This window comes from Lepidochelys olivacea, assembly GCF_965140295.1.
Source record: "Lepidochelys olivacea isolate rLepOli2 genome assembly, chromosome: 7".
Taxonomy (NCBI): domain Eukaryota; kingdom Metazoa; phylum Chordata; order Testudines; family Cheloniidae; genus Lepidochelys; species Lepidochelys olivacea.
Genome location: NC_140417.1, coordinates 86,981,869 through 87,053,957, shown reverse-complemented (window position 1 = coordinate 87,053,957; position 72,089 = coordinate 86,981,869).

Sequence of the window (72,089 nt, the reverse complement as noted above, 5' to 3'; positions counted from 1 at the left end):
ACCATCATATTAGCTTGCTGAGCTTATTTCAAGGCCTTCGACTCTGAGTTCAGATCTGAAATCTAGACATGCTGAACCAGTGGAGCCAAAGTTACTGACTCAGCAGAGACAACTAGGGCAAAAAATATATATATATATATTGCATCATCACCCAGCCAGTTTTGTGTCATCAGGGATCTTATCCCTTATCATATCATGAATTACATAAAATGAAGAAATGGAACCTTGTTCACCAACACTTTGTATTCCTAAGAGTCATTACAAGGTGAAACCTAAGGAATCAAGAGTAGATATTTCAGCCTCTGTTAATGCCTATTCCCCCATTTAATGTGTGATATGTTTTCTTTGACTCATCTCTTCCTTCCCTCCCCCATAAAATTGAGGGGACAAAGCCCTCAAAATAACCAGCTCCCTTAATTCTCCATATTCCCAGCAGCATCATTCTACCAGATGCTACACTGATATGGTGTTTTGGTTTGTATCTGCATTTTAGATCTATTTTACAGTATATATTTTCCATCTCGGCACTTTTTTCTTTCCCACCAGTAACATACTTAATATTTATACTAATTAAACCCATTTCCAGTTTTGTAACCCTCCAGAATCTAATACAGTCTTAAACTGTCATGAAAACATTCTTTCAATCTTCACAAGCTCTAGTGCTGTTAATGATGTAAATGTATTCCTCCCTTTAATCTGTAGCTCCATTGTTCTGTTAATGAACCTTTACAGCTTTTCTGACTTTACTTTCAATACAAATCATGCATCCTCAAAATTTCAGTCTTATTTGTTGACAATACAAGCCCTCTCAAATGATGTAGAAATGTCTGTTGTGTCTCTTCACTTTGTGCTGCTTTGATAGCGGGAAATGTGCCGTTCAAGGGGATGCACACTTTTTTCTCTTGAGGCAAGATAAATGCTTTTCAAAAGAGATTTCTTCATTTCCATTATCCTACCTTCTCTACTGTCTGTCCTTTGATTAGTTATAATTTGACCACTGCATCTGGAAAAACTAATTCTGCATATAATACATAGAGCATAGTTTTGGCTTCTCAATTAACAATAAAGGTTCTGTAATACAAAATAAAACTTCAAATCTCCTTTTTCCCATCAGCTAGATTGTTCAATGTGTTTTATGCACAGAGTAACCAGCTGCCAGGGATAAATCAGTTTTGCAATAATCTTTTTGCTCGTCATCTCACAAAGTAAATATATATTCCAAAATATATACATGAATAAGCAAATAAACAATCACTGGCAATATGAGCAAAACAGAATCACTGCTTTTTTTAATTGGGCATAAAATAGGATGAGATGAAGGTCAAAAAGAGGATATACAAGAAAGCTGCAAGTGAAAGGTTGGCCCCTTAAAATTAGAGTTGTATGTGATGTATAATATTGAATGTGACATTTTAAATGTTGAAAGGAATATAATTCTTTTTAGATTTGATGGTCACTGTCAATTTAAATAACTATTTGATCTGGAATTTACAACAAGGTGAAACAAAGTGGATTTTTCTGCTGCATCTTCTTGACTTTTAACACATTTTTTTCCTGAGTTTTGTCCTTTGAGTCTTGATGATGATGCAGCTTCCCTACAAGAAGAGATACAGTAACAGCCTAAAGAATTGAATAGATTTGGGCTTTATGTCTTTAATACCCAAGGTATCCCAAAGCACTGTACAAGATAATGAGTTAGTTGTCAGTAGTGTAGTGACAGTAGGTAAATACAAAAGTCATTGAATGCTCAGTAATAACTCACATATAGTAGAACAGAATCAGCCAATAGAACAAAACTTATTTTCTATTTCAGGCATTTGGACTAGGTGACATATAATTTCTATCACATGTTTGGCTGATTACTCTTCCACTGGCTGTTTTGTATTGTTATTTCACTGTTCAGTTGTATCTTTACATTTGCATTGTCCAGTAATTTGTATGCACTTATTTTGATTATAGATTCTAAGTCATGTTGGAGATTCTTCATTTTTGTGCCCCAAAGACACAGATCATCTTTATTACTCATTCAGTTTTCATCAGATGTCATCTGTTGCATCTGATTATTTTAGCTTTTGATTCATTGCTGTGAGCATCACAGGAGTTGGCTTCCATGTGCCATCTAAATGGCTGTGTCTTTTTGGAAGCACTTTTGCTAGTCTAGTGTTGATTTTATCTGCTTGCTCCTACTTGATGAATACATTCTAGACACCTTTTCATTTCAACCCTGTTTATCAACATTCAGGCTAGTAAGCCCCACTCTCCTGTTGAAGCATTTCTAATGTATTCCAATATACTGCTCTTTGAACCATTTCTTTTTTCTCCTGGGGCCAGGGGTGAAAGTAATTTAAAGGATTTACTGGTATGCCGGAATCCTGAGGGGCGTGGCCTCAATCAGAAGAGGCGGGGCCTTTAAATCAAGATTTAAATCTGGAGCCTTTAAATCACCCTGGAGCTACCAGCTGCAGAGGCGCCTGAGAGCCCTGGGGCTCAGGGGCGAATTAAAGGGCCCAGGGCTCCAGCCACTGCAGAGCTCCGGGCCCTTTAAATCACCATGGGAGCCCTGCCACTGCTACCCCGGGTCCTTTAATGTGCCACCCAAGCCCCGGGGTAGCAGTGGCAGGGCTCCCATGGTGATTTAAAGGGCCCGGGGCTCCACAGCAGCTGGAGCCCCAGGCCCTTTAATTCGCCCCTGAGCCCCGGGGCTCTCAGCCGCCTCTGCAGCTGGTAGCTCCGGGGTGATTTAAAGGCCCTGGGGCACCCAAACACAGCCAGAGCCCTGGGACCTTTAAATCTTGATTTAAAGGCCCAGCCTCTTCAGGTTGAGGCTCCAGCGGCGCTTTAAAGGGCTCAGGGTTCCCTGCAGCAGCTGGCGCCCCAGACCCTTTAAATCACCGCCGGTGTCAGCTTTTCTCAGAATCTGTCAGCCTGAAGCAAAAATAAAAGTACAAGTGCAAACAGATAAACATCATACCAAATGGACTGATGGTAAAAAATCCATTGCAATTGACATACTACACTGACTATGGTGAGAAATTGTGCCACACACTCTCTCAAAGAAACTGAGGAACCACCTGATCAGCATCCTGTGCAGCAAACAGGAGAAGATCAAGAATGAGCTCTCAAAACTGGAGACTCTCATACGAAACCAACCTTCCATACAAACTTCCACATGGCTGGACTTTACAAAAACAAGACAAGCCATTTACAATACATACTTTTCTTCTCTACAAAGGAAAAAGGACAGTAAACTATCTAAACTCCTACATGCCATAGGGGGCTACAACAGTGGTATCCTTAATTCACACAACAATATTGTTAATCTATCCAACCACACACTTAGCCCAGAAGAAGAGTCTGTCCTATCTCGGGGACTCTCTTTCTGCCCCACCACCCCCACGCACATGATACAGTTCTGCAATGATCTGGAAACCTACTTTCACCATCTCCGACTCAAGGAATATTTTCAACACACCACTGAACAGTGCACGGACCCACAGAAACCCTCCTACCAACACTACAAGAAGAATTCTGCATACAAATTGGACTCCTCCTGATGGTCAAAATGACAGACTGGACTTCTGTATAGAGTGCTTCTGCAGACGTGCACAGGCTGAAATTGTGAACAAACAGCATCACTTGCCCCATAACCTCAGCCATACAGAACACAACACCATCCACAGCCTCAGAAACAATTCCTTGGAATTTAGGGTGTGTTGAGGCATGTGTTTCCTAATAATAAGTTTTGCTGAAATGCGGAAATGCAAGAAGCCTACTGGCCTGTAAGATCCGGTAAGATCCGCTACATAGCAAAAAGTATAATCAGTTATAAATATGTCAGCATAAAAGTTGGCAACCTTTGGCACAGATAAGAATGGTCCCTGAACTTTGGGGAATCAAAGGGAGGAAATATCCACATCACATGACAGGTTTATCCAGCTTCTACAATCATCAAGAGAGCATAGGTTGACAGTTTGGGAATGAGATAATTCTTATTAATATATTTAGAAAGTAATTGTCATAATCCACTAACATATAGGAGAACTGTGTCCATAAATTTCTTAGGGTACGGAAATAAGATTTGGGTATAGTAGGTTGGGCCTGAATTACATAGGTCAGGATCCTATAAAATACCCTGTAAGAGAGATTCAATGGTTCAGTCTTTAGGGATAGCTTTAGGGATAAGTTCCACTCTTCTAAGTTCTAAGTTCTATCCATTCTATCTTCTATCATGTTAACAGCTCACCTTACGCAGTATAGTTTTACTACTCAACATTCCTAACCATTGGGGAAGCCAGCACCATCACGTAATCGGGCATGCCAGGAGTGAGGATTGTCCTTCACCTCCTATTACCAGGTCCTCAAGGAAGGGTGTGAGTATGTTAGGTTAAGGTACTTATATTAGAGATGGTACCACCAGGAGTTTTGGGATTCTTTTACTGTTTTGCAGTTAAAAGTTTCATTGCATTTCTTATTTTTATGTTAATTTCAATAAAGGTTTTATCAATTTGGTATTGTCCTGAGCTTCAGAGACTTCCCAGTTGATATCCCAGACGAGCCCCCACCCCGGATGTTGGCAGGCGGGATCGAAGCTGGGACCTCTGGAGCTTAGTGCATGAGCCTCTACTGCATGAGCTAAAGGCCACATAGCCCTTAGCTAAGGCTGTAGCAGACTCATTAATCTCTAAATGGGCTTGGTGCCACTAGATTGGACAAAACACCACACCCAGGAGGTATGTGTTTTACACTATAACCATTCAACAGCTCTAATGTCCAGAATAACCCTTGCATGCAGATAAAATGTGGCTGCAATGTCACCCCCATAACTAGATGATCTGCACAAAGTAACTAGATAATTTACACAAGAGTGGGATGACCTAGCATGCCTCCCTGATTGCCCACAAAAGTGTCCGTTACACTTGGATCAAAGGAGACTCCCCACAGCACACTGCTGCATGGTGGGCAGGAAGTCTGTAACTACTGGACTTCTGAAATCCTGGCCTCCCCCCACCCCCACACACACACATCCAGAGAGCAACTCCACAGATTCCACTGCCTGCAGGCCTTGGTGCAGGGCAGATACTATTTTTTGTAATGGAACACCGACTTTCACCTGTTGAACTTCAAAACATTGTGCACTTGCAGATGAATAATCTCGTCTGTGATGTTTCTCTTCAGGGTTTAAAGCCAAAAGAAAATTGTACAAGTTCTTTTATGTTATGACACAGACATTGCTGCTTTGATTTTCAAAGGCTTCCTTTCTTTTGTTTCATTTATGATCTTGTAATGTGCAACTTTTATGTTTTGTGATAATGAATTTCTTTTAAGGGCATCGGTTGCATCGTTCTTTGATCCCCAATGGCGAACTGTAGCTCATCCTCGCTGAAAAATGTATTCTACCTATGATTTGTATGGGACGGAGGTGTTAAACACAGACAGAGCAACCATCTCACTTGTATTTTTTATAAACTATGCCTTCTCTGTCTGTTTTGAAGGAAACAGAGACTCAAAAGTCACATTTTCTTGCTCTCATGTCTACAGAGATTAAGTCTCTAATGCTCCTTTCCAGATCTAAGCAGGTGCATCTGGGGTGGGAGGACACAGAGGTGGTGAAAACAGATCACCAGCACCCTCTACCCTTCATCCAATTCCATATAAGGCACCCCTCCCACCCCAGACCATGAGATAAGGAAGCTGTGGAGGTGTCATACAACAGTTAGTAGAGGACTGGACCATGAGCAGCCTTCTGTGGCCTCAGGCCCATGGGTATATATAACAGCAGTGAGACACAGCTGAAGAAGATACTGTCAGCATTTCCTTATGTTGCTTTCATCTCTGTATAATGAATATTCCCTTCCTATTTTGAGAGGAGATTTGGGACAGCAGTCACAAGAAAGCCATTTCAGTACAATTTGGGTGAGGAACATGTGACCATTGAGAAAGGGATATATTCAGGAGTCATGCCAAGCAATTAGCCTAGACGGATGTCAGAACATATGTGGGTTTGTCCGGCCAAACCCTGCTCACTCTGAGAGGGGGACAACCCCCTCTCCTGACTGGGCAACTGGAAGGAGACTCAATGAACTGAAATGTGCCCAATTCAGATGACCCATTCAGGGGATGTGTCGTCTCCAAATCATCATCACTGATATGCTTTGGGATTATTTTCTCATCCCATGCATCACAAGTAAAGTAAAACTCCTCCCACTCCTTCAGAATCTTGTCTGTAATATAGTTAAGCATGGCAGTATTCAATTTGTTTTATTATTTCTTCGACGGTAACATCAATGTTTATTTTTAAGTCATTTATTGATTTACATTTTCACAATTGTGTGTGTTAAGCTTTTTTCCATTTTATCTATTGAAATGTTCACAATTGTGGGAAATTATGGGGGAAATCAGACAATTATTTAATGACAGTAGAGGTTGAGATTCAAAACCTTACAGCTTTATCTCCGTTAACACACAAATTAACATCACAGGTCAAAAAATTTTTACAAAGTAAATATCCTTCAATCAAACTGTAATAAATTCTCAAAGCAGCAAATTTCTTACTTTACCTATCAGCAAATTTTGTTCATCATCAATGGAAATATTGTTCCATCAGTTTGTACATGTATGGTGAAATCGATGTTTGCTTACCTTTACTGATTAACATGAACAATATTGTAATTAGGCTTCGAAGGGTTAGATGTTTATATTTTGGTCAATCTATAATTTATGCTCAATAAATGATGTGTGTTATATGCAACAGCAAACCCACAGATAGATACAGAAAATTTATAAAAAAAAAACCACAAAAACATACTATACTATAAATGTAAAAATAGACAATAACTGCCTATGACTGCAAAAAACAGCCAGAGAAGCCTAAAAGCAAATAAAACTACAACCAAATGGACAACACTGTCATGTTAGATACATCTTATACACGTTCCTTCACCTCCCCTTCACTTTCTAAAAATCTACACACAAAATCTTTACTAGAAACTTTACAGTCCTATATAACCTAAAACTGCCACAATAGTGCTTGGAGTGGTGAGGGAGGATTGCCTGCTTGAAAAAGATTATTGTGCAGTTCCCATACAGAGTGTTGTGGGTTGAGTTAAAGTGGGGTGTAACCACTGCTCTTCATTTTCTGCAGTTGTAACTAACTAGTAAATTCCCTTATGGAAGTGGGTAGCTGAAATTATAGCATCTTCCAGTCAAAACCCAAGCACATAGTACCACCCAAAACAAAAGGTACAGGTGAGACCAGTCAGGCATTTTTAAAGTGTATGTGGAGGGGTATCTGAGAGAGAGAAACAAACACAGGGAAAGAGCAGAAAGTTTGGACTACGTGCTGACTGGAAAAGAGGCGAGGACTAAGCGTTGACTGGAAGAGAGTCTTGGAATTAGGACCAATGACACACTCATTTGATTACTGCTTTGTTCAGGGAATCAGTAGTTTGTACATTCTTTGATACAAGCCTGTTTTATTTAAAAAGATATCTCCATTCATCAGTTTCTTCTTTTAATGGAAACAACCTGCAAGGCACTACATTTTCAGCTAACTGCTCAGCTCAAAACAGGTAGCTACACTATATTTTATTCAAATTAATGTATACAACTGCTAGAGTTCACTAGAATTAGGTCCCCATATGTAATGCACATAAATTGCTGCCCAATTGCTGATTATTTCTAACCCAACACAATTTAATTCAAGGCTCTAACCTTTCATATTTAAATTTATTTTTAATTAAAGGCAGTTCAAAGCAACGAGAGCTGGGGATTCCCTTAACATAGCGGAACCTGCAGGTGTAGAAAAGATGGTATAGCAGCTCCCTGGCACTAATGCCATTCTTGGCCTAGGTCGTGTGTCAAAGCAGGCCTGGAGAGTGAGGGAGCGTAGGAGGTCAGACCACCTCCGGCAATCCGGAGCTAATAGAATGGTTTGTAGTAGACCACTCCAGCCGGGATAGCTTTTCGGACTATACTGGCACCCAATATGTATATTAATGTAAAGACAGCAGAGGCCACTTCTTTGAGCTGTTTCAACCTCCCCACACTGGCAATTTTTCTGCCCCACCATATTTTGTGTTGAATAAAGCTGATGTAAGCCCTAGTAGAGTTTGGCTCACTATTAGTTTGGTTGTGCTGTATATTGAGTTATGAAAACACTGATTTGCATTTTTTTTTACTGTAGCTTAAAAAAATATGGGCTCTTTTTGTCCTCTAACAGCTAAGCAGCACTAAAAATCTCAAAGAGCTTGGCTTCTTTCTCTTCTGCTGTTATAGAATATAATTTCAGTAGGCAGAACTTCTTCAGTATGCTGGACAGGACTAACACGCGGCTTCTCAATACATATAGCAGGGATTTTCACAATAGAGTGCAAGGATATTTAGTTTGCTAAGTTCACGTATGGAGCCAACCTTTTTCCCTACTTTACCATGTACACACACAATGAGGTGAGGAAAGGTAGGTGTGCATTCATGCTGCAAATTCATTCATGATAGATTGGAAGTTGATGGTGTCAAAGGTCATGATGAAAGTCTAGGAGTATATGAAGCAATTAAAAACTAAAGAAGAAGATGGGTTTAGGGTTGTTGCCACTCCAGTGATTATTAGTGTAGGTCCATGTTTCTTACTGCTATGATTCTCTGATATTCCCAAAACAACTCATGAGCTAATTTTTAACAGTGTATAGGAGAAAAAAAATCAAGATTGGTAGATCTTAAGGCCAGAAGGGATCATCCAGTCTGACCTCTTGCATAAAACAAGCCACAGAATTTCATACGGTAATTTCTGCATCAAGCAAAATAACTTGTATTTGAAGTAGGGTATATCTTTTAGAAAGACACCCAATCTCTATTTACATGGTTCAAGTGATAGAGAGTCCAGTACATACCTTGGTAGCTGTTTCAATTGTTAAATATACTGTTAAAACTTTGCACCTTATTTCCAATTTAAATTTGTCTAGCCTCAAATTCTAGCCAGTGGATCTTGTTAATCCTTTGTCGGCTAGGTTAAGAAACCCTCTACTGTCAGCTATCTTCTCCCCTTGTAGGTACTTACAGATCATGATCAAATCACTTCTTAAACTTCTCTTTGAAAAGTTAAGTAGGTATCCTGCTACAAAGCATGTTTTCTAGTCCTGGAATCATTGTGGCTGTTCTCTGAATCCTCTCAAATTTTTCAGTGTCCTTTTTAAGGAACGGATAAGAGAACTGAACAAAATATTAGGGCTTGTCTACATGGGGGCACACAGTAGGCACATGAAGTTAAGGTTCATTAAACACCTATGTGAATGCTCTCAGCATGCACATTCAATCGCCAAAGAACTGCAAAGAAAAAATAGCAACATCACTTCAGTCCATCATTTCTAATTGATTGTATGATAGATCAAGTCCACGATATTTTTGTGAAAGTCCAAAATAGTTTAAATTCATTTTTATAAACCAACAGCCTACAGCAAATAATGTATGCAAAATTATAATGCATCTAGAAAAAGAAACCCACATATAGAATTTCACGCTATCTTATTTTGCTTATTTTTTGCTGGGCAACTTAAAGGAGGAAGATAAGCACTCAGTTGATCATCATAGGAGAAAGAAAAATGGCCCTAATGACAAAGACATAGAAAGCACAATTATATTTCATAACATATGTGAGTATCATATCATAAATCCTTGCTATATTATGCTGTAAATCTGAAATTAAGAAACAAAAACAAATCTCCTGTTCACTTTCATAAATAAATTTCTTGTCACAACTGTTGACAAGGTGACAAAGCAGAGCTTCCTTGAGTAATTAGACAAGGGAACTTTTTTTCTTTACAACCCAGCTGAACAATGATAGCTCAATTCAATGATAAGGAGGAGAATCCTAACAAGATGTTCATTACTCCAACACGCACACACACTTTTCAGGAGCAAATATCGGTGCATCAGAAATCCTATTAATTTGAAACTTTGCATTGTTCATTATCTTGCATACAGAATTGTAAGATATAGCTTCTTCTACAAGAAGCTCTTCCCATTTTAAAAACATATGGATAGAATGTAAAATCAATGTAAGTGAAATGGGCATCTGCAGACCAACAAACATTTGTGGAGCATGGAGTTTTGAAATGCCAAAACATTTGTAGGTCATCTGTACTGTCACTATCTCTTCTCCATAGCTGCTTTCACTAATATCCTACAGTGCACCATATCATTGTTCCCAGCCTGTAGAGTGTCTCACATGACTTCTCAGGTCATTCATTCTATTCTCATCTTCAGCATGGATATTCTCACTTTTTATGGAGATCATCCTTCTCCTGCAAATGAGAGATGTTGGCCTTATGTCAAATAGTACACGGCTAGATTGAATTGAGAGGCTCTAATAGTATATATAGAATATGTTTATCAAACTCCTATGCGGGTATAAAATACATGAAAAGCAGGAGAGAACAAGCCAAAGGGAGGATTAGCAAAGAAGACTTTTCATCCCATGTACCAAAGCAGAGAGTTCCACAAAAATACACAGGCCAGGTTTGGAGAAAAAATGAGGATTGAAAGAGCAATGGCAGGGATTGGTCCAGAGAGACTGACTATGATGCATCTACTTTGTAAAAAACACGCTGCTCAGAGATGTGGAAGCAGAATTAAATTCTACTAACAGCTCATGTGCTTTAGAAACAGCTATAGAGCAGATGTGACAGTATTTCATGCATGACTGCCTTGAGCCTCTCTCATCAAGTGCCCAGGTAAGTTTTGGGCAGATAACCTGTTTCTTTGGGATTTGACAAAGGGGAATTAGGATTTGGGAAACCATTGCTGATTCAGACAGTTCAAGTCAAACCTGATTTTAAGGACTTTGTAGACTAAGCCTTGGTCTAGACTAGGAGTTGAGGTCGAATTTAGCAGCGTTAAATCAATGTAAACCTGCACCCATCCACACGACAAAGCCCCCCCCCCCTTTTTTTTTTTTTTTTTTTTTACTTAAAGGGCTCTTAAAATTCATTTCCTTACTCCACCCCCGACAAGGGAATTAGCGCTGAAATCGGCCTTGCCGGGTCGAATTTGGGGTACTGTGGACACAATTAGATGGTATGGGCCTCCGGGAGCTATCCCAGAGTACTCCATTGTGACCACTCTGGACAGCACTCTCAACTCAGATGCACTGGCCATGTAGACAGGAAAAGGCCAGCAAAATTTTGAATTTCAATTTCTTGTTTGGCCAGCGTTGCAAGCTGCAGGTGAGTACAGAGCTCATCAGCAGAAGTGACCATGCTGAGCTCATCAGCACAGGTGACCATGATGGAGTCCCAGAATCGCAAAAGAGCTCCAGCATGGACTAAATGGGAGGTACGGGATCTGATTGCTGTATGGGGAGAGGAATCCGTGCTATCAGAACTACATTCCAATTTTTGAAATGCCAAAACATTTGTCAAAATTTCCCAGGGCATGAAGGACAGAGGCCATAACAGGGACCCAAAGCAGTGTCGCGTGAAACTGAAGGAGCTGAGGCAAGCCTACCAGAAAACCAGAGAGGCGAACGGCCGCTCCGGGTCAGAGCCCAAAACATGCCGCTTCTATGATGAGATGCATGCCATTTTAGGGGGTTCAGCCACCACTACCCCAGCCGTGTTGTTTGACTCCTTCAATGGAGATGGAGGCAACACGGAAGCAGGTTTTGGGGATGAGGAAGATGATGGTGATGAGGTTGTAGATAGCTCACAGCAAGCAAGTGGAGAAACCGGTTTTCCCGACAGCCAGGAACTGTTTCCCACCCTGGACCTGGAGCCAGTACCCCCCAAAACCACCCAAGGCTGCCTCCCGGACCTGCCAGGCGGAGAAGGGACCTCTGGTGAGTATACCTTTTAAAACAGAATACATGGTTTAAAAGCAAGCATGTTTAATGATTAATTTGCCCTGGCATTCACAGCTGTCCTGGATGTACTTCCAAAGTCTTTGCAAAAGGTTTCTGCGGAGGGCAGCCTTTTTCCGTCCACCATGGTAGGACACTTTACCACTCCAAGCCAGTAGCACGTACTTGGGAATCACTGTAGAACAAAGCATTGCAGTGTATGTTTGCTGGCATTCAAACAACATCCGTTCATCTCTGTGTTATCCTCAGGAGAATGATATCATTCATGGTCACCTGGTTGAAATAGGGTGCTTGTCTTAAGGGGACATTCAGAGGTGCCCGTTCCTGCTGGGCTGTTTGCCTGCAGCTGAAGAGAAATGTTCCCTGCTGTTAGCCACGGGGAGGGGGGAGGCTTGAGGGGCTAGCCACGCGCTGTGGGGAGGCAAAATGCAACCTTGGAATGAAAGCACATGTGCTATGTATGTAATGTTAACAGCAAGGTTTACCATGAAAGAGTGTACCCCTTGTTCTATAAAATGTGTCTTTTTAAATATCACTGTCTCTTTTTTTCCTCCACCAGCTGCATGTGTTTCAAAGATCACAGGATCTTCTCCTTCCCAGAGGCTAGCGAAGATTAGAAGGTGAAAAAAAATGCACTTGCGATGAAATGTTCTCTGAACTCATGCTGTCCTCCTACACTGACAGAGCACAGACGAATGCGTGGAGGCATTCAATGTCAGAGTGCAGGAAAGCACAAAATGACCGGGAGGAGAGGTGGCAGGCTGAAGAGAGGGCTGAAGCTGAAAGGTGGTGGCAGTGTGATGAGAGGAAGCAGGATTCAATGCTGAGGCTGCTGGGGGATCAAACTAATATGCTCCAGCGTATGGTTGAGCTGCAGGAAAGGCAGCTGGAGCACAGACCACCGCTACAGCCCCTGTGTAACCAACCACCCTCCTCCCCAAGTTCCATAGCCTCCTCACCCAGATGCCCAAGAACGTGGTGGGGGGGACTCTAGCCACCCAGCCACTCCACCCCAGAGGATTGCCCAAGCAACAGAAGTCTGGCATTCAATAAGTTTTAAAGTTTTAAACTTTTAAAGTGCTGTGTGGCCTTGTCCTTCCCTCCTCCACCACCCCTCCTGGTGCTTCTCTCCTCCACCACCCCTCCTGGGCTACCTTGGTAGTTATCCCCCTATTTGTGTGATGAATTAAAAAAGAACGCACGAATATGAAGCAACAATGACTTTATTGCCTCTGCAAGCAGTGATCGAAGGGAGGAGGGGAGGGTGGTTAGCTTACAGAGAAGTAGAGTGAACCAAGGGGCGGGGGGTTTCATCAAGGAGAAACAAACAGAGCTTTCACACCGTAGCCTGGCCAGTCATGAAACTGGTTTTCAAAGCTTCTCTGATGAGCACCACGCCCTCGTGTGCTCTTCTAACCGCCCTTGTGTCTGGCTGTGCGTAACCAGCAGCCAGGCGATTTGCCTCAACCTCCCATCCCACCATAAACGTCTCCCCCTTACTCTCACACATATTGTGGAGCTCACAACAAGCAGCAACAACAGTGGGAATATTGCTTTCGCTGAGGTCTAACCAAGTCAGTAAACTGCGCCAGCGCGCTTTTAAACATCCAAATGCACATTCTACCACCATTCTGCACTTGCTCACCCTGTAGTTGAACAGCTCCTCACTACGGTCCAGGCTGCCTGTGTATGGCTTCATGAGCCATGGCATTAAGGGGTAGGCTGGGTCCCCAAGGATAACAATAGGCATTTCAACATCCCCAACGGTTATTTTCTGGTCTGGGAATAAAGTCCCTTCCTGCAGCTTTTGAAACAGACCAGAGTTCCTGAAGATGCAAGCGTCAAGTATCTTTCCCGGCCATCCCACGTTGATGTTGGTGAAATGTCCCTTGTGATCCACCAGTGCTTACAGCACTATTGAAAAGTACCCCTTGCGGTTTATGTACTCGCTGGCTTGGTGCTCCGGTGCCAAGATAGGGATATGGGTTCCGTCTATGGCCCCACCACAGTTAGAGAATCCCATTGCAGCAAAGCCATCCACTATGATCTGCACATTTCCCGGGGTCACTACCCTTGATATCAGCAGATCTTTGATTGCGTTGGCTACTTGCATCACAGCAGCCCCAACAGTAGATTTGTCCACTTCAAATTGATTCCCGACTGACTGGTAGCTGTCTGGCGTTGCAAGCTTCCACGGGGCTATTGCCACTCGCTTCTCAACTGTGAGGGCTGCTCTCATCTTGGTATTCTTGTGCCTCAGGGCAGGGGAAAGCAAGTCCCAAAGTTCCATGAAAGTGCCCTTACACATGCGAAAGTTTCGCAGCCACTGGGAATCGTCCCAGACCTGCAACACTATGTGGTCCCACCAGTCTGTGCTTGTTTCCCAAGCCCAGAATCAGCATTCCACCGCATGAACCTGCCCCATTAGCACCATGATGCCCACATTGCCAGGGCCTGTGCTTTGAGAGAAGATCTGCTGTGTCCATGTCCTCATCACTCTCGTCACCGCGCTGACGTTGCCTACTCGCCCGGTTTTGCTTTGCCAGGTTCTGGTGCTGCATATACTGCTGCATAATGCGTGTGGTGTTTAATGTGCTCCTAATTGCCAAAGTGATCTGAGCGGGCTCCATGCTTGCCGTGGTATGGCGTCTGCACAGAAAAAAGGCGCGGAACAATTGTCTGCCGTTGCTCTGATGGAGGGAGGGGCGACTGACGACATGGCTTATAGGGTTGGCTTACAGGAAATTAAAATCAACAAAGGGGGTGGCTTTGCAAGAAACTGAATGGCCCCCTCAAGGATAGAACTCAAAACTGGGTTTAGCAGGCCGTTGATTTCACAGAGGGAGGGAGGAGAAAATGAATACAAAACAAATCTAGTCTATTTCTTGTTTTGAGCCACTTCATCTATCTTTATACATCTTGCTGGCAGCAGACTGTGCAATATGACCGCTAGCCATCGTCATCTCCTGGGTGATGGGCAGAAGACGGTGCAGTATGACTGCTGGCCATCGTCTTCTGCTGGCTGCAGATTAAAAGACAGTGCACTGCCGGTAGGATTGCATCGCCATGAAACGAAACTTAAAAGGGAAATGACTTGGCTGAGTCACTCCCATGTTTGCCCAGGCACCCCTGACCTCATCGAGGTCGGTTAAAAGAGCACCCTAGACTATGTAGATGACGGCTACCAGTCCTACTGCACTGTCTGCTGCCAAAAGGCAATAAACTGTTGCTGTGTAGCAATGCAGTACCGCATCTGCCAGCACCCAGGAGACATACGGTGATGGTTAGCTGAGCGGGCTCCATGCTTGCTGTGGTATGGCGTCTGCACAGGTAACTCAAGAAAAAAGGCACAAAACTATTGTCTGCCCTTGCTTTCATGGAGGGAAGGAGGGCCTGATGACATGTACCCAGAACCACCCGCGACAATGTTTTAGCCCTATCAGGCACTGGGATTTCTACCAAGAATTCAAATGGGCAGCAGAGACTGCAGGAACTGTGGGATAGCTACCCACAGTGCAACGCTCTGGAAGTCAATGTTTGCCTCGGTACTGTGGACACACTCTGCCGACTTTGTGCACTTAGAGCATTTGTATGGGGACACACACAATCGACTGTATAAAAACGCTTTCTACAAAACCGACTTCTATAAATTCGACCTAATTTCGTAGTGTAGACATACCCTCTGAATCAAATAGTTTGCACAGCTCCAGTGGTGAGAATAGATCCTTTTCATTCTTTTGGAACAAGCAAAATACGGGAATGTTCTCCTCTTATTTATTCAATGAGACTAAAAGGTATAATTTTGGTAGCACTTCTATCTAACACCACCAAAATAGTGAGGGACAAGCAGCACAGTTTGCAAGTAATCATCAAGGAGATAAACAGCCAAAATACATCACGGAGAGAGAAAACCCAACTGGTCAGTTGTTAATTTTTACTAATATTGACAAGCAAACTTTGCTTAGCTTAAGTATAAAATTTCTGCACAGCTATGTATGTATCTAACAGGCATACAGGCACAGATCACTCGAAAAACTCTTACCTCCTTGAAAAGCCTCAAGCCTTTGTCACATCTTCTTGGTATTTCAATCAAGTTTTGCTAATTATTTATAACCTAGCCTCTATACCAGCAGCAATGAACAAATTGCAACACTGAAGTTAAATAAGAAAAAAAAAGTTAATATTATTTCACTTCGAAAACTATTCAAACCAGTTGCTGTTTGTGTCATCTTCATTCTTTGTCACATTAAAGAATGGCTTATCGCTTTTGTTCTTATCTCTTCTTTTTATTTATACACAAGTACTTGCAAAGGACAAATTTGCAGCTAACATAGCAGTGAATCAATTGGCAGAAATCTGACAGGACAATGGTGTAAGATGTTTCATTGTATCCTGCCACTAACAGACATGGCAGAAGGCAACGTTGACCTTGTTTTCCACTTCCATGTATCTGCGGTGGTATGTGATTCATATCAACTTCTGAAGTCTCTTTAATGAAAAAATGAACTCTGTGAACAATAAAGAAGTGCCTGTGGAATACAGCTGAGACTTCAATGAGAAGAGAAAACAGTGTCACAGAACACCAGAAGTTTCTTGACTTTAAAATGTTTTTGCTGGTCAGGAATTTGAGATAGTCGGTTTCAAGTCTGCAGTTTCTGAAGATGGTTTGTCAATATATTATATTCTGTACTCACAACAACATGCCAGGGAGGATGAGCACCAAAGAGTTATGGGTTTATGCCATAGCTGCATTTTATAAGTTTAACAAGGTTTCCATGGGGCACCAATTCCCAAGTTATCATGCTGTATTTACTTGACTGAAGTCATTACTGAAATGCAGTCAATTTCACTGCACAGTAGTTTTGGTTTGGTAGAACTTACAAAGATTCAATAACAGCTTAAGCAACTTGAAAAGCATAAATCAATCAAGCCAAGTTCACAGTGTTCAGAGAAAGGATATCAATCACTCCACTGTATTACTATTTTTCTGGGATGACAATGTTGTATTTGTAGTAAAGATTCTAAAATATGTCAAACTATATTTATTTTCTTAGAAAATGATTAAAAGGAAAGTTTAATTAGTGAAGAGAACTTAGATGACCAAAACAATAAACCATATAAAAACCACATGCTGAAGAAATTGTTGGGTCGCCTTCAAAGTTATACAAGTATGATAGAATTCTAATTATGTAGTAGAAGAAATAAAGACAGACAAAAGAGTTTATGCTGTTGAATTTCACTCTGTAACAAATGCAAGACCAAAGTGCTAATTATTTCAGGCTGGTACAGGACAAAGAGTCTGTGCTGGAAAGTGATAAGAACTTTGAGAAAACAATGCTGTTCTTTGAAACAACACCCTGATTCTCTTCCCCCCGCGGGGGCCCCTTGTCATGCCTATGTAAATGCCTATGTAAATCTTGGTATCCAAAGAGGGAAAAAATAAATAGTGGGATAAAACTTGTTAAATGAATCAAGAGTCATAGATTATGTTGTTAAGTAAAAGGATTAATGCATGGAAATGAGAACCTGAAGCAGGGAAATAATAGGTTAGTAAATGGCGCCAGCGTAATCCTAAGAATTTCAACCTTGGTATCGATGGGCCAAAGAATATGCATAGTGGAGATAACTGGATGACCCCCAGAGGGCGAACCGGAATCCACCCAAAACACATCAAGGAAGAACAAGAAGATAACACCTAGCCTCCATGAAGCCGTCATGGATGTACCACCTGCTGATTGAGCTGATTGATGGTCATCTCAGTTGTAAATTCAGCATGATGAAGCAACTTCCATAGACTTGTATTGAACCAGAGACCTATAAAAATTGGGTCCAGGGACTGTGTTCTTTGAATCTGGTTCTATGACCACCCTCCAAGAGCATCGGATGCGCATCTGACAATGACTCAGCTCCACTCTCGTGTCCAGGCCACCTGGCCAGTGACTTGGCATGAGCAACATCTAGGCTGGTAACTATAACAACCTTTTTGTAGAACCTGTGTGTGAATGTGTGTGTGTGTGAATGGATCTATATAGAAATTGCATATAGGAATATTTTGTTGTATTTACAATAAACATGGCAATTTGCTTTGTCCCTCTTACAAGATCCTGTGGGTATCATTTTTATTAGTGTAACATAATCAGTTATATAATTTATGATGCATCTGGTATGTATACAAATATGTAATACATTTTGTCAGCAATATATTTTAAAACATTATGTAGTTGGTATCTCTGCAGTGTTGTATCCGAAACATATTTCTCATGACATTAGAAGCATTCTGAGCTCTCTTAGAAGTCTATGAGTAATCTTGGCCCCACTGAAGCCTTTGGCCAAACTTCAAGGGACTTCAATGTGTCCAGGATTTCAATTATATATGTATTTTCTGTCAGAGATTCATGGAACTCAGCCACCTTGTTTTCAACACTTTAGAAAATAGTTGTTGCATAGGTTGATCACATGTGGACTTTCAACCTCAGGAGACTCTGAACAAAATGTATGCGGAGTATGGTCTTAAGGGAGTTGTGAGCAGTTTTCATATAGATATAGATAAACTGATTTCATTTTAGGTGACTGTAATTATACTACCATTTACCATGTATTCATAATCATTCTTGTTTACTTACATACTGTAACATACAGATATTCACATTAATGTGAACAGAGTTTTGAACCTTACTAAAATGGTGTGACAAGCATGTTTAACTAAATAAATCTCTTGCTCTTTAAAAGATACTTATCAGCAACATTGTAATAGGAACATTAACATGTATGGTGCTGAGCCCACCTTTTCTCCCAAAGGTTAAATTCAGTGAGAAAACTGTATAAGCATGTTGAAGTCATGTTTCAGTGTGTTTCCATCAGAAGCATGTTACAGTACAGACTTATCTTTCATATTACTTCAGAAAGAGTATTTCCAAATTTCAGCACAACTCAAACATCTAGGTTAGGAGGCCACTTATTCGATACCCTCAGTTCACTGAGAAAATTTGGAAAGAAAAGAGAGGCCGAAGAAACTAATCTGCACTGTTGTAATATCAGATCAAAGGGGGAAAACTGTAAACTGTAAACTGACTCAAGTTCTCAGAGAAGAGGTTATTCTTGGTATTTAATAGCTTACTGTAGCAGACAAAGAAACTTAGTGGAAGGCATATTGCCCTCCACTTATATTTTAACACCAACTGCTTGAAGGGCAAGATACTTAGCTCCTTGGTGCATTAATGATGATGTAGTGTGGGTGAAAACGCCTCCCTGTATTATCAACCATAGTATTAAACGTCTGATATTGAAACCCACAGGGCATGCAATTCAGCATTTTAAATTAAAGTTCTGCCTTGAAGATTCAGGGAATCACAGCCAGCTCTTCCTCACAGCTTTTGATGTTTTTCCACAGTTGATGAGGGCTGTGGGTTATAAAGTCCAAAAAATCAACTGTAACTGACTCTCAGAGTCAGTTTAGGGAGATAGTGCTTTATGTTCAGGCCTTGTTATAGTTCCGTTAATGCCTCTCTCATCTCTTTAATGCTGTTCATTCCATGCTGACTTTGAATATTTTGAATAATTTTGAATTGAATCATAGAAAATTTCAAACAAAATTGTAATTCTAACAAAAATATAAGATTTGACCAGCCCTAATAAAATCCTAGCGAGAGAGTGGGTCATTGTAGATACTGTTGTGTGCCTATGTAAACCGGTCTTTGACTGGTAGATGCATTCCAGAGGCTCTGACTTCTACATGATGTAAACTGCAGGTTCCGTCTGCCTGCAATTTGCACCTGCAAAAATGAAGGTTCACTTAAAACGCGATTAAAAAGTTGGACCTCTGATTCTGAACAAATCCTCTCCCTTTACCAATTTTTCCTCCTGCTTAATCTAAAATCCCATTGCCTACTTTGTCTCTTAATTTCTCTTTCTTTCTGCTCTTATGCATTATTCATCTCTGTAACTATATTATTTAGGTCTGTGTTCTATTATTAATCCTGTGAAGTACCTGGAGTCACATTTTTGTGAAAGACCCTATATAAAATAAAGTTGTAACATTGTAAAACATCTGAGGGAAGGGTAACAAAGCAGGGGACCTAAATTTTCCATTGCATTGATCTGGGATCCTTACTTGTCCAGAAGTGATTGTACAATGGCGAGCTGAGGCATGACTGTCTGAAAGTATCAAGGTTCATAAACAAAAGCTATTGTGCCTCTGGGAAGAATTAGCCTTCCAAGAATTTGCACTTGGCCACACACGCTCCCACAGGAAGACAGGATGGACACGATACACCATCCACTGTTGTCATTTTAATCAGTAAAGCATCATTCCCAACATGCCCATTTAGGCCATTTTTTCCCCTGCTTCCCTAATTCTCTTTCCAGGCAAGTTACAACTTAAGCATAGACCCTAAGTCATAGCAGTCGCCCCTCTTGTTTATACTTAGTCTTTAGGTCTTTCTTTCATGCTTTTTCTATCAGCCTATATCGTTGTAAGTTACTATGTCATTTATGACAGCACCTTTTGCTGACTGACTAAGCAAGGCTTAAGCAATCAGGTTAGGCCTCCTGCACCCCAATGGTCACAACATGCTTCAACAGGAGCCCCTGAAGGCATTTTCCCTTCGGACCTTGTCCAGTGGCACAGCAGAATCAGAGTGCTTGTGCTAATCTGATTGTCAAGAATGCATGAAGCTACTGGGGCTAGCCAGCCCTAATGAAGAAAGTAAGCGAGGAGGCAAGGCCATAGTCCTGTCCCCATCTCCACTCTGGTCAACACTGATGACTGGCATGCTGCACACTCCAAAAGTGTACGTACCTCCTGAATGCTGGGGAGCTCCCATAGGCATTCTGTTCCCAATGGGACAATGCCTGCCAGAGCTCTGTTTGAGATGAGTAAGGCACGGTCTAGTCCTGAATTCTTAATATCCTCTTCCCATGAAAACAGACTAACAGCAAAGACACAGAATTATGAGCAGGGAAAACAGTTCACCAAAAACAACCAAAGCAAACCAACACCTGTCCCCTGAACAGAACCAAGCTGATCCTGAACCTGAGTGCTGTTCAGATAGTGATCCCCAGTTCCTCCATGGGACTCCCAACACAGCCATGACTTCCTCCCTCCTTGGTACCTTCATATAGACCCCTGGTCCCACTCTCCTGCCAAGGCTCTCCAAGAGTCCCCAGCTTCATCTAGACTACAGGGAACTTGAATTCAGTGCAGCTATCAGTGTGTCTTGGTTCTAACACAGGATCTTAGAGAATGTGGAAGGGTCTATCAAAAGAACCTATTAGAGGGTTTGAAGTGACATCCATGAAACAAAGAACTATAAAGGATGAGAGACAGCATCAAAACTTATCTATAGCCAACTCCTCAGACAAAAAACTTACGAAATAAGTTAATGTCGGAAGGAACCATTATGAGAATCTAATATAGCCCTCCCCTAAGGTGTGGTTTAAGCCTCCTCCCTTTTCTCTCCTAGCCGACTGATATCACCAGTATTTGGAGTGTCTTATCTCTCCTCATGCAGGTCAGGCTCTGGTTTCTTTTCGTTCTTTTGGGGGATGGTGCCTGATACCTCCTCTAAAAATGACTCCTCTCTGTGCCAGATATGTAGTGTTGCGCTGCCCTAGAAAATCAATGACACTACTACTAGGTAGCCAAGAGTGTAAAGCCAACTACACAGTGAAAAATAAATGGAGGTGGAGAGAAGGGCTTGTTTTTCCAATCAACGAATTACATGCCACTTTGTTACACTTGAGATGTATCCCCCTGTTGCAGAACTAAAAAAATATTAGGATTATGTAGGAGCAATAACTAGGCCTGACACAGCTAAAAGTTAAAATGTGACTTAAGGTTTACTAAGCTTGCTAAATGGACTTTATGTTCCAGGATGGGAAGTTTCTAAATTTCTGTTAAAGCAGTAAAATATATCCAAACTAGCAGAGAAAGAGTGAGAGAGAGAGAGAGAGAGAGAGAGAGTGTGTGTGTGTGTGTGTGTGTGTGAGAGAGAGAACCACCTTGGTCAGAGACCACAAGAATGAAGTTGAAATAAACAGGAAAGCACCATTAAGGAGAAGACAGAGAAACTGAGGCAAACAGGAAAGCATAGTAGAGAAAAACAATCATGGTCTATGTGGCCAATATATGGCGTGATCACTGTATGTGGGTTAGGTCTGATTAATAATAATTAACTCGTGAAATGGCTATTAGTTTATGTGTTTTTGATATTAATTGGAAAATGTGTAATACAGTATGCTGATTGCAAGACAATTAATGAATATGTAACAAGAATATGTATAAATGCGCTAGGAAGTAAGGGGTTAATTTGAGCATTGTAGAAGTAATGCATCATGACCCACTTATGCCCCAGGAGAAGATAACTGAGGATTGTCCTTCTCTGTCCATCTGTCATTACTGACTGCTTTAATAGTATTTGTTAATTGCAAGGTTTTGGTTCAAATACAGTTTACATTAATAAACCTGAGTATCTCATCCCAGGTATGTTAAACTTCACTCACCAGCTCAGTGATGAAAAGTTCAGATAAGAGCATGATATAATTGAAATCTGTTTGTATAGTGTTTGCGTCTTTGGAGGATACCAGAATACAGATAATCAAGTAATAATGCTACAAAAGTGGTGGTTGGATAGTTGTCCATAATAAATCCTTATTCTCCTCATTGTATAGTTCCATTACAACTGAAATAAAGAGCCGATGGACATTCATTTCAACAGTGTACATCATCAGCCAGTTGTTTCAGTGCTTGATAGAGTACTGTACACAGTCAGCATTTTGACTGGTAGCTTTTCTGCATTTTTAATACTGCTGTTATATGAATTGCACAGATAATAGCTTGATTTTATATGAGGCATCCATCTTCCCTTGTTAGCAGATACAGCTGCTTGTGTATTATGGCATCATTCCTTAACTCAAAGAAAAAACTAATCAGTTACAAATCCTGTATTTACACCATAACAACAGATAAAAAGCAGCAATACGTTATATTTTCCTCAAACAGTAGTGACAGCATCCGAACAGCAGAGGCCCAACCCTGAAGTCCACACACAGTTTTTATCCAGGAAATTCCCACTGACTTCTATGGGGATTTTCTTCAAGTAAAGACTGTGTGGAAAATGGAGCAAGAATCATCCTTTCTATTCAAGAATCTCTTGTTTCCAGAGGGAGTGGGATCAGCCAGTTCCATTACACATAGTCCCTTCTGTCCCCCCTGGCCTTCTCAAGGCCCTCCACTAGTGAAAGAATCCACTTGCAGGGATAGGAGAGTTAGAAGTGTTCCAGTTGCACATGATACATTTAACAGTGGATCAGCAGAATATTTTTGGCATTTGAGCCCAGAGCACAATGGCCGTGATTCAGCCAGGTACTTCAGCACGTGCCTAACTTTAAGTAGGCTGTTTTCTTGCTGTTGCAACTTCTGTAATGAAGATGCAGTAGTAAAAACAAAACATTCCATTCATTTCTCAGTGACCAGGATTTTCTAGGATAAGTGGAAATATATAAATAAGTCAGTCTTACTCACTGTAGTTCACCTGTCCCATTAGGCTCAGAGTAAAAGTAGGCACTGTGAGTTGCTGAGAATTACTATCTAAATTCTGAAGATTTGACAGTAAACTGAAGAAAGTAGTAGCAGTAAAAAGAGCTATTCTCTTTTGGGAGAGACAAAGTACTAGAACAATCAAATCATTGGGTGCTAACCTTGACCTGAGTGGGACTGCTCAGCTAAGCAAGAACATTAAAGGGAGAAAGAAGATGAGAAAGATGGTGTGATAACAGATGAGCAATATTGCTACATTACAAACATCTGTGAATTTGAAAACATATCAGCCATAGCATCTACAATCATATAAGACAACATAGCCCCTTGCCAAAGGGGAAGCTATTAAGGTGCTACAGGGTGCTGAGGGAGAATTCCCCCAGTGCAGACCCAGCATAGGGAGGCTGTAATCAGACCTAGCCTGTCCCCCTCACAAATTCTGGCATACGTATATGCCGAGGACAAGGTTGGGGTGGATTGGAGATGTGTTTCTGAGTCACACCACAGCTCACAGGCAGCCTGGAACAGGTGACTACATATTAGAACAGGTGGATGCTGCTGTAATTTATGGCTGTTTTTGGCTCTCAAGGCCACCCATAAACTGGAGAGTATAATGGTGGCATAAAACCATCTTTGGCCTTCATTTGCCCCTGGATTGCACCTCCTGGGGAGAGACAGCACAGAACTGGATCCAGACGACACAGCTCAGATATATATCACGTAATGTGATGGATCAAAAACAATGCACTGCAGGTATCTTAGATGTATGACTGGTGAAAGATTTTGAGACACAATGACATTTAGATAGGGTTTGAAGGATGAGAGGGATAATACAGGCTATTTCACAGCATGAAAAGTTAAAATGTCATCAAAGCAAAAGCAATACTTATGGCATTATTTTTAGCAAAAAGTCCTTATCCTGCAATTCCTCCTCACGCAAAACTCCCATTGACATAAAACTTTGCATATGAACTTCAGTGTCAGTGTGAAACACACAAAAGAACTTAGCCAAAACTCCAGACCAGGAAAAATAGCGGTGTCTTAGTTTTTCTTTAAGGTACATTTTTGTGTTTGAAGACCATATAAAAGTAGACAATGGGGAAATGGGGAATTGGGAGAAAGAGCCCAATACACACATAAGAACGGCCATACGGGATCAGACCAAAGGTCCATCTAGCCCAGTATCCGGTCTTCCGACAGTGGCCAATGCCAGGTGCCCCAGAGGGAATGAACAGAACAGGTACAGAACAGAACACTTTTTACAATTAGATATTACAATATATATGGAATGTAAGTGATATTTTGATATTACTGTAAGGAAGAGACCAGTCAAGGAGTCAAACTTAGTTTGTAATCAATTTAAAATTAATATATGCTGGAGCCTTTTTTAAAATAATTTTCCACTATCAGAAATTTTGAGTTTGGTTGTCTTTTATTAGTAAATTCCTTGATTCGCTCAATCCTATTGGCAATCTTACCTGGTACGCACAGCAACATTCTGAAATATTTATGTTAAAGGAAAGCTCTATAAATAATCTGACAGTTATGTTTTCTATATTTACTTGTTAATTTTTAGTGGTTTGGTGATATAAGTACTGCTAACAACCTACTTTCAATTTCTGGCTTTTTGTCTCCATTGATTCATTGTGTGATTTTATGGTTTCCATTAATGAATGAAAATGAAATTTAAGCATTACTATAAATGTTGCAAACAACCATCTGCTTTGCCTTAATTACCAAAAAAAATTAATGTGCGCACACCTCTTTCTGAATATCAGTATTCACATTTCTTTGTACAAACAAGCTGCTGTGATACAACAGATCAGAGTATGGAAATTCTATCCAGCACTGAGGGGTATGCCTGATTTTGCAACCCGGTTTTTATACAAGTTGTCCCAACGAATCCAATGGGACAACACATACAAACACAGGTGACAGGAGACTTGATGGCCCCAATCCTGAAAATGCTTGCACATATTCAGAACTTTACACACTTTTCCAGTCTCATTGATCTCACTGGGAATACTGAATGATGTAACATTATCTATGCATCTTTGCAGGAAGAGGGCCTAGTTTGTAAGGTGGTCCAAAGAATGGGCACAAATCTTACTGTTTGCTACAGAGATCTACGTGACATGCAGAACTCTGGAACACTGTTTTGAGAGTTTTCCCCTTAATAGGTGTGTATTACCTCATAAAGAGTAAAAAAAATGTTGTCAAGTTGCTATAAGTTGATTTTTCTAATGAGTAACTGAGCCAAAAAAGTAGTAAGAGAATGGGTATTAAAATATTCAATCTTTTAAAAAGCAGTAAATTAAAATAAAAAATGTAATGTGCTAGTTTTTGGTAAAACTAGTCGTGTTGGCAGAACAAAGAAAAAATGTCTACTGGAGTATTATAAACAGACTTGGAAAAAAATCATGATTACTATGCATTGCTAATCCTACTTCACACTTTCAGAAGTTATTCCCAGAGATTTCAGAATAGATATCTGTAATGGGGTCTACAAACCCCATATTGAGCAGAGGCAGAATGGGAGCCTTTCCTGCCTGCAGGCAAGCAGCCTGACTGCACCCCCACACAGCTGCCACAACTACAGTCAGATACAACCAATAAGGGAAACAAGGCCTGCTATAAAAGGAGAGAGTTCAGAGAAAGAGGGAAGGCAAAAAGGCCTGAGATGGCGGAGAGGCACCACCCTTGCATCAGGCTGCCTCTAGAAACAAGGCCCAAAAGACCAAACCATACCCCTGAGCTTAATTAGAGGCCAGGGGCCAAGAAATGCCCTTATCAGGGGCTAACCAAAGAAAACCAGATAGGAAGCAGTAGGGACCCCCTGCAAGACCACATCAGGGACTGCTAACAATCATACATATTCAGAGGACATCCGCTGTAGAGGAAAGAGCAAGTTAATGCATTTCAGATTAATGTTCATCACCCCCGAGCATGCTCAGCTAATGGGCTGCATATCTCCAATCAGCCTTCTCCACGGGAACTGATTGGTGCCTAAGTGATCAGAGTGCTGGCTCACCTGTTAACTTTCAACAGTCTGTCACAGCATTATAAGTGGGGAGGCAATCTGAACTGGGCATGCAACTACCCAATAAAGACCAAGACCATGGATTAGATGGGATAGTAAACAGGGACCAGTAAAGGGTTTTCAAAAACAGACTGATGGGCTCTTAGAAGCTAATCACTCTCAAAGGAGACACTCCCACATGGTATACAAGTTGGTAATTATGTGGCTTGAATGTCAGTCCAAGAAAAATAAAATAATAGCCTAGTCTTTCAGATTTCAACATGTAGATCATAATAGTTAGGTCCGAGGCTGATAATGATGGCGCAGTCCTCTATCTAGCCTGGGTTTTAAAAAGTTTTTCCTCTTTTATAACTACCTGATCATTAAGTAGTAATGATGTATGTAATAGGACCCAACAACTTCACTCGATCTTGGTGATCAGAGGATCGATATCCTTAATGGAGGGAAAGGTCAGTGTTCTGTCTCAAGATGCCTCAAAGTCTTTCCTCTTCCTATGAGCATCACATCTATTTTATCTGAATTAAACTTAAGAAACTGTCATTCAAGTACTTACCTCTTGCAAATATTATGACTCCTTTAGCTATCTAACAGCACCATTTCAACAAACAACTAATATTTTAAAGGGTAGTATACAGAGGAGAAAACTGTTTTAGAGATTACATGCAGTTACACGCACTACATACTGTCTTTTTAAGGAATTAGGAATATTCTCTGTTTATCTCCATGATCTGTGGAGCCCGAACAATTGTTGCTCAAACCATGAGTCCTGAACTAGAAGTTTTATGCTTTATCAGCTGAGCTAGATGACATGCCAAACAATACACTAGTAATCTCTCGTATTGTAGCCAGAGCTTCTCTCTGGTGGGAAGAACACCTCAACAGTCCAACACTGTGGCTGTTTAATTTCAGAACGGGGAACTATGCAAACATGAGGTGGTTAGTTAAACAGAAATTAAAAGGTACAGTGACTAAAGTGAAATCCCTGCAAGCTGCATGGATACTTTTCAAAGACATCATAATAGAGGCCCAACTTAAATGTATACCCCAAATTAAAAAACACAGTAAAAGAACTAAAAAAGAGTCACCATGGCTTAACAACCACGTAAAAGAAGGAGTGACAGATAAAAAGGCATCTTTTAGAAAGTGGAAGTCAAATCCTAGTGAGGTAAATAGAAAGGAGCATAAACACTGCCAAATTAAGTGTAAAAATGTAATAAGAAAAGCCAAAAAGGAGTTTGAAGAACAGCCAAAAAAACAAAAAGGTAATCAAATGTTTAAGTACATCAGAAGCAGGAAACCTGCTAAACAACCAGTGGGATCCCTGGACAATCGAGATACAAAAATAAAGTCATTGCGGAGAAACTAAATGAATTCTTTGCTTCAGTCTTCACAGCTGAGGATGTTAGGGAGACTCCCAAACCTGAGCCATCTTTTGTAGGTGAGAAATCTGAAGAATTGTCACAGATCAAAGTGTCACCAGAGGAGACTTTGGAATTAAATGATTAACTTAACAGTAACAAGTCCCCGGGACCAGGTGAACTCAAATGTGAAACTGCGGAACTATTAACTATAGTTTGTAACCTGTCCTTTAAATCAGCTTCTGTACCCAATGACAGAAAGATAGCTAATGTAAAGCCAATATTTAAAAAGGGCTCTAGAGGTGATCCCAGAAATTACAGGCCAGTAAGTCTAACATCAGTACAGGGCAAATTAATTGAAACAATAGTAAAGAATAAAATTGTCAGACACAAAGAACATAAATTGTTGGGCAAAAGTCAACATGGTTCTGTAAAGGGAGATCATGTTTTACTAATCTATTAGAGTTCTTTGCGGGGACAAGGAGGATCCAGTGGACATAACGTACTTAGGATTTCCAGAAAGCCTTTGACAAGGTCTCTCACCAAAGGCTCTTATGTAAATTAAGTTGTCATGGGATAAGAGGGAAGATCCTTTCATGGACTGAGAACTGGTTAAAAGACAGGGAACAAAGGGTAGGAATAAATGGTAAATTTTCAGAATAGAGAGGGGTAACTAGTGGTGTTCCCCAAGGGTCAGTCCTAGGACCAATCCTATTCAAATTATAAATGATCTGGAGAAAGGGGTAAACAGTGAGGTGGCAAAGTTTGCAGATGATACTAAATTGCTCAAGATAGTTAAGACCAAAGCAGACTGTGAGAACTTCAAAAAGATCTCAAAAAACTAAGTGATTGGGCAACAAAATGGCAAATGAAATTTAATGTGGATAAATGTAAAGTAATGCACATTGGAAAAAATAACCCCCAAAATATGATGGGGGTTAATTTAGCTACAACTAATCAGGAAAGAGATCTTGGAGTCATCATGAATAGTTCTCTGAAGACGTCCACGCAGTGTGCAGCTGCAGTCAAAAAAGCAAACAGGATGTTAGGAATCATTAAAAAAGGGATAGAGAGTAAGACGGAGACTATCTTATTGCCCTTAGATAAATCCATGATACGCCCACATCTTGAATACTGTGTACAGATATGGTCCCCTCATCTCAAAAAAGATATACTGGCATTAGAAAAAAGTTCAGAGAAGGGCAACTAGTGGTTTGGGATTAGGGGTTTGGAACGGGTCCCATATGAGGAGAGATTAGAGAGGCTAGGACTTTTCAGCTTGGGAAAGAGGAGACTAAGGGGGGATACGATAGAGGTATATATAGTCATGAGTGGTGTGGAGAAAGTGAATAAGGAAAAGTTATTTACTTTTGTTCCCATAATATAAGAACTAGGAGCCACCAAGTGAAATTAATGGGCAGCAGGTTTAAAACAAATAAAAGGAAGTTCTTCACACAGCGCACAGTCAACCTGTGGAACTACTTGCCTAAGGAGGCTGTGAAGGCTAGGACTATAACAGGGTTTAAAAGAAAACTGGATAAATTCATGGAGGTTAGGTCCTTTAATGGCTATTAGCCAGGATGGGTAAGGAACAGTGTCCCTAGCCTCTGTTTGTCAGAGGGTGGAGATGGATGGAAGAAGAGAGATCACTAGATCATTAACTGTTAGGTTCAATCCCCCTGGGACACCTGGCATTGGCCACTGTTGGTAGACAGGATACTGGGCTGGATGGACCTTTGGTCTGACCCAGTATGGCCATTCTTATGTTCTCTCTTATTTGAAGATTGTTAGTTCAAGTTACAGCAGAAACAGATGGTCACACTGATGCCCAGTTTGTGATGTGAACTCTACTATTGAGAGTGGTTTTATGGGTCTCAGTAGGTAGCCAAAGGAATGTTATGTAATGTTTGCCAAGAATATTCTGCGTCAGAAGGACTATGTATTTGAATCAAACAAACTTCTAATGTAGGAACAAGTATTTGATGATCCAGTGCTTTAGCAGCTAGATGCTTTGTACTAAGACAGCTTTTTCAGATTTCACAGATTTAAAACAAAACAAATCTATTGATGGTGGTGTTGGTTTTTTTTTTTAACTACACTTCCTAGCAACCAAGGAAATTTATTCTTAAAGGACTCACTTTTCCCTTACAAAATTATTCTTCCTAAGCCTACAGTGAATTCATAATGGTGAATTTGTGATAATGTATCAATAGCATCTATGACAGCTGTTTGGGATGTTATAACAGGGATGTGACATCATGGCAGAATCAATCATAAGGTGAAGTTGCACTGTGAGGGAGGAATCAGTGCTTAGGCAGGTATAAATATGTAGAAAAATAAAAGGAAATGTAATATGACATTTTTTTTTAAATAAATGTTCTCTTCATTTAGGGTTTGGGAATTGCAAAGCTTTGGATAGATAAAATAATGTAGATACCTCAGTGAGATGATAGAGTAACATACATTAGATAAGAAAGAGGAGATAAGACAGACTGACAAATTTAGTGACAAAACATTTGAGGATCCCCACATCACAACCAGAATTACATGTACGGGCTTTCCAATTACAATTTTAAAGCAAGATATTGGGAAATGAGATCTTTTGCACTTCCATCAAAAATCATAAAAGAGTTCAAAGCAACTTAAATGGGACTGAAGACAAAAACAAAATGGCAATAATACCAGATAGCCTGCTGGCAATCTAACACTAATCCCATTTCTAGTTAAGTAGGGATCTATAGAAAGTGTCTGACCAACTGCACCTGTATTCTCCTGGTACGGTCCTTCAAGAGCACCCACTCTAAGCTCCTGACCCCCAGCTGTTGCCTCTCTTGCATGAAGACTTGCATCTCTTTCCCTCCTGACCAGGGACTTCCAGGCTACACAGTTCCCTGCCTAAACTGTGAGTTTCCCAGAAGAAGGTTTGTGGGGAAAGTTTTCAGCACAATGAATTTAAGATGATGACTAGACATCCATGATGATATGTAAAAAAAGACAGGCCAAGATACTAGATTGGACGGAGGTAGCTCATCGGTAGAGAGGTAGATTTGAGAGTCAGCAACAGATACGAGCACTAGGGATAGGATGTAGAGGGAGAAGAAGAGAGGTCATCACGTCATAATCACAGTCATCAGGAACATCCATAGAAAAGGAGACAGTGGAATTACATCCTTTTTAAAAAAATTCATCCTCTAGCATGATATAATTCTCAATTAAATTTTAGAGGTCAAGTTAAAAAAAAAAAGCTACAGGAAGGTTGTTTTCCATAGGACCTTTCTACAATGAAAAAGTGTGTAGTATCAAGCACTAAAATGTATCCTTTCCTAAAATATGGTAAACCCACAGACTCCAATCACTGTGACATATTGAGGTTTTAGTCTATTGTACTGGTTAGCCAACTAGCATGCAAAGTTAGCAATATATACACTTACAGAAGATTATCAGAATGCAATCATTGTACCTATACTGGACTTTCCTTTTCATCACATCAGTCTTCTGTGGTGTCTTTTTAACCTTTAACTTAAATATTAATTTTATATAGCTTTTTTCCTGCATATCACCACTAATCTTGAAGGGCAAGAAAGCCTATTTAAATGCATTGAAGTGCATTACCATGAAAAAATAATGATCCCTTACAGCACTCTAATTTAGGCAGGTGCATTTGAATTAGTTATAGCATCTGCTGTCAAAAAGTTCTGCCCAGACAGGATTCTGTTCAGACAAGAATCTGATTTCTACAGTTCTAGCCATACTGCCCCAATGAGCCTTTCCTGGCTTTAGTGCTATGGGGCCTAAGTAGGAATCAGAAGCCAAAACTTTCTGTGCCTAGCGCCTGTTTAGCTAGCTCATTGTGCTTGCTGTGCTTCCCTCCCTTCCATCCTTTCTAACTAAGAAGGAGTTATTCTTTTCTCTCAGGCCCTCACATAAATATTGTCTCACTGATGTTGCAACAACCATCCAACAGACTACGTTCAGAAAAACAGATGTTGGTGACACACAGCGACAGCTCTCAGAGGAACATTCACTGAACAGCTCTCTAGCCAGTTAAGCTTATGGGACACATATTAAATATTTGGTATACTTTAAGCTTTTTTTAAACAGTTACATTAAATCAGCTTGATTGATTGATTTAATAGTGAAAACTCATCACCTCACACAATTAGGCCTTGCCTACATGGAAAATGGATTTTTGGAACGTGTCCACTATTTTTATATATTCCAGTGCCAAAAGGGAATGCCATTGTGATCATCTAGTCAGATCTCCAGTATAACACAGGCCATAGAACATCGTCAAAATAATTCCTGTAGCATATCTTTTAGAAAAACATCCAAGCTTGATTTTAAAATGTTCAGTGATGGAGAATCCACCACAAACCTTTGTAGATTGTTCCAAGGCTAACTACTCTGAATTAAAAGTTTAGGACTTTTTTCCAGTCTGTATTTGTCTAGCTTCAACCTCCAGCCATTAGACTGTGTTAAAAATCTTTCTTTACTAGATTGAAGAGCCCATTATTAAAGATTTGCAATGAAGTCACCCCTTAACCTTCTCGTCATTAAATTAAATAGATTGAGCTCCTTGAGTCTCCATTATAAGGCATGTTTTCTAATCCTTTGATCATTCTGCAACTAATGCGGAATAACTATAGTGAAAGAGTGCATCTACCTTCTTTGCTTATGCCAGCTTACACTACTTTCCTTGCAAGTCAGTGCACCCTCACAGTTCTTTTGTTTTTTAAATAACTACACAGCATTCTGGGAAGCTATTCCATGGTTCAGTGTACTGCCACTAGGCTCTATGAACTAGGACCTTTCTCATGGCACTTTGTGGGATGCCTAGCAGAACCTACTGGAATTCTGGGAATTGGGGTTTAACTAAAGAACTCCCATGATTCTTTTCTTGGCTTTCCATAATTTATCTGTTTTGGGTTTGGGTTTTTTTTTTTGTTTTGTAAGCCAGCAACATTTTTGCAGCATGGAGGAAACATTGCTGAGTTATTTCATAAAACCTTTCCTGGGTAGACAAGGCCTTATTGCACCCAAGAATAGGGAGAAAAGGCAGTGGTAGGAGAAAGGGTGGTTAAGCTTCACAGTGAAGTAAACCAGAGATGAGCAGAATAGATAAGGCTGTATTGGGAGAAAAAATAACCCAGCATGGAAGTGGGAGTGAAGGTAGGAAAAGGTGAGGGAGAGTTAAAAGCATTGCTGAAATTCCTAAAAGAAGAGAAAAACAGAAACAAAGATAAAAACAAAGAAAACAATGATAGGAATGAGACAGGCACAAGGGACCCACAGCTTCCAGAGTTATAGATTAATAGTGTGACCAGAGCCTAGCCATAAAGGCATCATTGATACAAGTAAGACCACACTAAATAGATTAGTTTTTATTTATTCTGCACTCTCTTTAATACCCTTTAGAAGTTTAACAAATAAAATCCCTTGTTTCTTTTTCTGTGTTGTACTAACTTTGCTGGATTTCTGGCTGTGCAGCAACAGAACACAAAACATTACCCACCCAGTTCAATGCTGTTTGTGGGATTTTGCCACATGACAAGCATTGCCTTTCTAGTGTATACTGTATAAATCCTCATTTGTACATGCTGTGTTGTATTTAAGCAGCATTCCTCTGTGGGAGGAGCAAAGGTGGTGTTCATTGTTGTTGCTATTTGCACCGAGTTAATGCTGTTATTCGGATCACCACAGGAAAGGATGTCTGAAGCAATCTTTCTTGTACAAAAACAAAACTAATCACAAAACTGCTGAAGTCATTGTAATTTTTGACCTAGAGTCTCACACACTTTCCTTTAGTGTCAGTGGAAAGCTGACAACTAAAATTATGTTCCATATGTTGAGCAATATCTATAAACAGCAGGTCCTAAATAAGCAGTGTTTCTCTATTGGTAAACATCTATGACAAAACCACAACTCTTTTCTCACATATGAGAAAAGAGTCTTGCATATGAAACTCAACAAGTATCTTATCACAAACATTTATCTACCACACGATGAGATTGCATATGCACCACCTTGCTGAGGCATGACAAATATGTCTGCCCTCAGCCATCACCCTCCTTCCCATATCTGATGGGCAGTCACGCCATTGTTACCTTAATCTCCTATTCCTTGAGAAGAGCTAGACGTTCTACTACTTACAATTTCTTGAAGTTCTTTTTCCTTTTTAAATTCTGCTCTGATGAAAACTACATATTAAATCACAGAGGAAGAACCCAATAATAAACCGAAGCTACACTTCCTCCTTGCCAAAAGGATTATTTTGCCTGTGCAGTATCATTTATTTGGCCTTTCTTGGGAAAGTTGTTTTTAGTTATGCTTTTTATCGTTTAGTGCTTTGCTGCTTGTCATTATTCTAATATTGGTTTTAAGTTTCCATTTTTTTCATCTCACATTGAAGTATATTTACTGTATAGTTGGGAGTCTTTTTAGCATGTTCAGTACTTACCTGATATACTCCAGCAGCTTCCAGAGCACTTTATTAATAGAAGCTCACATCAGCTTTGAGTGCAGCACCTGTACTAAGAGGCTGAGTTGAGTTCTCCAGGACCAGGTGGCTGGCTTGGCTCAAGTTGTTCTTGGTTGCCTTCCCGAACCTTTCCATACATTCTTAATTATTAATTATCTGAGGGTATGGACTGTCTTATTAATTGCTTGAACAGTGCCTAGAACGATGGCACCTTAATCTGTGATTGGGGTTCCATGGAGCTGCCATAATATAAATAAGTCCACCTTGATGGTGTGCATGTGTCAGAAACAAAAAAGGTTAAGCAATGACTTTTCTAGAAGTCTGTCTCTTGATTCAAAGCCAACAAGTTATATATAGTATTCCATGGTAGATACCACTCATATGGCTAAGAGGGTTTCCTAAATTCGATTTAGTTTCTAAACATTTTAAAAGGCTTGGATTGTTGTTTGGATTTTTTGGATTTATTTTGGAGGGTTTTTTATTTTGCTTTAGAAAAATATTTAGAATCTATCATTGTGGCAGAACCTTTAGGGACAGCAATTTTTATCACTGCACCCCCAGGCCCTCCCAAATGAAACAGCTATTAGTTCTTTTTCAATAAGATGTTATTTCTTTAGCTTACAGCAAATTAAGCAGATTGGATCATTGAATTATATAAAAGGATAAATAGTCATGGAAAGGAAATAAACTAAGGAAACTAGGGGACTTGAGCTGCTAAATCTCTCAGGAATCGTTCATACCAGACGGTAAATTACATAGACTGTTCTTTACAAAGAAGTTTCCAAGACATTCAGAACAGCTTCTACAAATCTTACAGTAATAAACTACAGGCTCTCTCTGCAGTGAGCACAAAGTACGTGATCCACACAATGTACCTTCTTAAATTAAAAACTTTGTTCTGCTTACCCAATATATCTATCCTACAGCAAATTACAGTTTAGCATATCTAAGTACATTCATTACAAGGCTATGGAATAAAGCCAACCTGTGAAATGTTATGTGCTTCATAATTAATTCATTTCTCTTTTGCCTGCAGGCACACAACCTCAAATTGTGATCTCCTCACATCTCAGAAGATAAAGCTATATTGGGTCATGGCTTTGATGAGAGACCTGTATGTAAAATTTAGTTGCTGTAGAAAGTGGAACTGATAATTCTGTAAGTAGTACTATACCTCTTATTTCTGAATCAGGAGTAAGTTACTGCCGCCAACATATTGTCAGGGGGCACTGTGTCGGGGGCACTGTACTAGGGGGCATCTACAGAAGGAAAATTTTAACCTCATACCCTGATCACTTGTAGTTACTAGAGATCCTGTGGCATGTGTCAAACCTCAACCTCATCGTCCTATCTAAATTCCATCTAAAGGGATACATTCAGACCCTGGTCATTTCAGGTGAATATATGTTAGACTTCATTTCCTCCTCTGTTGAACTATGCATAGGACTGTAAGCCAGGAGACCTAGATTGAAATCCTGGTTCTAACACTTTTATTTACTTTGCAATGTTGTTGCAGCCATGTTGGTCTCAGGTTATTAGAGAGACAAGGTGGGTGAAGTAATATCTTTTAGTGGACCAACATCTGCTGGTGAAAGAGAAGCTTTCAAGCTACACAAAACTCTTCTTCAGGTGATTACAAACAAGTGGCTTAACTACTTTGTAAACTGGGGGAAAATATACTTAGTTCAAAGGGGACAGAGTTTACAATTACTTTTTGCACAATGCTTTCAAATTCTTAAGCACTATATCATCATTATGAGATGCTCCTTAAGTTTGGATAGAGCCTAATGCTGCACTGGGGAAAACAGCCATAGCTCCATGCATGACAACTCTCTTGTTCTCCATGATGGGTCTGAGATTCTCATGATATATATGTTAAGCAGGAATGAGATGCGTGACTTGGCAGAAGCATTTTCTGCAGAGAGAAAAGATAAATAAGTAGCAGTTGAGCTTTTAGGGTCGACTGGAGAGGATGTTTTAGTGCTCTAAAGAATAAAGTTTCAAATACATATTCTCCCTGGAGCTGTAAATTCAAATTGAAGGCAGAGATGACTCAACTTTTCTCCGGAAGGCAGAGAAACTGAATTTCATGCAGTTTACCATGTGGAGTTTTCAGACAAGATGATAAAAAAACCATTCTGCTCTCTACAGACATTAAAGGGATTCAGTGTCATTCCTATTAGAACATGTCCTCATCTCATTTGGCCCCTCAGTTGAAAAAAATCTAAGTAGAAATACAAAGAATTGCACGGACAAGGAAAGTGAATGGGGGAGTACATGAAACAATGAGACAACATTGGTCAGTATGACTGGCAGTGTATCTGTACACAAGCAGTTAATTTTTTGTAAGCATCACAGCAAAGAAGAATTTTGAGGAAGTTTCTGTAGGAGGATGAGTTAGTTTGGCAGATGTTTATGGGGAGCTTGTTAGAAAATGTGAAGTGCGCAAAACACATATTTTGGTGTTAATTCCCATGTTTTAAATCTATCACGGCATTTTTTCCCAACAAGCTGTAAGATTCCAATATTAATCATACCTAGCAGGCATTGATACACAAGAGAATGTTGCTTTAATTGACAAACAGAAATAAAGTCGCTCTTAAAAAATATTGTTCGGTTCCTTTGCAATTTTCCTAATAATGGAAATAATTTCACTGTACTTCGGACAGATGCATTTCAGATTTATCTGGGTGGCAAAATTAAGGGTCTTGGTGTAGAAAATTTAAAACTTTTTTTAACCATATCGTATATACCACGAGGTGATGTATACTATCTTTTGAAAGTGTGAACCTACTCTAATCAACAGTCAGACACACCAAATTACAAGGTTCATATTGATGAGATAAATGGTCCAATGACAAACTAGCATATTTAGTCTGGTTTCAGAGAAACAGCTGTGTTAGTCTGTATTTGCAAAAAGAAAAGGAGTACTTGTGGCACCTTAGAGACTAACCAATTTATTTGAGCATAAGCTTTCGTGAGCTACAGCTCACTTCATCGGATGCATACTGTGGAAAGTATAGAAGATCTTTTTATACACACAAAGCATGAAAAAATGGGTGTTTACCACTACAAAAGGTTTTCTCTCCCCCCACCCCACTCTCCTGCTGGCAATAGCTTATCTAACGTGATCACTCTCCTTACAATGTGTATGATAATCAAGGTGGGCAATTTCCAGCACAAATCCAGGGTTTAACAAGAATGTCGGGGGGGGGGTGGTAGGAAAAAACAAGGGGAAATAGGTTACCTTGCATAATGACTTAGCCACTCCCAGTCTCTATTCAAGCCTAAGTTAATTGTATCCAATTTGCAAATGAATTCCAATTCAACAGTCTCTCACTGGAGTCTGGTTTTGAAGTTTTTTTGTTGTAATATCACAACTTTCATGTCTGTAATCACGTGACCAGAGAGATTGAAGTGTTCTCCGACTGGTTTATTAATCTTATAATTCTTGACATCTGATTTGTGTCCATTTATTCTTTTACGTAGAGACTGTCCAGTCTGACCAATGTACATGGCAGAGGGCCATTGCTGGCACATGATGGTATATATCACATTGGTGGATGTGCAGGTGAACGAGCCTCTGATAGTGTGGCTGATGTTATTAGGCCCTGTGATGGTATCCCCTGAATAGATATGTGGGCACAGTTGGCAACAGGTTTTGTTGCAAGGATAGGTTCCTGGGTTAGTGGTTCTGTTGTGTGGCGTGTGGTTGCTGGTGAGTATTTGCTTCAGGTTGGGGAGCTGTCTGTAGGCAAGGACTGGCCTGTCTCCCAAGATTTGTGAGAGTGTTGGGTCATCCTTCAGGATAGGTTGTAGATCCTTAATAATGCGTTGGAGGGGTTTTAGTTGGGGCTGAAGGTGATGGCTAGTGGCGTTCTGTTATTTTCTTTGTTAGGCCTGTCCTGTAGTAGGTAACTTCTGGGAACTCTTCTGGCTCTATCAATCTGTTTCTTCACTTCCGCAGGTGGGTATTGTAGTTGTAAGAATGCTTGATAGAGATCTTGTAAGTGTTTGTCTCTGTCTGAGGGGTTGGAGCAAATGCGGTTGTATCGTAGAGCTTGGCTGTAAACAATGGATCATGTGGTGTGGTCAGGGTGAAAGCTGGAGGCATGTAGATAGGAATAGCGGTCAGTACATTTCCGGTATAGGGTGGCGTTTATGTGACCATCGTTTATTAGCACTGTAGTGTCCAGAAAGTGGATCTCTTGTGTGGACTGGACCAGGCTGAGGTTGATGGTGGGATGGAAATTGTTGAAATCATGGCGGAATTCCTCAAGGGCTTCTTTTCCATGGGTCCAGATGATGAAGATGTCATCAATATAGCGCAAGTAGAGTAGGGGCATTAGGGGACGAGAGCTGAGGAAGCGTTGTTCTAAGTCAGCCATAAAAATGTTGGCATACTGTGGGGCCATGCGGGTACCCATAGCAGTGTCGCTGATTTGAAGGTATACATTGTACCCAAACATAAAATAGTTATGGGTAAGGACAAAGTCACAAAGTTCAGCCACCAGGCTAGCCATGACATTATCGGGGATAGTGTTCTTGACGGCTTGTAGTCCATCTTTGTGTGGAATGTTGGTGTAGAGGGCTTCTACATCCATAGTGGCCAGGATGGTGTTATCAGGAAGATCACCAATGGATTGTAGTTTCCTTAGGAAGTCAGTGGTGTCTCAAAGGTAGCTGGGAGTGCTGGTAGCGTAGAGCCTGAGGAGGGAGTCTACATAGCCAGACAATCCTGCTGTCAGGGTGCCAATGCCTGAGATGATGGGGCACCCAGGATTTCCAGGTTTATGGATCTTGGGTAGTAGATAGAATATCCCAGGTCGGGGTTCCAGGGGTGTGTCTGTGCAGATTTGATCTTATGCTTTTTCAGGGAGTTTCTTGAGCAAATGCTGTTGAATTGGAATTCATTTGCAAATTGGATACAATTAACTTACGCTTGAATAGAGACTGGGAGTGGTTAAGTCATTATGCAAGGTAACCTATTTCCCCTTGTTTTTTCCTACCCCCCACCCCCTTCAGACGTTCTTGTTAAACCCTGGATTTGTGCTGGAAATGGCCCACCTTGATTATCATACACATTGTGAGGAGAGTGATCACTTTAGATAAGCTATTACCAGCAGGAGAGTGGGATGGGGGGAGAGAAAACCTTTTGTAGTGGTAAACACCCATTTTTTCATGCTTCGTGTGTATAAAAAGATCTTCTATACTTTCCACAGTATGCATCCGATGAAGTGAGCTGTAGCTCACGAAAGCTTATGCTCAAATAAATTGGTTAGTCTCTAAGGTGCCACAAGTACTCCTTTTCTTTTTGCATATTTAGTCTGATTCCCCCTGTTCTTGAAGCTAAATCAATTGAATTAGTGGAAATGGCAGAATAAAACACAACACATCTGACAGCTTCTCCCCCAACAAACCAAACCATGAAATGTACTGAAAGTGGAACTTCTCTCACAAAAACCACAGATGTTTTTTGACCTTAAGCTTTTCTAACTTTGTCTTGCTATATTCCCACACCAAAAACAGTGTTAAATTGTAACTGTGGTTGCTACTTGCAATTCCAAACTAGTTATACTATTCTATTCAACACTAAAAGCAAACATTAAAGTTATGGAAATCCTCAGTGAAGACTGGGTATATACCTAGACTAGTATTCTCTCTCTCTCTCTGTGCAATATTTAAACAAGCTTAACTCCGCCATGAGAAACTCCATACAAACTTAACCATCCATAAGAATCAGTGGAGGTTTCAGGGGAGCTTTTGGAAGTTGGCAGGGAGCAGTACGGGTTTTGAGGAGCCATGGAGAAGATCAGCAGGATGCGTCAGAGGTGTCGGGGATAGGGAGACACAGGGAGAGAGTCAACATCTCCATTTCAGGCATTGGGGAGGGGCACAGCGTAAGGATCTTTCCTCCAGGCCTGTTGGGAAGTTGAAAACTTGGTCACTCACCACACCAGCCTAGGGAAGCATGGCACCTCGGGTACAATGAGGAGTGGAAGATCTGATCTGGGTGCTTTTGCTCTGAGACTGGAGCAAGTAAGAGCCTAGATAAGAGCTCCTGCTACTCTGCAGCCGCACCAGCCTTGTAGTTCCTGCTGAGTGGCACTGGATGAGTACAATGCCATCTCAAAATGTCCAGACTCCTTGTCTCTCCATAAGGGACTCTGACAAAGGAATACACATAGATTAAAAAGTTGCTAATTTCAGAAAGAAATGTCATCCATGTTAGATTAGACTACTGCTTGGAAGAGCCAATATAAAAGTCTCCTAATATTTCAGTTAGGAGACAGTGATACCATTCCATTAGGTGGCTACAGGGAGACAAAGAAATACTAAATAACTAAAAACATTCTGAATCAAGCCATTGTTCTCAATTCCCCAGATATTGTCAGAATTCGTAGCACATGATACTTTCTGTAAACCCTTAAAATAAAGAGGCAAGGTCATGGTCTCAATCTCTGTGGACCTGCTAGCAACTGGCTCAGAAAAAGAAAGCAGACACAGCAAGAGGAAATGGCAGAATAAATAATACCATTGAATGATGTCTGCACTCTGCAAGCACATTAGCAATACACATATTCAGTGGGAGACTGATACATTTGGTCAAGAAAAGTAAGCAATTCAAACCTGACCTGTTAAATGACAGATAGATGGTGAAAGGGGAGAGAGATAAAGAGAAAAAACTCCAGGCAGAGCCATTCTTTGCAGGCATTCAAAACCCAGGGCTAAGCCCCCCTTTCCCCATCCCCATACACACCCCTAAATTGGGGAACCTAGAAATGTGAAATGTGAAGGAAATTTCCCGTGTTTGGTTTAAAAATTAAATTGTGGCCCTTTTCCTTTGTGAAGCTAGCTTTGAAAATGTAACCAACGTAAACAGATCACAAAATGCATTGAAAGCTTGTCACTGATACCTTCTGAAAAATCATTCCCATTCCAGTCATGCAGGGCTGACCTTTGGGGTCCTGAGAAATTGTAGCTATAGGTCCCAATTCAGAGCTCAGCTACAGGGAGCAGCTCTACCTAGACTGCTGGCTCAAGAGGGTCTGCATGTTCTTTATTAGCCAGCTGCCTACAGGCGCCTACAGGAATGGCCAGCTCGTCTGGACCCTGATTTATTAAGTCAACCCCTTCCAGAAAAGAACTTAAACTTCAACTTTAACTACATGCTTAATTGCTCCAAGGAGGGACTGTTCAATAGCATCAGAAGCAGCACAATCCAGTGGGCTAATCAAAGAACTAACACCATCTCTGATACTGACTCCCTCTGTGGTCTTGGGTCAAATCACACAGGCAACATTTTTAAACTTAGGTGCCTAATTTTAGGCATCTAAATCCAGAGCAGGTGAGCACCAGAGCAGCTCCCATACACTTTTGTTTTTGACAAACAAATTTTCCTCCCTCTGTCAAGATTTTGAACTAGCTGCATTATTTGAAAATTTCAGAGAATCTATTTGATACAGTAAAGCAATAGAAATGACTGTTTAAACAATCAGTTTAGTTATGATTACATTAAGAAAGTCAATAAAAACACAACACTGAAAAAGAAAACAAAAGTCATGAGTTAAGGATACAACAAGAAACCTAGCTTTTATAAAAATCAATAAGTTATTTGGCGGGAAACAGAGAAGGAAGTATGGAAACATGAGAAGAAAACAGTATCAATAACAAAAGATGTTATAGAGAAACACACTATTTTAGAATGAAAAGCCTCAGTAATCTTAAAAACAAAGCAACAAATAAAGTTCAAAATACTGGCCAGATTCAGATTCTCTTATTCATAACAGTTGCAAATTAGAGTTTTCAATTAATGGCATTTAACAAACATCCCCTGTCTCTATGCAGTCTTCCAATTCTCTGTACTGGAACTTCTTAATATTTGTTAATCACATATGCCATATTTAACCATGCTGAAAATGAGGTTTGTAAGACCTTTCAAATTCATAATAGATTAATCATCAGTATTCATCAAAGCCATCTATTACACATTCCACCCCCCAGACATACACATATAACAAGGGAAGAAATATGAATAATAAGTTCATAAATATTTGGATTAACTTTTTCTACTTGTGCTCACAAAAGAATAATCACTAGACATTTGAACTTCAGTAGCTCCATTACCTCCAGGGAGGCTATGTGTGTGCTTAGATTAAGGGATGTGCTTAAATACATTGTGGAATCAAACTGCATTGCCCTCCCCCAAGTTTTCAAAAGTCATGAGGCAGGCCCAGAAAATCATGACACACTGACAACTAATAAATATGGGGTTGTTTTTATTTGCCTTCTGGTGCCTAGCCCTTCGGAATATTACTCAGGTCACATTTTCTAACTTTCCCCCACAACCATAAGAGCTAAAAATTTACTTTAAAAAACAGAAAGCTAAAATTCTCATGTAATCACTGGACTCCAGGAGCTGTGGAGTTAAGAAAGGATACCAAATATTGCAATACTTATCATAAAAAAAAATTAATCACAAAGCTGTAGCAACTGGACTTAGAAAAGGGAAGAAGGCTAGTCAGAGGATGAACTAGCTGAAGTTTTGGTCAAATTATTCCTTTAACCACCTGATGAGTCTGAGGAAGAGGAACAGTCCATTAATTCTAGCCTGGTAGATGCCTCCACATACAATGAATTTTCTAGGTAGAACAAAGTTTCCTTTTACACTTAAAGTTTTCTTAGAAATTCCACTCGCTAGGTTCCAATTAAATGTATTATTTTCTAAATGTTGATTTCATTGACATCCCGTCTACCCCACATCACCCCCCAAAAAACATAAAACAAATCAACCTAAAAGTACAATACAAACCTTAAAACCAATAAAATATAATTGTTATTCAGTTTTCCCATTTACGGAAATTAAAACCTTGGCAACATCATTTTCAAGAAAATGAAACTGGTTATACACCTTTCAAAAATGGCATTAATACTTATTTTTGGGCAAAAATCTTTTCAATATGTATCTGTATAATGGTTAGTATACTGTTGGTAAACTCTTCTTTGGTCAGGCCATGTGAGCAGCACGATATGCACAGGTATTCTTGAAGGCTTGGTTCTAAGGAACTTAAGCCTCTCAGGGGACCTCTTACTCTGCTCTGGTTAGGTAGCTACTCTCTCCTAGGGCCCAGAGTCCCTTCATACTTATCCTTCTGATTTTTTTAGTCTTCATGAGAGGCCAACGGCTTACTTCCTCCTTCCTGGTACTCAGGGATGTTTCTGAGCAACATTGAAGCTATTGCACTGAGGATTACAAATGAAAGAATTGCCGGCGGGGGGGAAGAGAGAGAGAGCCCTTACCTGGGAGCCCCAGGATCCCATCCCCCTGATATATTTTTTTAAAGTTACTAAACACAGTGGAACAGATTCAATAGGAGAGATGGAGGGAACTCCACATCCAAATATCCCATAACCCAGTGACTAAGGCACTCACCTGAGAGGTGGCAGATCCCTGTTCAAATCCCTCAGGTGGATGGGGAACTTGAACTGAGGGTCTCATGTTCCAGACGAGTACCCTAACCATTGAGCTAAAATTTATGAGGGAGGTCCTCCTCCTCCTTCCCCAGGCTCCTTGCTAAAACAGCATAGGCACCTAACACCAAGCGAGGGTTTGCAGCTGAGAATCCTGAGCAGAGAGAGGCACTTCTTGCAGCCCTGACTTAGGCAGAAGAGGGTAGAGCTTAGTGCACACCCTTTGGGTTAGCATCTCCCATTAACTATCTTAACCAAGGTACATCCTAGCTTGCTAGATTTTGTGAATCCCATTTTTAGGTGCCTCTCTCCCCCAATTCACTGTATGGGGAGCCTAAGCACCTAAGCTAGGCTTTGTGAATCCCAGTAATTTTATGCTTTCATTTCTTTGTAAATCTAATCATGTGTGCTTTAAATATTACGATAGTAGTCTAAAAAAATATAATGCATTAATATCTAGTAGAGATGCTACACTCGTATCAATTTGCACAAACAGCTCAGAAATGAAAACGCTGCATAGTTTATCTTTGCATTAGGAATTCTAATGTAAATGTGTCTTTTTGTAGTAGGTTTTCCTATGGAGCACGAATAAAATAAACAAATGTGGGTACTTTGGGGGAAAAGTCACCCTATGCACTTGGTCCCATTTAAGCTCTACGAAGGGGAACTGCAGGGCATAATATGGGTGTTACACACGTAGAGGCACCCTACCACCGCTTGTGTGCCAGAGGAGGAGGCTTGGAGTGAGGCCATGAAATCTGTGATAATACATGAGACCCTAAATCCTGTGCAAGGGTACAGGCTCCAGAGCAGGTGTCTTAGAACCAGATATCTCAGCTTTATGCCACACATAGGTTCCCCTATGCAAGGGGCATCCCTAGCTGACTGTTTAAGCTCTCTCTCCATTACATTTATGCTACTACAGCAGCACAAATGGAACACTGTAGGGACCATGATCTGGCCTAGGAAGTGGACACTTTCTCCAGAAGAAGGCTACACACATTCTAAAAATCATACAATAATCTCATCCTCCAAAATGCTGCTGAAATAAATCTTTCTTAAAGCAAAACCAACATGGTTTCCTATTTTAATGGAAAAAGTAAACTTATTCCTGTTGCTTGGATTTGCAACTGAAAAGCCTGCATCACAGACTCAGCTTAAGTTCTAAGAACATTAAAATGAATTGACTTGTTTGAGTGAAGAATATATTTTCTCTGCACTGGGGAAAAGATGAACATAAATATGCTGGTGTCAAACTACTGAACAAAAAGAATTATATAAAGTAGTTAATCATAGTTACTGCCTTTGCTGGAGAGACCTGGTCAATTAAGTCTATTTTAGTAGTAACAATGATGGGTCTGTAGTTCACAATAAAGTATAAACCTGCAGAGTTAATTATAAAATATTTAAAACCTCTGCACATCTCCCAAATGGCAGTTAATTATGCAAAACTGCTATTGTTCAAGGCAGGTAATAGGTATGACTAACCAACCTTTATGAAAATCTCATTCATATTTTTTATGACCTATCCAATATTCCCAGTGATGAGCTGCCAAAATCTTAACGGGTTCCCTCCTCACCCCACGAGGGGGTCGTTGCCCACCCCCGCACCCCAGGACTCCTGCCCCATCCAACCCCCCCGACGTTCCTTGACGCCTGCCCCCAGGATCCCTGCCCCATCCACCCCCCACCCCTATCCCCTGACTGACCTCAGAACCGGGCAGGAGGGTCTTGTGGGCCACTGTAGTGGGTGCCCACCCCACCCCTAAGAGCCAGAGGTACCCGGGGAGCAAGGTGGGGAGTCCCAGAGGTGCTTACCTGGGGCAGCTCCTAGAAAGCATCCAGCAGGTCCCTCTGGCTCCTAGGGGCGGGGGAGCATAGCTGGGGGGGGGGGGATCAGGGGGAGCGCCTGCTCCCCCACTGATCACATCAAAAATGGCACCTTAGGCGCCGACTCCCTGGGTGCTCCGGGGCTGGAGCACCCACGGGGAAAATGTGGTGGGTGCAGAGCACCCACCGGCAGCTCACTGCCCCACCCCCGGCCCCAGATCACCTCACCTCCTGCTCCGCCTCCCCTGCTGAACGTGCTCCCCTGCTCTGCTTCTCCACATGCACCCCCAACCCCCACCCTGCCCTGGCTTCCCGCGAATCAGCTGTTCAGCGGGAAGCCTGGGAGGGCTGAGAAGCAGGCGGCGGCTTCACACTCAGGCCGAGGGTGGCGGAGGTGAGCTGGGGCGGGAAGCGGTTCCCCTGCGCCCCCCTCCCCCCCGATTACCTGCTGTGGCGTGGGCAGCCCACCTCGTGCCCCCCCACCCCCCGCCCCAGCTCACCGCCGTCTTCCTGGGCCTGAACGGGAAGCCATGGCCTGCTTCTCAGCCCACCCCGGCTTCCCGTGCAAACAGCTGATTCATGGGAAGCCTTGGGGGGTGGAGAAGCAGAGCGGGGGGTGCATTCAGGGAAGGAGGCGGAGGCGGAGTGGAGGTGAGCTGGGGCCAGGGCAGGGAGCTGCCGATGGGTGCTCTGCACCCACCAGGGCTGGAGCACCCATGGAGTCGGTGCCTAAGGCGCCACTTTTGGCCAGTTACATTTAGAAGCCCTTTTAGAACAGATTGTCCCGCGCGGAACAACTGGTTCTAAAAGGGCTTCTAAATTTAACAACCGGTTCTAAAAGGGCTTCTAAATTTAACAACCGGTTCTAGTGAACCGGTGCGAACCGGCTCCAGCTCACCACTGAATATTCCCAAACTGGGGTCCACCTAGAGAGACACCATCCATGTGTTTGTGTGGCTCCCTTGGCTTCAGTGGATTACATCCCAGGTAACAAAACACATACTACATAATTTAATGCAACCCAGCAGGATATGTATGCTATGCAAAGGTGTTGAATGTTTCTGAGTTCAATAATTTATTTTTTCATATTCAGAATCTGTTATTGTGATAAAGGATACCCTGCTGAAAAATCAAATTGTTGATTATGTAGGTATTACAATTGCTTCTTAAACATGATTCAGCAAGCTTTCACATTTTTGAGGTGAGAGAAAAAAGGCCCCGTGTCTGCTATCATTATAAACCAGAATGAATTGAAAAAAAATATACTTTATTGTGCACCACATGTCGCTATGAATGGGTAGCAATTAATAACTGAAGTATTTTATATCTGCAGGAAAAAAAGACAAGATTTGAAGTATTTTTACAAGTATCGTGTTCAATACCATTTCAAACATCGTTAAATATCTTGTTTTTGTATCTAACATTTATATGGCACTTTTCAGTCAGTAACAAAGTGCTTTACAAAGAACTGTAAATATCATTTCACAGGTAGGGAAACTGATGCACAGAAGGGTTAAAAATCAATGAGGATATTCACATGAGTAAGGATTCTAGGGTTAGGCCTGTAAGAATGGAATCATCTGTATGGAAGATCTGGAATACATACATACTTTCAGTGAGTGTCAATGACATAGGCCATTTGATATGGGCACTGACTCAAGATCTTAGGATATTTATTTAGCAGGGCTAGCAACATAGTAAAAGTTTGTGTTAGAAACACGTTGTAGCTGGATATTTTTATTTAACAGTGTTTCCAATAAATGAGAACAAAACATCCAAGAGTTTTAGAAAATAAAATAGCTATGAATAGTTTTGTTGGATTTAAAATTAATTGTGCCACAGCTATATTGTAACTAGGTTGTATTGTCAAGATAAAGTTAAATCAATGATGAATTTGACCTGCAATTTCTCCAATTAATGAAGCACCTCATATGTAATTGTGTATGAATGTCCTTTTTTAGAACTCAGTTATTTGTATATGATCTATGTAGCCACATAATTATACTTTAGCTTATCATAGTGCAGCTACCTATAATGAGCCTGTGTTCCATGTATATTATTTACTAAAGGAAGATTTTTCTTTCTTGCAGAATAGTTTTCACTGAGGAGATGGACTTGGCAAGAGCAGAGCTATCCATTGAATAATGAATATTTGTTATGATATTGTCAGTTCTGTAGATGACTCATAGGAACTGACATTACAGACCAATTCAGTATCCTGCATTAGAAGACAGCAAAAAAAATCAAGAAATTACTACTTAGCTTCCCCATCAACAGATTTAAAAAAATACTCTTCCACAATTTACCATGCTTTCCCACAATTTTTTCCCCAAGAGAATAACTCCATGCATCTTTTAGGGGTCAGCAACCTAATCAAAGTCTCCACTTCAAAAAACACTTAAATCAATGGGGTTACTCACATGCTTAACGTTAGGCATATATTTAGATTACCTACTGAAGGAGGGCCTTAACTGGTAATTTAAGGGAAGAATGATCTCGTAAAATTTGACAAATCCAGCTCTAAATTAGAGTGTTTAGCAGTTTAACCTACATCTACATGAACCGTTAAATTTCTGTTCAATTCTATATTTTCTTAAAAAATAATCAGTTACTGAAATATTTATCTACCTATAAAAGGAAAGCCTGCAAGTCAAATTGATTCATCTTGCTTGCAAAGTACCTGAGATGATAACATGCCATATTTTCAAGACAGGCAGCTTTTCATGATCTTATCTGGCAGTCTTAAATCTTTGAACTATTTAGTAATGTAATTACAATTTTTGAACTTGCTAAGCTACTATTTGCTGCTACAATATTTTAAAATTTAGCAAACATAGGTTTTCAGTTCTACAGACACATGGGAAAACATTTGCTATATCCAAACCAGAGAAATTGAAGAAACAGTTGAATCCTGCAAATAGAGAGACTTTTTTTTTTAATTATGCCATCCATGTACAATTTATCGTAAAATTCTTTTTTCACTAACACTTTTTAATGAGGAAATTGAATAAGACTGATGCCGCTGGTGGTCAGATGCATGTGGCAGAAATATAGTCAGTCTTTCTAGAAGGTACATCTTATGTCTAATTTCTCAAAAGGCAAAATGTTTGGAGCTCTTCAAAGATCCCCGACATTCAATTGATTATCTGAATTCTAGAGCTGCATGCATATTTAACCCCTTGCAGACTAAGGTTTCTTCCATTAGAAAATTCTGAAGACCCATCAGTGCAGTCATCCAACCACTTATATTATGTATTTTGTTTTTTTGTGAGGGGGTGAGGGGTATCTATTCTCACTTTTGAACCTACCATTCCACAAAAAGTCCCTGTTGGATGTTGACTTCCTGTTTCTTCCACCTATAATTTATTTTAATTTAAAATCATAGCTTGAATTATAAATGAAAACTTTGGGGACACTTTCAAAACCAGGAAATGATAATAGAATGGGGGAAAGAATGCTGCGGACATATCTTTGGCATATCAACAGCATTCTTTCCTCCTATGCTATTATCCTTTCCTTGTTTTGAAAGTTTTACTATTAAAAAGCTTTACTATTAAATTACATTTAATTACTAACGTATGCTCCCAGGCTGACACCACTAACCAGTCGGTATTTTTCATCATATTAGCAAAAATATATTGATCTCTTCCTTTCTGCCAACCGCCTATTTCATCTTTATGCTGAATAAATTTTGTTGCCTTAACAAAATTAATTTACAAGCCTTTCATCAAGCAGCTCAGTGGAGGAGAAACTCTGGCTTTTTTAAGGGACAAGGCTCAACATTGCTATCATTTGGGGAAGCTGGACACTTCCCAATGTTGTTGAACATGAAACATGTTTCATCCATTTATTTTCACAAAAGTAAAAGGAAAAACAATCTTGCTGGTGAACTTCCCATCTACTTAAAAGAGAAACAAGACCAAGTCCAAAGAGAAGAAAGTCCAAAGAAAAATATAATCATATTAAAATACGTACAACGCAATTATCAGTAGTAATAATGGTGTAAACTGCTTAAGATCCACATCAGGGTACATAATGCACCTCATTTATTTATTTTAAGCAGATCTCCCCACTGGTTTCAGGAAGATCAGGTAATGCATATCATCCTGCCTATTAGCCTGATCTGAATCCAAGTGAAGTAAACAGGGGTGGCCCTAATAGAATATCATTGGCTATGTTACAGTACATGTGAAAGAGTTTTTGCATCACATATAGAATCAATTAATATAACCTAAATGTGGAATATTCATTGATCTGAGTTTGCTTTCACATATATTTGCACTGCAGAATTTCTATAGGTATGGGAGGACCATCATACTCTCAAAAACAAACAAACAAAAGACAACATAAAAAAAAGACAAAATATGTAAACAAGTACAAAAAAGAATTTCAAACTTAATAGCACTATTAGTCCCCGGATGTCTTCAAAATTTCATCAATTATTTCTGCCTTCCCTGAAAAAAAAAAATCACAATTCTAGATCTTTTAAAGATCTTGAGCTTATATATTGGTTGTATTTCTGAGGTGCTGAGGTTGTGTCTGGGGCCAAATCTAGTTAAGGGATTACGTACAAGATGGAATCAGGAGACTGGGGTTCTATTGTTGATTCTGCCATGGATTTATTGGCTTACCTTCCTCCCATCTTCTGTTTGAGGGCCCTGTGACTTTACTGAAAACACTGGAGACATTACTGCTTATTAACGTGGTCAGTCCTGGAGCAAATAATAGTATATTGACTCTCAAATATAATGGTCATAGTGTTGGGGTAACTACATCTTTGACCCTTTTCATAGTCTGCTCAAGGAATACCCTTTCAAGTCTCAGGCCTCTAGCCATCACCTGTTTCTAGGCAGGGATCTGAACTCTTCTCCTTCCTGACCAGGGGTTTAGATTTACAACCCCATTTTACTTCACAGAATTTAACGCAGTGGGTCTAGCCAAAGCTCCAGCTCATGCTATGCTTGTTCTCCAAGAGGTATGACCAATGTATGCCAGTGGTTACCAGTAAACCAAACACTCACTCTTCCAGAGCAGAGCACATGTATGTAATGACTAAAGCATACAGACAAAACATAAAACAAAAAGCTGTAAATGCATATTTAAGCTTATCATAGGTCCCCCACAACTGTCCTCCTGGGAGTCCCTAATAGGTTCCAAAGTCTTCTAAACCAATCTCTAAGGGCTTGCCTCTCTTGGTTAGCAGGTCATGTTAATCTGTAGCCCACAAAGCCCTTTCTGTCAGTTCAAACTCAGCCATTACACCCCAAAATCCAGGCTTTATTCCCAGGCCTCCTGAAATTGATAAAGCTAGTTGCTGCCCCACGGGGTAAGGCTTCACTTGCTAGGCAACCACAAAACCACTCTGCTAACATGAGGGATAGAAACAAACTCCCCCCGTCATTTAAATGAAAGCTGAGCTTTGCCCATCATTCAAAAGCTCCCAAGAGGCAGCCCGATATGAAAAACACCAAATAAGAGATACAATTGCGAGAGCTGACAACACACATTGCAGAAATAAGTGTCTGGAAGCAAATGGGGGAGACAGATATATTCACCGTGGGGAAACAGTGAGAAGGTTTTGGCAGGACAGAAGCAGGAGCTGGAGAAAGGTAAGGGGGAGATTTTCAAGATAATCTAATTTAATTTTAAGAAGCTAAATTTATTTATCATAGGGATGATCTGAGCATCAAAGAGGAGGAGAGGCCTTTGAAAGGAGAGGAAATACTAGGCTTCACAGGGCAGAAAGGAAGGGAATGATCAGTTGAGAAGACCATGTTTGTTATGGGCAAATGAAAGGTGATTTTGTAGGGTAACAACAAATCAGAGTATGGGTTTTTTATTGACTGACCACACGGGTACTGATAAACAGCCACACAGTCTGTATACAAATCTTTGTGTGATGGATAAAGGCCATTAGTGAACAGCATAATCATATAATATGGAAAATCCCTACCCCAAATACTCACACAGTTGTGGATCAGTAACTACAGCATTCCTGTGCTCTGACTGGCTGAGCACACTCCATTTCAGTATAATATTATTTGTATCTGTAGCTAAAGCATAGTTAGGATTGTAGACCCTCAACATTCACTGTTGGAATATGGTCAGAATGTGGTTATAGTTCTAGTGAATATAGAAATCGGTCAAGTAAAACTAAAGTTTACTCATTAATACTTTAGTCATGCTGGCATGTCTTCATTTTCTTTCTGCAAGGCTGCAAAGAGCGTTGCCTTTTCTTCAAATACATAATAGCACTTGGTTGTGTGGACATTAGGTGTATCAACCCTTTAAGTGCTAACATGATTGATGGGAATATCTTTATTTGTCCATATCCACCTGGCTGCATACTTTAAAGTATTTTTTACATACACACCAAAGGTTGTCATTCTAGGGATTTTGAACACATGTCAAGAGATCATGATCACCCTTCCCCTCTCAATTTGTTGAATGGGAGAGACATCCCAGAAAGTCCTGGTATGGAAAAGACTGTGAACCACTGCTTTACACAGCGCTTTCTGAAACTGAAATAATCTCCACCAGTTTATAAAACCCCACTCCCAAATATTTTCATAGTCTAGTGCTTCACATTAACATTGTATGAATATATGATAACCTGCTGTGCCATCAAGCTTAACCAGGGTTTGTTGGAGCAGAGTCGTGGGTGAAGTGTTGCTAAATTCATCAAGCTTGATGTTAGATGGGCTTTCATAAAACGTTTATGCTGGTGGAGAGTGCAAGGTTAAAGAAGCCTGGAACAGTCATGAGAAAAATAGAACACCTAAAGATTGATCAAAATTACTATGGAAAAGATCAAAATAGCCTAACATATGTTAGTAATGGTCCTGTACAGCTGATGGCAGCATGAGGTGGAGGGTCAAGAGAAGTATATGGAGAGTGAAGAATAAAGTGAGATGAGAAGGAAAAATGCATAGGGGAGGGTACAGAACTAAAGGGAATTAAAATTTTAAAAGTTTAGAAAGGTCCAGGGAGGGAAGGAGATGGAAGAGTTTTCAGAATGTCTGTCAAAAAATTAATGAAACCACGGCAGAAGTAAAAAATTCAACAGTGGACTGGGAGAGGTCATTTATGCCCCAGTTTATTCCATTCAAAAGGTGAGCATGCTTTGAGGGACTTAAATCTCAATCTCCAAAAGGCAGTGTTACTGGAAAAAGTCACTGAATATTGCGGAGTGGTCTGAAGGGAAAGCACTCTCCAATAAACACGTGTGCATGGGTTTGGTGCAGAGTCCTGTAGTACGTAAACAGGATGTCACAAAGACCTTCAGTACTATAGAGAGAGAGAGAGACACTGAGGCTTCCCACTGAGAAATATCTTTAACAAAATATTTCTTTAGGAAGGCTGCCTGGCATGGAGAAATCATGTGTGGGCCTAATTCATTGGAGAGATTGCTTAGAAGTAATTCAACCTTGCCACTATACTGCCCCTCAGCGTAGGTAAGGTCAGCAAGAGCCCAAGTAATCCACCAGAAAAGAACAGATGAGCCTTTATAATCCTGGCAGCAGCTTGGTTTTGTTCTTCTCCTGAGAGTGTGAGAGATGTGTTAGGATTTAACATGCAGCCTGTTTTATTAGTTCCTGGAAGGAACTCCAACAGTGCTTTAACTCCCTTTTGTAAAAATGTTTTAAATGCTCAGTGATTCTGAATTACTTTGTTAGTCACTTTATCCCTGAGGTAACCGGGGAATATCCCTCCTGTTTACAGAAAGATAGTAGAACAGCATTTGTTTTTCAACTACTCAAGGTTACAACCTCTCCGTAACCTAATGAAGAACATTTTTGTCATTTGAATTTCTCTTTTACTTACAATACATTAACCTATATTAATATTTAATGGTAAAGGAATAGCAAATTTTCTCCAAGAAAAAGCTTACAAAATGTGAAACCACCAATAGAATTGGGTTAAAACTCAAATATACATAAAAAAATCCACCTCACGAGCACTTCTACAAGAAAAATGTTGTAGATGATACAACATGCCTAAGCACACACACTCTGATGCACCCCAGAATAGCAATCCAAAAAACCCAAAGCAAGACGTGCAGGTAGGTGGCCAATTAAAACCACGTAATAACCATGAACTGGTTAAGTCAGCAAAAGTCTGAACAAAACATAATAGTCCCAACAGAAGATATGTAGGGCAGGGTCTGAGTAGCTGCACACACCCAATGCTATACACGCACATACACATAGCCTTAAACAGGAACACTGAATTCACGGACCAGGAACCAAAAACAGGAGCAGGAAACAGGAAGGCAGCACAAGTGCACGCATGTGCCCCTTCTACAATTTCCTTCCCTTCTCCCCAAAAAGTTCATTGGTACCTGGTCAGTGACACCAGGTGATCTCAAGGATATAGGTTCTCTCATTCTGCTCAAGAGATAGATGCTCTTACTATGGATCAATTTCCCCAATTGGCCACATACCATCATGTGCAGAAAGTGCTCTCTTCCCTATCTGTTCCCCTTTCAGTAAGCAATATATCTTGCTAGTTAACATATTCTTCCCATGGTAAATGCACCCATTACACTCCATATCCTGCATCCCACAAGAGCACACCACAAGTATTGAAAAGGCTTCCAGACCCTCAGCTAATGTACACTGCTTAACCAAGATTGAACATCTGGAGTCTTGAATGGATACTCTTGTTGAAACTCATGTATTTCTAGACACATCAATCAGCTTCAAGGACACCAAAAAGGGGTTGTGTGAAATTTTTCTGATCAGCTTGATCCTCGCAGGTCGACTGAAGAGCTGATAGAATGGGGTTTCTCCAGTACTTTCACGTGTACTCCATAAAGCATAACAGTGCAATAGGGAAGAGTATATCTTGATGTTCCTCCAGTGTGCAAGCTACATGCTTCTTCACAGTCCCATGGAGTGTCTTCACTATCCCATTTCCTTGGGGATGATGCACAGCAGATTTATACTGTACTGTACCAATACTCATCAGAAAGCCTTCAAACACTCTTAATATAAAAGCTGTCCCATTATCTGAAACAAGGATCTCTGCTAGGCCACACATAACACATAAAGGGGTTAGATAATAATGAACTCCTTTAAGATGCTGTGACGGGTCCTGCACCTCAGCACCCCTTTGTGGCAGGGGTGGATGGGGTGTCAGGGCCTCACCACTCTTAAGTTCCCACGCCTGTCCCTTTAAGGGCATTCCAATGTGGCCCAATGGCCGGTTTCCCCGTGCTTGCCCCTTGGTCAGGGTAGCGGGACCTAACGGTCTGAGTCCATGTGTCATGCCCAGAGTCTCAGGGCAGTGTGGCCCAGCAGCCAGAGTCCATGCAACTCGCCCCACGTATCAGGGCAGTGTGGCCCAATGGCCAGAGTCCATAGCCTTCCCCCTCTCAGGCAGGGAAGTATATCCCAATGGTCGGAGTGGTAGGGGGACCCGGGCCCACCCTCTCCACAGGTTTCCGACCCAGGGCTCGCCTACTGGCGGGGTTCCCCCTCGCACTTAGCTCAGCGGGGATCCGCCCACAACACGCCAAGTGGCAGTGCAGCTTTAACGCTGCTTGTCTCTAAAGTTCCCCTGGGTCACTTCCTACCCTCTAAGTCATGTTCGCCACTCCGGGGGGCGCAGTCCTCCAGTCCGTCCCCTTCTGTCAAGACCTCCATCTGGGAGGCCGGATGCGTCCCGGCTTGGCTGGCCCCTGGATCCTGGAGCGTTGGCTGTCCCTTCTCAGGAGCTGGCAGTGTGCCTCCTTCTCCTCCAGTGGTCAGCCCAGACTGAGCATCTTTGCAGGCTTTTATACCTAGTCTCCAGTTGGAGCATGCCCAGCAGGGATTCCAGGGCAGGGCTTCCTCTGCCAGGAAGGAAGGGTTAACCTCTGCGGTACCAGTGCGGGACCACTCTGCCCCATCACAGGTGCCTTGTGAAATTATGAATGCAAAAGGGTAACCTGAGTAAGTGTCTGTAATATTCAATGGTGTGTAGCCACATAGTGCAATTGAGGGGCCACTAATATCCACTACAATTCTCTACCACGGTACATCTATGACTACTGATTTCAAAAGGAACCAAAGGAACAGTAGTTCTATGCATTGTGCAGACTGAGCAAGCCTTAAGGCAATGTTCAATGTCTGAGTGCAGCCTTGGCCACCAATTGCAACTATGCAGAAGTTTCTTCATCTTCACTACACCCAAATATCCTTCACGAGCCACATCCAGGACTGCTGGTCACAGCGCTACTGGAACGATCACCCAGGCTCTGCTGCATAAGATATGTCGAATAGTACATCTTCACCATGCTCAGAATGATTTTTGTAGAATGTAAACAGTTTTCTAAATCAGTGGTCTCCAAACTTTTTGGCTCATGCACCCCCAGGGTGAAGACTGGAAGATCCGACGCAGACACGCCGCTGACAAAAGAAGAACGAAAGGCCACCAGAGGGGAACACCAGCCGTGGACGTGCAGAGCTGCCGCCAAAGAAAAAAAATGGCAGAGTGCCATCGGGTGGTGCTCCTGCTGCCGCGCACCCCCTGGGATCATCTCGCGCACCCCAGTTTGGAGACCACTGTTCTAAATGACTAGGTACATTCAACTCACTGGGATAACACATATCCCCATGCACACTTCAGCATTTTAAAGAGTGTCAGCAGTGGTGTCAAATATTATTCAGGAGCTGGGAGATCACCCTCTGAAATACCTCAGGAGCACAAACTGAGACAAAAGGGAGTTGCTGGTAGTAGTTCCTATAAAGTGGCAGGCTGAAAGTCAGCAACAGCTGTGAACTTTCAGTCACAGGTATTTGCTAATAACTGGATCGGTAGTCCAACACAGAGAAAATCCATGATCCTCTTACCCAGCAAGTCATCTCTTCAAAGGTTAGCAATTGAAACTGCTCACATTTCACATATTTAGTAAGTGCCCTAAAATCTGTGCAGGATCAAATATTGCCCAGAATGAAATGGAAACAGGAACACTGAATTCAGGGAAACTAAACAGTCATGGGAACCGGAAGCTGGAAGGCAACACACACACAAATTGGTCTTCACAGGTAACAGGAGAATATTCTACCTGTTTACAGAAAGAGAGCAAAATACTATGTCTTTTTCAGCTAGTCAAGGTAACAACCTCTTTTTAACCCAATGAAGAACATTTTTTTCAACTGTCATTTGAATTTTTCTCTTACATACATTTTTACCTTTGCCATTAAATATCCATGTAATAAAAGGTTCTGTTTACCAATTTCTCTTCAAGAAGAAGAAAACTTACTTAATGGTGGGGGAAGAGATATTTGTTTTAAGTTTTAGCCCAATTCTCACTATCAGTTCCACAAGAAATATTTTGCAGATGATACAGTATATGTACGTGCACATATTTATAAAGGTACATCTGCATATATAGATTTATGGACACGTATCCCTCTTTGAAGAAGTAATGCATGAAATAAAATGGGATTATTAAACATAAAAAAGTGCCAAGAAATACTTCACATTAAAAATGAGAATAAATTTCTAAATAGAAAACTGCAAATAAAGACACTTCCTTTACTCTTAAAATGCCACTTTTGGTAAAAATAAAACATGTTTTGGCTGTGACGAGAAACAATTTGACTATTACATAAAGAACAAGGGGCATATTTTCAGTTTACTCTATAGAGGATTACATGCACTGCTCCTATTAATGTTAATGGGAGTTTCGTGGCAAGTCCTCTACTACCAGGTTGAAAATTTGTTCCTAATTACAAAAGAAGAACACTAGACAATTTTGCAAGCTTCTTCAGAGGTGCAAAATTAACTGGTCCTGAAACAATTAAAAAGTTCTGCAAATTAGGTAAGAGTGTTAAATATATACTTAATATACAATGTTCTAAATGTCTTGGCAAAAAGAAAAGGAGTACTTGTGGCACCTTAGAGACTAACCAATTTATTTGAGCATAAGCTTTCATGAACTACAGCTCACTTTGCTGTAGTTCACGAAAGCTTATGCTCAAATAAATTGGTTAGTCTCTAAGGTGCCACAAGTACTCCTTTTCTTTTTGCGAATACAAACTAACATGGCTGTTACTCTAAATGTCTTGGGGGTTTTCCAGTTGTGTAATGTTCTCTTATAATTCCTCAATAGTTCTGTGTAAAGGTATTTTTCTGTAATAGTGGGAGCCTGACTTATTCCTTATGACCTTTTTAAACAAAATTCTCAATGACATGCCTTTAAACAGTGCTAGGGGAATGCTTATGTAAATTCATTTTAGTACATGCATAAAAAATGAAACATCTAGTGCAGCATAATGTATTTCAGCAATTTTGTGAGTATTAGATACACACAATTCAAATATGCTAAATAGTCTTTTCACCTCTAAAAAGGATTTGGAAACTCCTGTAAGGTTGTCAAATGTAGTGGGAGAACTGATCATATACAACCATTAAATAATGGGATTAAACAAACTTTGGACCAACGAATTTCTGTGGGATTAAGAAATGTATTATTAGACAGAAAAATATTATTGTAAACCAAAAGGATATTTTGGGATTGAAAATAAAAGCAAGTGCGAGGTGCTAAATTATGTTCTGGCACCATCAAGCCAACAAAGGCAGGATGAGTAGTGACACCAGCAGGGGAGTTCTCTCTACAAATGATTTGCTGGCAAAGGATGCAATTCTACACAGTAGGTCATTGTCAAGATCCCAGAGATGAATTTTTCTTCTCCTTTGAGCAGAAGTAAAGTATACAGTGACCAGCTGCTGACAGCACATCCTAGTCAGTTGGTAGGGGGCTAATCTACCTTGTGGACTATAGAAATGATGCTTGCTTATGTTTATATAGAAATTTGTTGAAATGTAAGTAGGCCCGAAAATCTATTTTCTAAAAATAAGCTTGACATTAGTCAAGCAAGGCCTAGTAAAACATGAGTAAAGTGAGACAATTCAGAGGCAAGTTAGAGATAAGTAAGGCATAATCCCAAGTCATGTTGCAAACATGTTTTGGTCCTTACTGGTTTTTACAAAGTGTTTTAGATAAAGTGTTAAATGTTTTGGAAAATGCTATCTATACTGATAGTTATTGATATGGCATTTACAGAGATAAGACAATGTTTACTGTTAACCAGCCAGCGAAAAAGTACAATATAGTTATCGTAGCACAAATATAGATATGGTAAAATGTCGATTTAATATTAATTAAGGGGATTATAATTGATAATACAAAGGCTAGCATGCTAATTTTAGTTTACGTGCCCATCTACCATCAAGATACCATTAGTAAAAGGATAATACACATTCTCCTCATTTAGGGACTGATCACCTGTAAATGCATCATTTCATCTTAGAATGTGAGTATCAATCCAGTGTAGGATTATATTGTAATGCCTGTTTGCTTTACTATTTTATACTAAATAAAGGCTAATTTTCACAACATTGAGTCATTTAGTACTCCACTACATTAAATTATCTGTAACAGCTCTGCAGGGTTGAAGCTTCAAGAATTCAGTTTGGTTTTATTCCTTTATTTTTAAAATTACTAATTAGGAACACAAACCAAATGTTACAACCTCCTCTCAGAGAGGCCCATGTCCCTTCACTTATTTTTCTGCGTTAGAGCCATAAATTGCTTTTAGGAAAACCTCTCCATTCACCTATACATAGCAGTCCAATGTTGAAATGCCAGTAAAAACCACATCCTATGCTATTTTATCCTTTTGATACCCATGGCCCTAATTCTTTTCTCATAACAATGCAACTAACTTCAATGGAGCTGTAACAGAGATGAATTTGATCCAGCTCCTTTATCCCACTCTCCACATTAGAAAACACTAGTCATGCTACTCTGTATATCTCTTGTTACCTGGATGCCCTACAGTTTGAGAAGACTGCCAATAAGGCGCTGATAACACTATAATTCTAATTCAAGAAGGTACAGCAAAACAAGCCTTGGGCACTGCTCCGAGATAAAAAGTATAGCTGCTCATCTTGCTATATAGTCATAGCATAAGGGCAGGGACTACTGAAAATTCTGCTGATGCAATTGTTTGTGAGACACTTATTTTCATCTGGGCACTTGTCTCTGCCAACTGATTTTTTTCTTCTAGAAGAGTCCTTATCAAAGTGCATGCCTTGAGATTGGAAGCATGCAAGACCCCACACTCATTTGATTTCTTTAGACAATGTTATTGTAAATTCTCCTTTATATTCATTTGTGCCTCAGACAGAAAGGATGATGCTGCAAGTTGCAGGTTCTTTCTGTTGCAGTGACTTTTCCTTAATTTTGTCTCCACTTCTCTATTAGTCAGAGAAATTGGGGTATGAATTGCTTTGAGTTATCTCAACTGAATTATTTTTCCCATTGCATCATGTGGTTGCTGAACGGTGTCTTGCAAAGTGCTGAAAACCAGATAATTTTAAAATGGAAAAAAAATCGAAACTATGTTCATGATGCTTTACAGTTAGTCTACCTCAGTAGATTAACAACCTTTTGATGTTTTTAGTGTTCTAAATATTTGATTGATTACTATTGTGGATTTTCACTGTTTGTTCTAGCTTATACACATTACCATTATTCTACTCTTTTAGACAAAGTTAATATAAGTTTATCTTCAATTTTTATCTTATATTCTAGACCAGGAGTCTCAAACACGTGGCCCGCAGAGTTATTTGCTGCAGCCCACCAAGCTTCCCGCCCCCACAGAGTTATTTCCTGTGGCCTCATGCTCCCCTCACCCGCCGCCCTCCATCCCCCCCAGCACGCCGCATCCCCGCTCCTCTGCCTACCTCCAGGCACTTCCTGCCGCCAAACAGCTGTTTGGCGGCACTTAGCACTTTCCAGGGGGAGGGGGGAGGAGTGGAGAGCTGCGCTCAGGGGAGGAGGTGGAGAAGATGCAGGGCAGGGCGGGGATTTGGGGAAGGGGTTGGAATAGGGGTAAGAAGGGGGCGGAGTTGGGGTGGGGACTTTGAGGAAGGGATTGGAATGGGGGCGGGAAAGGGGTGGGAAGAGGCGGGGCAGGGCCTCATGGAAGGGGTGGAGTGGTGGCAGGGCTGGGGGCCGAGTGGGGGGATTTTGTATCTTTAAATGAAAAGGTGTCAGTGATGCGACCCTCGGGCCAATGTACTCGTCCTCATGTGGCCCTCGTGGTGATTTGAGTTTGAGATCCCTGTTCTAGACTATCATACTTGATTAAGATGTTGCTTTAAAAAAAAAATTTAATTTTAAAATTGCCAGGCTGTCTGCATTTGAAAGACACCCTTTCACCTCCACAATCACCTCCTGTAAGCAAGTGGGGTTCCCATGCTGCATCACACAGACTCTACACACATTAGGCCATCATGCTATGACAGAATGAATGATCACAAGGATCATGGTAGTCACCATTAACACATCCCCCACTCTGTACAGTCAGTTTGGTACAGACACATTTGAAAGAGGCCACAACTTTACAGGTATCCCCTACAAGAAAAGTTTAGATTTATTTTTCAAGTCACATCCTAAAAGATGTGTGCACCCTAAACTCCTACTTCAGGACTTTGAGCCCTGGTCTACACTATGAAGGGAAGGGGGGAAATTGATCTAAGTTATGCAACGTAAGCTACATGAATAACGTAGCTGAAGTCAACGTACTTAGATCGACTTACCGTGGTGTCTTCACCGCGGTGAGTCAACTGCTGCTGCTCCCCTGTTGACTGTGCCTGAGCCTTTTGCGGTGCTGGAGTACAGGCGTCAACGGGAGAGTTCTCGGGGATCGATTTATTGCATCTAGACTAGACGCGATAAAATCGATCCCTGCTGGATCGATCGCTGCCCGCCGATCTGGCGGGTAGTGAAGACATACCCTGAGAGTTGAGGACGCAGCAGAGTTGAGGACAGTATATAAAAAGAGATGTCTGCTTACGGTAATGGGATGTTTTTCAACACTTAAACATTAAAGGCTCAATTGGGTATACGATATCATAGGCCAGCAAGTCACAGTGGCTCAGTGACACTCAGGAAAACTTTCTGCCAGACTCTGCCTCATGGAGCTCAGGGATTGCTGGGAGAAATCAGGCTGCGGAACATTTCTTTCCAAGAGCGCAGTGTTTGCTACCTTTGAACTGGTGACACCTTGGATTGCCAGAGTGGGATATGCAGGCCTATTGCCATGTTCCAATCCCTGCCTCTGCAGATCAGGATCCAAGGTCACTTTGAGCCCACCCCATACCACACACAAAGACTCTGCAGGAGCTGGATGCTATCAGAGTAACAAGAGGAAAACGAGACAAGGGTCCTCAGCCTTCTTCCACTCCCTTGCTTAAAATCTTTATTGGCCTTACCTTGCAATTTAGCTGAAATGTGTACATTTAACTGCTGCATGTGCAAGGAGTATTGGATCACAGAGAGTGGACGGGGCAGTCAACTGCAAAATCATATGGAAAACTGTGTGAAATGGGGCATAAGGATATGCTACAAATCCCTTGCAATAGACACCCTTCAACTTTGCCATCAATTTGGTGTTTAAACACCTATCTCAAAAATATTAAGTATAGCTAAGTAGCTCCCCTGAGGTAATAGAGAAACATATATAACATATAAGGTTTATTGAAAAATCAACGCACTATTTGTGCAGCATTTAGAATGCTCTTCAGATATACAGGAGGGGGACAAAATGGCTTAACAATCAGTGAAAACTCCGAATAGAGTTCATTTGTGGCTCATTACATTAATATATACTGACAATTTTCTATTCAAAATGTAAATCCACCAGTGGAAATAAGCCAAGCTAGAGGCATGAGAGTATTTTGCTATTATTTGACCCTTCCTAACAATTTAAAACAACAGTATTTTAAGAAGCAGGGCTCAAGGTAAATGGTTCCTCCAGAAATAATGTTGCAAAAATCAGAAAGCATTGATTGGCACCCTATGACCTTTTGGGGTACAATCCAGACCAGTGAGGGGCTGTGTCACCCCTGCTCTGCAACCTTGGGTGCCTTACAGTGCCCTGAGTTCCTATCTGGGTCACTCACAAACAGCCTTTTTGAGTATGCAAATCACACCCTGAATGTCTGTGCATAGCCGCAGCCTGCCAGCACATACTGGCTTCCACTAGCCTTGGTTACCATATGTAGGGTGACTCCCCCGCACCACCAAAAACACTCCAATTTCCAGATTTATCCTCCAAAAATGCGTATTCTGTACTGCACTGTCCAGCCTTCTCCTGAACAGTTCAGATAACAAATGTCCATTTCCCCAGAAGGGAACAATATACGACAACTTGCCACCTTACATGGAGTTATCTGCCTGCACAGTTTGCAACACTGAATTAATTTTGATTAAAAAACAGAAAAAGTTATTCAATTCCAAAGAGATAGGTTTTGACAGCAAGTATTAATGCATTAAAGTCAGAAATGGTTACAAAAAAAGTAAAGATAAAACACTTCCTAATATTAAAACTTTACCAACCAGGCTTGCTTTAAGGTAAAATTCTTACCACATTCTCCCAACGGCATTACTGACTAATCTTCAGGTCAGGCTTCCTCCCAAAGTCAAAAAGCTTGATTCCTTTGCCTTCTTAGGTCAGAGAGAGAGAGATGGACAGGGAGAGATATTTTGGGGTGTTTTTGACCCTCACTTTAACAGTTAAGTCACCCTTAGTAATACATTTTACTGAGAGTGACCCATTCGGACTTGGCAATACTGGGAACCTTTTCATATCCTATCATTGAATCAGACTGTGCTGCAGTTATCTAAGAAGCTATGGAGCTCTAACAACAGATGCTTATTTCAAAGTGAGCATTCTCAGAAAAGAGGAAACATCTTTCTGTAAAATGATTTTACATGATGGCAGGTTGAGATAAGCAAAGATACTGCAGTCTCTTTGTTTGTTTTTGTTTTGTTGGAGGGGACCATCTCATCGCCTTTCCAAAAACAATAGACTGTTTACAAAAGATAACACATGCAATTCTTAATTTCAGCAAAACCACAATTGTTCTTCTGCCAGATAAGTAGCCCCATGCCACTTATGCCCCTCTCTGAGCACGAATGCTTCTGTGACTATTTGAGGAATTTGTCTGTGTACAGCTTGCAAATTCTGGTTGTTATGAATTGTTGTATCATAGAATACAGCTCCATGAATCTGCAGTCAACCCTCTGTTGTCAGGGCTGTTAGCATGTCCCTCCTAGACCAGGTACAACAGTGGGTCGTTAGACCCTAATGGTCACCTATTCAGATGGATACACTTTGGGATAATGGGTTGGCTGAGGATAGAAAATCCCGTTTTCTCTGAGATTTACAGAGGAGAGAGGAAAACAGGGGTATGCTTTCATAGCATGTTTAACTGTGGGACCAGCCAAAGTAGGGTTACAATATTTCAGGTTCTCCAAAAATAGGACACTACTTGCGGGGGGGAGGGAGGAACTGGAAGAGAGGGGAAAGGAAAGGGGTACAGTTGGGGGAGGCGGAGGGGTTCTTACTGGAGGTGGGGGGGCACTGTCACTCCTGTCATGGTGGCAGAGTGGCTGACAGGACCCCCTCCCCAGGACTGGGAGAGGGGGCCTGAGTGGACGGGATCCAGCAGCTGTGGCTGCAGGGGAATGGACCAATCAGCTACGGATGCAGGGGAGAGACCAATCAGGGCTCTTTCTGAGCTGCAATATCTGCTCTGCAAAGATCCCAGACATTTCCTGGTGATCCAGACATTTCCTGGTGATCCAGCAGGAGAGTGAATTTGTGTGGGGGGGTGGAGGGTGAGAAAACCTGGATTTGTGCTGGAAATGGCCCACCTGATGATCACTTTAGATAAGCTATTACCAGCAGGACAGTGGGGTGGGAGGAGGTATTGTTTCATATTCTCTGTGTATATATAAAGTCTGCTGCAGTTTCCACGGTATGCATCCGATGAAGTGAGCTGTAGCTCACGAAAGCTCATGCTCAAATAAATTGGTTAGTCTCTAAGGTGCCACAAGTACTCCTTTTCTCCTTACAATGTGTATGATAATCAAGTTGGGCCATTTCCAGCACAAATCCAGGTTCTCACACACACACACACCCGGATTTGTGCTGGAAATGGCCCAACTTGATTATCATACACATTGTAAGGAGAGTGATCACTTTAGATAAGCTATTACCTGCAGGAGAGTGGGGTGGGGGGAGGTATTTTTTCATGCTTTGTGTGTATAAAAAGATCTTCTACACTTTCCACAGTATGCATCCGATGAAGTGAGCTGTAGCTCACGAAAGCTTATGCTCAAATAAATTGGTTAGTCTAAGGTGCCACAAGTACTCCTTTTCTTTTTGAAAATACAGACTAACACGGCTGTTACTCTGAAACCTGTCATATATCTCTGCTCCTGATCTGGCTAATCCAAGTGGCTCCAAGCTTGAGGAACTCCAATAACTGTAGTTCTAGGTTTACAAAGTTTTTAGTTTTTATTATTATTATTGAGAGAGGATTGATTAAGCGAAGTTTACCTCATAAAAGACAAACAGCTGCTCTGTTATCTCTGCATGCAGTTATTCTGAAGTAAAGTATGTTGGATGTTACAGAGTTCATAAATACATCAGAAGAATACAGTCTAAAGTAAATAGCTTGCATTTTCCTAAAACAGCTCTATTAAGTTTCACAGCTATGAGCATAAAGAACTTAACTTGGAAATGGAGCAGCAAACTCAGTAGCCATAAAATACCAAGAAATAAATCATTTGCATAATGGAATTTACATTTCTTTTTTTTTCTATTGCTAAGGTTAAAATTATTTTTGATAGACCATATTGTGCTTATTCAGTTATGAACACATTATAATGAGGAAGTAGAAAAAAGTAAAAGCTACATCTGATCATATTGGTCCAGCATCCTCTTCATATTATAAATCACTGGAGCTAAAAAATTTGACTTGAGTTGTATCTTCTTTGTTCATCAATGCAGGGATTTTCAAAGGAGTTTAAAGGACTCTGCCAGAAGCTGGGAATGAGTGACAGGGAATGGATTACTTGACGATTATCTGTTCTGTTCATTCCCTCTGGGGCACCTGGCATTGGCCACTGTCAGAAGACAGGATACTAGGCTAGATGAACCTTTGGTCTGACCCAGTATGGCCGTTCTTATGTTCCTATGATATAGGCACCCAACTCCCACTGAGTTTCAATGGGACTTAGGCACCTAACTGGGCTTCTTTGAAAATACCAACCCAAATCTACTTGAACTGCTTTATCTGACAATACATAAGTTGTGAGCTAGAAATGACTGTGTAACAAAGGGTATGTCTACAACGCAATGTAAGCCCAGAGTTAGTAGAACTTGAGTTAGCAGACCTTGGGTTTATTACCTAGGGCTTGAGCCACTACATTCATTTGTAACCTCAGGTTAGGAACTGTTGAACCCTGGGTCCCAACTAGGGGCTCCAGTGTCTATATTGCATTATGTGGGCCCAAATCTAACCACCCAGACCCCAGATTGCCTACCTCCCTCGCAAAATGTGGCCACTCTAGCCTTTTGTTCATCAAAAAAATTCTGTGTATGCATACTACATCAACTGGTATTCAGCCTACTGACCTCCACCCTCAGTGGAGTGAAAGAACACTTATAACAGCAAAACATCAAAATGGCATTGAGAGGCTAAACTCCATTTATTAAATCTCTCTTCAGAGGCAATCATTTGGACTAGCATTGAGCAAATAATTCAAAAGTTTATTTAATTAATTTTTTTCTTTTTTCTCCTGTCCATGAACTGACCATTTATAGATTCCCAAATTCTGTTATTCACACTCACTTGCAAATTTCTGCATCATTGATCTTCATTTGCAAATCATTGGATCATTTGCAAATACTTGAAAATTGCATTGCAGTAGTTAGTTACACAAGTCACATGGTATAGTTTCAAAGCCCTGATTCATTGACTAATGTAATCAAGCAATAGTATATGAATCATAATATTGACTCAAATATGAAATCTGAATACACTTTCAGTCAACATTCAAGCATTTGAACTTAAAATTCAATTTTCAGGATTAGTCACTAGTAAAAGGCTTGCAATTGTGGTTGAACTGAAATTCTTTAATATTCAAATTAATAATAGCAGATAATTTCCCCCTTTATTTGCTCTTTTTTATTATAAAAAGTGATTGGATAGTGAAGGCTTTAAAATGACATTTAATAAAACTGAAAGGCACTATGGCAGAGAAAGCATTATATCAAAACTTACTGGATGAGTGTGTACAATATAAACGAGTTCATAAGGAATGAAAGAAGTTTTGCATCCATCTTTTGTTTTTTTATTTTAAAGGTGATCTAATAAAAGGAAAAATAGATGTTTATCTTTTTGGCTTCTTTATGATGGACAAAGGCAATCTGCTCTCTTTTTCTACTTCTTTCTTACTTTAGAAATATCAGGACTATCAATTCTTGTCTTCCCTGTTTTACTGAAGGTCTCCACTTAAATATCCAGAGAAAGTGATTAGGAGATCTCTCTGCCTAAATCTTACACAAAAGAGCTTTGCACCCAACTGTTTCTGGTTGGGGATTTTCGGAGTTTGGGGGGTATTTTTGTGGGGGGGCATTGTTAACTACAAAACTAACAAAACCTAATACCTAATAAAAAGCTTTACAAAGTTTGAATAAAGTTTACTTGCCCTCTCAAATAATCAGCTTTCACTTGCTACGATAAACATATTAGCTCATTTCCACAGAGTTGTAAAAATGACACTATTACAGAAATTTATACACATTCTGTGTACCTAACTGTGTAAGACATGAGATCTTGAAGGACTAGCTATTGTTGGTTATGGTACAATTCTTTTTAAAAGTCATACATTTCATCAGCAAGTTTGGCTATCTCTGCCTGAAACCATTTGACTTCAATTATTTTTTTAAGGTGCAAAGCTGTGGCCTGTAAAATATAACCACACAAACAAAGAACTCGTTACATGGCAGCTAAACATTGGTGGAGGCTTCCCGGAAAAACGGGTAGACCAGACCCAAACATCTAATGTAAAAAAAATTTAAAATCCCCAAACATTTGAACCTTCCTATATTAGAAGGTGGAAAAGCTCATAAATTTTTTTTTTCCCCACTTACAGATCACCTCAAAACTTTGTTCACTGAGACTGATGAGACATCTCAATTTCAGACATGTTCCAGTATAATCTTATCCGAATATACTTCATGTGACAGGGCGCAGACGATTACTTCAAATATAGAAAACCATGTCTTAATTTCGCAGCTACTTCATCCTGAATTCCAACACTAGAGTGTCTGAAAAGGTTGATTGGGCTAATCAGAGCTCCTAATTAGAGGATAAGGAGCCTGAAGCCTTGTTTCAGTGAAGACTCAGCTGGTCATAAGGTTGCTTTAAAATGAGATACACTGTTAGGCACAGGGAGAGACAGAGAGAAGGTGCACTGAGGTAGCAGCAGAACAAGCTAGCCAGGAGTCTCAGGAAGACTCTCTAGGAAAGAGCTATAGAGCTCTGTGTAATTCGTCAGGCCTTCATTATTTATATAGAACCTTTTCAACATGGAATTTGTAAGATATTAAATCATTTGTACAGTACCCAAGAGGTAACCTGGACATTTTATCTAAGTACTTATAACATATTCATCATACAATATCTGGAACATAAAGTATATGGTTGAATAAGGAATCTGTTGGACAGCATGATAATAATAATACTGAATTATATTTATTCTGAATAAAGCTGCAATAAAAATATTTAAACAACCAGCTAAAAGAGTATATCATCTCATTTTCATTAGCTAATGAAAAAGCAAAGCAACCATTATCCTTGCCTCAACTTTTTTGAAAAAGACACTTACTGCACATTGCATGCTTTTATGACGCAATGACCAAACAAAAATCTAGGTTAGTGGAGAAGAGTACAAAAGTTTTCTGCAATAGTGGTGAATTAACACTTATGCACATGCATATACACAAAGCTTTGCGATTCAGCCCATGGGCAGAATATTGCAAAGCTTTTTTATTGAATACGACAATGTGGCAGACAGAACAAAATGCCACTCTGGATTGAGCTGGCAACTACCAACTGGCCTTTGAATTGCAAATGCAAATGTTCATAAAAGAGAAAAAGTAGTGGGTTTGAAGAGCTGTAATCTTGAAAGAGAATGTCATCCATAGTTCTGCAATCCACTGCAATGTTCATAACTCAGGGCTGCTTCAGCACTCAAATAAGCAGAGAAGGACTATTAATGAACTATCTCCCACATGTTCACTGAGGATAGAGGCTGCCTGGTTCTTACACAGATGCATAATGAGGGATAGGGCCTTCACATGGCCCATGTAATGGACAAGAACAATTGTAATTCATGCCTGGTATTCTTGTCCACAGTAAATACCTGCCAGGAATATGGTGAGTTGTCCGAACTTAGCTTATCAAAAATATAATAGGAATTTGAGCATGTGGCTACTGTGAGACTGGGTATCCTGAACCTGATGCTTCACCTCATAAGCCGATCTTCTGCATCTAAAAACCATAGTTCAGGAATATCCTTCAGTAAACCAAAACTGAGTCAATTGAAGGTAGGCTTTATCCCTTGGGATTGCAGGAATCTGCTCCTCAACTCAGCAAGGCTGAAGCTCCAGGTAACACAACAAAAGATGATCCAAAAGTTTTACGTCTCCCAAGACATTCAGATAGTCAGTTTGCCCATATCATTTCATCCCAGATATTTTGTGTTTGGTTTTAACATAAAAGGAACTAAGACTGGGTTTTCAAAGGGGCCTAAGAGAGTTAAGCGTCCAACTTCTATTCAAATTCAGTGGCCATTGGGCATCTAAATCCTTTAAGCCCCTTTGAAAATACCAGCCTAAAATAATACTTATACATGCACATTCTTAATTATTTACATCGTGCATTGAATAATCTATCTGTGGCATATGTTCAGAGGATAGCAGTGTATTTGGACAGAAAAATTTATCTCCTTATTTACCCATATTTCCCTTTCTACATTCCTAGAATTCCAGTGTACACTCTACTCAATGTTATCTGAAACCCTCCACCACATAGCGCAGTACACACTTGGGACCTTGCCAAAGCATGCTGCTGAGAGCTTACTTTTTAATTATTCTGTGCTTAGAGCGCTTAGCTGATTATGGAAAGTCTATATTCACCAGCTGTTAATCATGTTTAGTGTACTATAATGGCATTTAATTTTTTCCATGGGATATTAGGTGGCCTGTATACACACTATGGTAATTATCTTTAACTTAAGAAGTTTGTTGTTATTTTTTTCCTCTTACAGTCTCAGTTATGTTTCATCTCTGTGGAAAATTATTTACATTTAGTTTGTACTCCAGCTACCTTCTGTTTGGTGCCACATTGAAATCTATGGTCCTGAACTTCACTTAGTAAGTCATTAGTGGGGACAGAGTTAATTAGGAGTGTTAATGATCAGTAATTATGATGTTACAAATGGCTTTGATTTTAAGATAGTGGAGCGAGCCAACACATACTTCAACAAAACAAGTAATACACCTACCTTTTGGGAGGAAGCCCCAGTGTTGGGGAAGCCCCAGTATTTCACATTAATTGCTGCTTGTGGCAAAAGCAACTTAGCAGCCAGTGCATTTGCTTTTGTGGTTAGGAGCAGCCTCTTTTTTCTGTAGTTCTGCCAGCCAGGATCCACTTGTGATCCACTTTTGTCTTGAGATTCAGCCCTTCAGCTGAGGCACCTTTGATCTCCCCTCTTTTAGGGTAAACCAGAGAGTCCACCCAATGGTCCCATGACCTCATACCAGCTGAGAGCCCTGGTCCAGACCCAATAGTCCTTCTGGCCCCTTGCATTTGGGGGTCTTCCCACTAGCGTTCACAGTGAGGCTGAAAGGGAATCCAGTTCCTCCCTCTACCCTGGGTTCCCAAGGACCCTTGTAGCAAGTGGTTAAGGTCTGCCTGCTATTTCTTACACCAGCCCCCCTTCTCATCAGGGGACTCGTTCTCAGAAGGGTGTGGGAAAGGGGTCTGCCATGGGGTCAATCCCTAGTCCCAGTTCTTAAGACAACAAATGAGAAAAAAAAACAGAAATAAAAAGAGGCATCAGCTTCTCTGTCCTACTAAGATCTTCCAGCTAGCTGTCCTGCAGCTCTATGCTCTCAGACAACAGAAGGCTCCTGTGCTGTGCTCCCCTCTGGAAGCGGAGGATGACAGGTCTGTCACCTCCACCAGGCAAGGCCCTTCTGAACTGCCTGAGCCCAAAGCTGCCTGGTGCAGGTGGTTGTACACCCCATCACACTTTATAATAAAGGTTAAGTGGAAGGTTCATCTGTCATATGAACCACTAATCATGGAGAAAGGCTGGTTGAGAATTTTCAATCAAAACTTTTTTTTCCCCCCAAATGAAAATTGGATTTTTGACTATACCAAAATTCACAAAAGAAAGGATTCCACTGATCAGCTGCAGAAATATAGAACCCTCACAATCTTATTGGATTGTAACTCACAGATGTTACTTTTTGTTCAGATGAGATTTTTCCCTCCTTCCCCCCAACCCCCAGCCAAGATGGTGGTCAAGGTTTGGTTTCATATGTCAGTTACTTCTCAGTAGTGAAAATATTTCTATTTGTAATGGGCATATTTTTAAACAAACATATAATGTTAGCATTAGATTTTCTTCAAAAGTAATATTTTACTAGAAGATTACCTTATCAGATCCAAAACCTATTTTGCAATTTTCTATTATGGTTTTCCCTTCCACCTATTTAACTTTGCTCAAATAAGAGCTGGAAACAATTATTTTTGACAAGTCTTTATCTTATAGACTACCAATAACTCTGCAATTATGAAGCAAATACTGATGTATCATTTATAGATATGTTGTTATTTTTATCCAAACTGAGATGTCAATGAGATCTGAACACTTCAAGTTAGTATATCATTAACTCACTTCAAGATGAATTGTAAGTATAACAACCTAAAATATGCAGGACAACTAAGAGTGTAACCTACACCTACATGTGATGGGAAAGTGAATGGTAGTTTTTATAGAAAGCTGTCCTGTATATAAGTTTAGAAAACTATAATATCTCGCTGTATTATATAAGGCAATAGTGTTGTAATAGCCCCAGAACAGGAAATTTGTTTTTCAAAATTATGAGCTGTAGCTCACGAAAGCTTATGCTCAAATAAATTTGTTAGTCTCTAAGGTGCCACAAGTACTCCTTTTCTTTTTGCGGATACAGACTAACAAGGCTGCTACTCTGAAAGCTTAAGTGTAATACTAAATTTTATTACGGATATTTTCTTTTTAGTAGGAATTTTTAATCTGTTTATAGCACTATTAGCATTTGACTATCTGCCTCTCAATTCAAGTAACCTAAAGCTAACCTACTTAATATTGTATAGTATCTGAATGTGATTGTGATATCTTGTTCTGGTTCACCCATTTTCTTCGAGTAAGTAGTAATTTAGAATGCAAATCTATGTTAACATGAAATACGAACAGTCTTTCTTACATATTGTATCATAAGAGAACTGAGGTAATTTAAATACAAAATTGAAATTACTTACATAGTAGGTTATTATAGGATCAGATTCAGAGACAGTGTTACAAATTTTCCACAGTCTCAATCCCATTACCACTGACTTCC